This window comes from Cupressus sempervirens, chromosome 8 (assembly GCF_028749045.1).
Source record: "Cupressus sempervirens isolate cs-2001-9-10 chromosome 8, ASM2874904v1, whole genome shotgun sequence".
NCBI lineage: Eukaryota > Viridiplantae > Streptophyta > Pinopsida > Cupressales > Cupressaceae > Cupressus > Cupressus sempervirens.
In genome coordinates, this window is record NC_143125.1 from 786,697,029 (window position 1) to 786,769,117 (window position 72,089).

A 72,089-nucleotide genomic window follows, 5' to 3' on the forward strand; every position below is an offset into this window, starting at 1 on the left:
AAATCTAATTTATCCTCATCCTAAGAAGTTCTAGACTCTTCTAAAAAGTCTTCATCCTCATCCTAGGAAATTCTAGACTATTCTAGAAAGTCTTTATCCTCCTCCAAAATCTAGACTCTTCTAGAAGATGTCTTTAAACCTAATCCTAATCCCCTCCTAACCTTGTCACATTCCCTAAACATGGGTTAAAACTTACTAACCCAAGCCAAAGTTAACAAATATCTCTTCCTTCACCCACCCTCATTAAATGCCATCCACTTGCCTATCCTTAAGCTAATCCTAAACCATCCTAATCCATCCTCTAATCATTTGCACAAGCCTAAACAAGCTTAAAACATTTCTAATCAAGTCCAAGTCGAATTTGCTCTCATCACCCTCAAAATATCTCAACCATAAAACTTTATGAAGTCCACTAGGTCATAAATGACTCTTACAAGCCCTTTTATTGCTCTTACAAGTCATTATGAGGGTCTTTATGAAGATTTTATCTCTTGAGCCTCCTTTGTTGACTCATCCTTGCCCTTTCCTCCATCCTCTCACCATGTGACATGTGTCACTCCTTGATTGGCTATAAGGAAGCACAATCCATGTGCTCTCCTCTCATGCAATCTGAGCCTTCCATAAGCTTTTTCCCATCCTTGCATCTTAGCCCTCAATCCCTCAAGCCTCTTGCCTATAAATTGGATCCTTCCCCTTTGCAAAATAACACAATCCATGAAGTAAAGTTATAATGCTATTTTGAGAGCCAAATCCATACTAAAGCCATCTATCCACACCAAAAATCCACAATCATCCATTGAAGCCTTTGGAAGCATATTGAGCATACATCCTATCTTTTTAGACAAAGCTACTCAACAAGAGAGCTTCTCATTGAGAGAGCCCATTAATGGCTCATATTTTCAATTGAGAGCTCATCTTAGTCTATCTTGAAGTTTATGAATTTTGTTTAGTTTGTAGAAGCTTTATTTAAATTTGGTTTCTATTAGCATACTAACATTGCTCATATACAATAGAGACATATGGAAAGTCAAAGGATATATTTATATTGAAATAGAGTTCAAAATTATTGCATTTTTTATTCATTAAGGATGATAATTCACTGAAAAAGGATCCCCCCTGCCCCATATATTATATAAAGACCAATATCTAACACCATGGAGGTGACATCGAAGATGTGTACACATCATCCAAATTCAACCACCCTACTATGCACCAATTTCTCTTATACTAGAAAGATGGATAATTCAGACAATGGTTTGTATCATGAATATTTCTAGAAGTTATCACATGTAAGTGTTAACTTAGGTGTTTATTGTAAGTGATTATACATGGGTGGTTTGTTTGAGTGACTGGTCTAGGTAATTATCCTAAGTGGTTTTCCTAAGCAATTATTCTAAGTAATTATGTAGGTGGTTATGTGGAGTGATTACATGAAGTCAATTATTAAAGAGAGCTTACAAATACAAGGTCATTTATAATCTAGAGGATGTTTTTTTAAAACAAATTTGGAGGCTTTTTGGAAAAAGGGAAACTATGGAAAAATGTCCAAAGAAATTTTTGGTTTCACGCTAGATTGTACAGAAGTGTTTATTGATTTGGTATGATTTCAAAAAGATAGTGAAGAATACATTTAGACAATTCAAATGTATTCTTGAGTTGTTTTTACTATTTTTTATGCCAAGTTAATAATCTCTTTATATAATGATAAAATCCAATTGGTTATCTAGCCTTTGCAATTAATGGGATTAAATGTACTCATTTCTAGGTATCTTGGCGTAAATGTGTTGTAATAACCTATGTTTGTATGTCAAGATCTGCTATCTATATTTTTCATCATTGCATAATATGCTTAAACTTTCTCTATAGTCGTTGTCCATTGTAATTCTCTACCAACATTCAAATGTCCACCATTGGGGTTTATGTTATTGATCCCCTTTAGTTTAGTTTTGTTTCTTTTTTGTACTTTTAGGTAAAAAGTTCACAAAAATTAAAAAATATCCCCATCATACGATGAAGATTCACCTCTCAAACATAGAGGAAGATTTTGGTTTACTGTAGTCTCTCGAACTATTTTCATGATTATCACTACTCATAGCAAAAACAAGGTTAGTTTTGAAGAAGCACTTATACTGATAAATTTGTTTGCCAAGAGATTTTGTCAACTCCGTTAGGGTTTGAAAATCCCAATGTATTTTGTTCCATAAAAGTCCAAATGTACCTTTTTTAAATGAAGATTGATGAATCTATCTAAAAGTGAAAATTCAAAACAATATTATAACACACATGAATCAAGTTGGAAAGTGATAGTAAAAGAGTGTTCATATCAAACAAAGTAGGTTCCTAATGCGCCCATGTAAGTTGACTTCTTAAAGAGTTTTTGGGGTGGTATTAAGCTTGTTCCTAAAAGGATTAATCCTTGATTGGTTGAATTTTTGCATAAATGAAGAAACAGAACAAAGAGTCATCTTATTGCTTGTGACAAATTATGTAAATTAGTGAAAAGGAAAACTAATGAAGCTTTGATGAAAATATATTTTTATGTGATACTTTGCCTATAACTATTACTCATAGAAATGAAGCTCTTGATGATCCTAAACAAGTCAACGTCTTAAAAAGTTCAATGGCTTGTAATTTTTTAAAGGAAAGGTTCACCCCTCTTTGCTTTAGAATCCGCAAAATATTGAAGAGAAAGATATAAGAGAAAATTTATTTCTTGCTCATTCACTTGAATTAATGACGAGAAAAAAAGATTAAAAAAAGAATACTAACCTTCAATTCAAACTATATAGCTCCATATAATCATAATCTTGATTAATAAATATACTTAGTTCTTGAAAAGCTCCTTTGGAGATAAGAACCTTGCTCTTGAAAAAGAGAATCCTATTTTACTTCAAAATTGCAAGAGATTGAACAAAAAGATAATGAAAAGAATCATTTTCTTGATAGTGAACACAATTTTTGTAAGAAGCATTACGATTCAAGTCTCAAAAGAGATTCAACACACCATGCACGTGTTGAAGAACATGGAGTTATATTCACCCATAACAATGCATTACAACAAAAAGATCAAAATGAGGTGAGAGAGGTAGAAAAATAAATTTTTTAATCAGAGCTTGTCATAAGCATTACAAAGATTTGCCAAAGTAAATATGAATTCTTTCGTCAACCCAACAACACTGGCATATTCTCTCAATCTATTCATCAAAAAGTTGGAGAACTTGTCTACTTGTTTATTGAAACATCAATATGTTCTCCACAAAGTAGTTGGTTATTGTAACCTATTCCAAAATTTCTTTCAAGCTTCATTGGTTTGATTCTTTTGGTGAAACATCTTTGGAAATTATCACGAAAATACTTTGGAAGATATGGAATCATAGGCAACTCAATCCAAAATATTTATCAGACTAGCTCATGAAATGAGGTTGCATGGAATGCCATCATTACACGATTTATATAAAAATAATCCATTTCAAATAAAAATACTTCAAAAACTATCAATGAAATGTAATTAGCAAGATTAAATCCAAGTTGTACAATCTTTTGAGCATCCTTAGAAAATATTCAATGGGAGTTGCAAACATGTGAAATATTTGAAAGATTTTAGAGACAATACAATTGTACTAGTTTATATTTTTTTATTTTACCTTTTGTGTTTTTCTCAAATTCTGAGCCATCTTGTGTTTTGTCCATATGGGAAGAATGCACATTACATGCTCATCCCCCAACCCACATCCTCATTCTTGATTTGCATTGGTGCCTAAGACAATAATTTTGTAGAGTCATGTATTTGGTCTTTGTGATTAGCTATTTTGCTCCCCATAGTCTAAATATTTGCATCTATTAGATTCTCTTAGTTATTTACATGTTTTTGCATCTAGAATTCTTTATGTCCTAAATTATTCAAATTATACCTAATTATAAACCTCTCAAATTGATTAAATATCTCATATACATTAAAATTTACATAATCATTACTCCTCCTTTCACTACAAAAACTTAATCATATATAAACTAATTACATAACTCTACCATAAAACTCACATTAAATACCACAAACATCTGATTGATCTTCAGTCCCCCTAAAGATGTTCATTTTTCTTCTTAAGTCTTACTATTGACAACTTAAGGAAGAGAAGCTTTCAAATTCCAAATAGATACTATATGTGCAAGGAAGAGGAGGAGGATATTAATCACATCTTTCTTCTTTTGTCTGTTTGCTAGAGAAGTCTAGGTGTTGGTCCCCCATAAATTCTCTCTCTCTCTCTCTCTCTCTCTCTCTCTCTCTCTCTCTCTCTCTCTCTCTCTCTCTCTCTCTCTCTCTCTCTCTCTCTCTCTCTCTAATGGACTGTCCTATCTTCCACCCTATGATTAGATTACTCTGAAAAATTACCTCACCCATATCTGCTAGGGAATTCGAAAAGAGAGGAACAAACGATTTTCAAGGAAGAGGTTTACCCGATTGATGCTGTGGTCTCTATTACAAATAATATCTTGAGAAAAAATTTCATTATTTGTAAGTGGAAAACTCCCCCTAACTCGCTTCTATTGGAAACCAAAAAAATGATTTAACTTGGAACCTCCCAGAGGCCTTTCAAGTTTTTGACAACTCTAAATCTATAATACAGTTGAACACTAAATGGGTTCCCCCTGCTAAAATTGAATTTTGATGGTGCTGCAAGTGGTGGTTGTGTTGCAGGTGGAGTTGTTGTTAGAAACTCTGTTAGAAGTCCACTTATGTCTTATGCAGGGAACTTTGGGCACACGTTTAATAACTTGGGTGAAGCCTTAGTGATGTTTATGTGTTTGAAATTGGTTATTACTATGGAATGGAAACCCTCTGTATTGAGGGTGATTCTAGAGTAATCATGGAGATAATTAAGGAAAATATGGAGCCATGTTGGTCGATCTCCAATATTCCTGGTGACATGTGGATGCTCCTTGCTAGCCTCAATAGATACATAATACAACATACTTATAGAGAGGGAAATGTTGTGGTGAATTCATTGGCTAGTCTGAGATTGCAATTGAGGGGATTTCAATGTTGGAGACAAATGACCTCTATATCAATACATACCCAATCTCTTATGGCCTGTTTGGTTGCGGGGATAGGAATTGAGAAATGGGAATTGCTATTCTAGAATTATTATTCTTGAATTATTTATTTGGAATAGGAATTTCTTCTCTTTTTTTGGTTAAACAAAATATAAATTAGAATTTGATGCATTCTTATTATCAGAGTTGCAATCAAACTAACAAAAACATCATCAGGACGTTAATCAAACAAAAGAAAAGTCATTTATTAAGCATCTTCCTATCTATGTCTAATTTCTAGTTCTATTTACCAATAGAGATCTGAAATCTTGGAATCTCTCATCTCGGTCAAGGTTCATGGCTTTGAAAATGTGTTGATTTTGGGCAATCAAGACTTTTTTATAAAGCATCTTTTGCATGCTTCTAAAATTTGTGTCTTGTATGCACATTTACTTTTGTATATTGTGCTTTCATACTATATTCTCCTTGGGATTCAACCCATATACAAAATTTTTGCTTGCTGTGAGACATGCATACCAAAAAGTTTGCATAGTTTGTGTATAATTTCAAGTAGTATAAATGTGTTTTGAATAATAACCATAAGCACATGTGAGTATGAAGGATGTTTAACACGTATTGTAATATTGTGGCTTATGATTATATACACCTCATCCTTCGATTCATCTCTCTTCACATGCGTACCTATAGACATTTTATCAAATAATTATTCTGCCATGTTTGTGTTTATATAAAAGTTGAAAGCGTGGAGACTTTTTCCATCAGTTGCCTCCCACCAAAGCAACTATTTTGACATAAATTAGTTAAAATGTCCACTTATAGATCTTGAATATATATATATATATATATATATATATATTTCAGTATCATTAGTTTGAAAATGACCATGATTTTTGATTTTGGGGAGCTCCAAAAAGAAGTTATAATGAAGCGGATCTAAAAACATTTTTAAGTAAGAAAAATTCAAAATGGGAATGGGAATAACAATTCCAATAACAAGTGTTTTTGAGAATGGAAAAATGCTCATTTTGGGGCCAAAAATGGGAATACACATTCTATTCCCAATTTCAAATTGGTGCACCAAACAAATTATACTTTTTAATTCCTATTTTGGTTGTATTCCAACAACCAAACGGACCCTTATTGAAAAAGAACAGATTCCTATACACAAGAAATAATGATTCACTATTTCAATTGGAGGTCCTATTGGAGTTCAAAGGCGATGATAAATAATAATTGTGGCGCCTTTATCATTTCAAAATTTAATACAAGTGTCATCATGAATACATATATGATCTCCAATGCTTATGCCAGAGTTATAATGAGTTAAAAAAACTATTTCCATCCTCCCCAACTTTTGTCACAAACTAATATTCATAATTTCTAGAGAATAGTAAGAATGGTAATTGAGTATTGCAAGGGCCATTCACACATGTCACCAAGCTGGCGTTTGGGAGAATAATTTATTGCCATTATGTGTAATAATTATGACAACTGTGAAGTTTTCTTAAACACCGAGATCAACATTTTTGAGTTATCTAAGATTTACTATCTCTATTGTAAGGGTTTTGGAGTGAGGGTTTTCTTATTTATGTCAATCTAGAGTACTCAGGAGATTCTAATCAAGAAACTGAGATGAGTAGTGACATGGTGTAGGTGGAGCCTCAAAAAATTGAGAAGCCCCAAGCTCAACAATCTTTTTAAGAAGGATGAAGACCTAATCAAGTACATAGGTGGGTTTAACTGGGAGGAGCTGCCATAGTCATGGTTGAGGTTTGTCTTTTGATAATGAAGTCTCTTACTCTTGAGGGTAGATTTGATGTCTATTATTATGACCACTTCCCCTTAATCACTTTCGATACCATGATGAAATCTCCACCCCTTTCTTCCTATTGCATGATTTAGAGGCTATAGTGATGGATGCTAGGGATAGGAAGAAGAAAGGGAAAAAAATCATGATATTATATCAAGGGCTCATTCTTTGTCTTTATAACTTTCATCTCGCCTTTGGGCCCTCCATGTTGTGTTGCCATTCATCAAGCCCCAAGGCCCACCTAATCCTCCGACTCCTGCTGGTGGAAGTTGTTTTGCGATCCCCACTCCTTAACTGTTCCCTTCATCCACTCCCTTTGGGAGCTCTAAAACATAGAAAAAAGATATGGTTGGGATTTAGAAGAATGTTAAAATACCTAAAATTGAAGCCTCTATGGATGTTGAGCTGGTGGAGTCTGAAGATGATCATGATGGTGGATGTAGGAGGTTTGATAGATTGGCAAAAAGTAAGGTGAGATGGAGGTAGATGACAAATAAGAAAATGGATACAGAGGAAGAGGAGTTGGGGTCAGGGGGAGTGAAAAGAAAAATAAACCTAGGAGGAAGGAGAAAGATTTCAGGGAAAAATATGTCGAGGAGGATGAGGTGGAAGAGGAGTACTCATATTCGAATGTGGGTGATGAGAAGGAGCCCAACTTGGACTCCACCCATGTGTCTTTCAACTTTATTGTCAACATTGTCGATTTCACTTCCGTTACTACCCTTGCTATAAATGAAACCTCCCGTATGCCTGCTACCTCCTCAATGGATGCCACCAAAAAAAGGAAAATAAAAGGTTCTTTCTAACCCTACTACTCTACAGGTCAATGATTTTGATAAGCCTAAAGGCAAGTGCGCTGGTTGTCAAGTTCTAGAGAATACCAGGGAGAAAGCCAAACTTGATATTGACTCACTGTAGGTTAATTTTGCCTCCTTTGACGAGAGGTTCAACACACATAAATTTTTTTGTGAAGGTTATGCACGTGGCAACTACTATGCTGCAACTCCTACAATAGGATAAAGAGGATGTGACATTGGAGGGTGGAGATTCCAAGAAACTTTATGAGCTTCCTCTATACATAAAATTAGTTGTTTTGTTTACTATGCTTTGTTTTTAGTGCTATGGAGCTATTAGGATGACCCAAGTGTGAATATTTTGTATTGCCTCTGCATGACCTTTTAGAATTTTAAAAACTTTGATCGTAGCTTTAAGATTACTTTTATTAGTATAACTTTTATGATGGTTATTCATATGAACAGTACTAGTGTTAAGCTAGACAAATACTTTAACTGCTTTATAACTTTTGCGAGGATGGATTATTTTTTACGTATGAGGGTGTAAATTAGCTAGTCTTTTGTTACTTATTGTCATTATCAGCTCATAACAAGTCTCCCATTGTTTTATTCTTAAGAGCCAACCCCCGTTTTTTACTCCTTTAATATAAAAAAAGCTATCCTCATCACTCGAAGAAATTTAAAAGTCATCCAAAATCTTTTCTATTTTTGTTATTTAAAAATTCTATATATATACAGATATCCAAATTCCAAAGTCTTTTCTATACATTTTCTAATTTTTTTAATACAGATTTTGCGCGTGCATACATTCCCCACCAAACATGGATCTCAATCTACAACGAGCATTTATTCAATTTCTGACCTCCACGACTATATTTCCGCATATTTTCCAAAAGGGCACGAAATTGCGGATCTCAATTGTCAACAAAATCTGACATAATTTCCGACCTTTACGACTTATATATATTTCTGCTATTTTCCTAATAGCGTTGATCAAATCGAATTTCCCTGCGACCTCATCGCAGAGTTTGAAACCCCAGTTGTTCGCCGTGTGGTTGCGGGATCGACTCTCCCTTCAGGCGGTGGCTCTGGATTTCCGGGGAAAATGGGCATTGCGAATAAGCCCAGATTTACTGTTATTGACAAAAATCCTTCCCCTACAAAGACGGTGTCGAATTTCGGCTTCCTGGACTATTTAGAAATGACTACAATCACTGGTGCTTCTGTGCCAGTTGGGTACCTTGCAGGCAATTTCTCTTTCCTTAAAAAAATGTTTCTATTTTCTCTTTCCGATTTTTTCTGAATTGAATTTTTTGTTGTCTATTTCCCCGTGGATTGCAGTGGGTGGCACTCAATTTTAACGTAATTCGCGATGACTTGTATTTTTTTTTATTATGAAAATTAAAATGCTCCTGGGTTTTCTAATTGAACGGGAATCTTATTTTTAACATCTTTGGCGGTTCCTTTTATTTTTCTCTTATGAATGATTGAGTCTATCTGTGTTTTTCTTCTCTTGTGAATTCTTGTACTGGATTCTTACTTTTAAGTTGCACGGAAATGCACTTCTAATGAAAAAACATGTTTAATTGTAATTATTGTTGTAGTAATAGTCAGACCAGTCTTCAGTGGGATGACATAAGATGCTCAACATTCTTAATTTTTGTTTGTTTACAAATTCTCATTGTCGGCGACCTTCGTCCGCGTCGTTGACCATCTGGATGATATCTAGAATTCAAGTTATCTCGGACTTCCACCCTTCTTTTCAACGTTCTCCGTCTTTATATCCATTACTGAGAGATGCCGCTTCCCACAAATTCATTATACAGAGGAATAGCATACACCCTCTTCATGGGTTTTGTTATCATTCCTGAGGGCTGTCTATTCAATTCATCTCGCAGGTTGGTAAATATCCATTTTGATATTGGGGATCCACATCGCGTAAGTAGGAGATGAATGTAATATTCCATCCGATTTCAATTCTATGATATGTTTGTATGGATTTGAAAATCTGAATTTTGTCAGGATGCCCAATTTTTTAACTCGATGATCTCTCTTTCGATGGTTGAATTTCAAGATTTGAAAACTTAGGTTACACGAATCAATTCCAGGTTAACCAAGATAAGGAAACATATGTTACGATGGGAGGTATTGAAAAGACGTAAAAATGGGATATACTAGAATGTATTCCAAAGTTTTGTAAGCATATGTTACAGTGGATATGTTGTTTAGATTTTTAAACATTTTCGCAAAATTGTTATATTATATTTTCTCCATATATCCACTGTAGTTATGCTACATACTATTATTGTCAAATTAATCTGGTTGTTGTGCTTGGACCGGTCAATAGGCTCTTCAAGGAATTGAATCAAGAGATTTTTGTATTAGATCACAACATCGTTTTTAAAGTAACAGCTACTAGGTAAGATTGAGAATGTGCCAGAACCAGAATTTCAGACGCCTCCAGGCATCTGAGTTAACAATGCTGGTGTTTGTAAGACAAACATTTGAACTGGCAGAGGCAGGACTAGAAGGAAAACACATTGTAAAGTTTTGTGATCTTTACTGAAATAGTAGAGGGTTATGGATCTGTTGATACGGGAACTAAGTGGATTTGTAGTTTACTGATGACTATGTTTTACAGACAGGCTTGGAAACTCAAATAGTGGTCGGGAGTCTGGAGAAGGTAAATGCAGGTCATACAATGACAGATGATCATTGGTGAATATGTCTGAATTTCTTTAGGAATTAGTTTATCTCTTGACATGGGAAAAGAAATGAGTCTTATATGTGCATACACTGCTGTAGGGTTTGATTTACGTAATTTTGTGTTGGATCAAACCTGTTACCAAATTAAAATGATCTTGATTTGGGGCAAAATCTCCTGAATCATAACTACTAAGCTATGATACTACTTGCTGTGATTTTTTGAAAAGTCGCAATGCAAAATGTGGGCAAGACTAGGATGTCTATTCAGAGCATTAACATGTATTGTAGGTCTTTAATTCCAGTTCATGTCTGAGAACAATTAATTCTTTCATGCTTATGAAATGTCAACATGGCATTTTGCCTTCACGAGTATCAGATGCTCTCATACTAGTTGTTGATATCAAATTTGCAGATTATCAATGCAACTCCTTTGCAAGCTGCCTTGAAAGTTGAAGGCACAATAACTTCATAGAAATGGGAGATGCAGATAATTTGTTTGAATCTTACATTCTCTGATCCCTTTGCCCATAAATTTCTAGGGACATTGTGGCATAAAAGTCTTGAAAATGATATTTTTTTGTTTGGATAATAGCATGGATGGGGGAGCCCACATCTATTTGGATCAATTTTCAGCTTAGTACCAGGGTTCGTCACTTTGCCCTCCAAACCACGTATTGGTTAAAACCAGTACCAAATTCGGGTCCAATTCGTCCAAAATTCACTGAGGGTTCAAAAATATTTGGTGTATCAACGACTCCTTGATTTTCCTGCAAGATGTTATATGTAGGCATCCAAGGTTGCATTTTTTACATAGAGTATGTTTAATTGCACAAAATGGACTATACTAGATCATGAAAGTGGGGACAATGAGCTTCTTCAGAACATAATAAATCCATCATTGACAGATAGAACAATGTTGCAGGTATAACTCTGCTTCTTTTATAACATGACATACTTCTTTCCAAGTGCCTGTTGTATGCCTATTGTAATAAACAGGGCTTTTGACCAAGGACCTCTCTTGTTTGTATTCAACTTGTCTAGCAAGGCCTAAGATATGTCAATCAATTGGACAATGCTTTGTAATGATGCTATGATCACAACTACAAGTTTAAAGTTTATGGTGTTTTGTTGTTTAAATGATTAAATCATATGATTTTATGATACGATATGACAATCTAAATTTAACTACACACACACATATATACATACACACATATATATACATACATATATATATATATATACACACACACACACACAGACACACACACACACACACACACACACACACACACACACACACACACACGTGTGTATAATTTTTACATGTTTTTGTACAAACAACCCGAACCAGTTCTGCAAACCTGTATTTTGAATCAAACTTGAACCGGTAACTAAGATTTTCAGTTAATTTGGATAATGCTTAAATCAACTACCATAGATTGGTTTCAACTAATTTAGTTATTCATCATCAACTTCAATTTTTCTTATTTAGATTATTATCAATTAACTTAGATACGTATAATTATTAGTTAAATTTATTTTGGTAAATTTTGATATAGTCTGATATTTTGAATACTACTTTTCTGTGATACTGGTCTGGATAGGGATCTTGGTTCGGGTTTATGGATCTACAAACTTTCTGGGGACTCCTTTTAAATGATAAATATTATAAACTATTCATTTCCAATTCCAATTATAATATTAAAATAATAATATTAAGTTCAACAATCAATATTTAATGTCATAAAGATTTCCTGAACCATCAACACCAACAATATTATTGACATTAGATGATTTGGGTACATTTGAAGAACCTCAAGCAGTGCCACTGCTACTCACACTAAATTAGTCGTTAGCAGAATGTGGTATTATGTCAAAGTTGAGCATTTTGAAAATTATTGGTTCATGTTATGAATAAAATCTTGATTTTACTTTCCAGTCCACAAAGGAGAAATAAAGACCTACTTATAGAAATCCATAAATAATAAATAGAAGTAAATGGAGAAGGCTGTGTATAGGGATTCCATGGAGCAGGCAATAGGGAAATAAAAGCACCTAAGGTTCATTGGATTAAGATGAAATTAGAAGTTAAGGGGTTTATAAAAGATATTGAAGAAAAATAATTGTTTACAAGGTAATGTAGAAGCTCTTTTGACACAGTTTCAAGACTCCCAAGACAATGGGCCAAGGACCATGATTTGTGGTCTACCTGTAGTACACCACATGGGGGTCTAACCTTGGACACTACACAGCCCTTCATGGAACACACCATTTTGATAAATTAATCATTGTTTTCTCCAACACCAAGTGCTCACTATTTCAATATTTCTAGGCAAATCGTTGCTCTCCAAAGAACTAATGATAGCTGAAGAATATCTGTGCTTTCAATGATGAGATGTATTCAGCTTTAGTAGTTTTTAAAAAATGTTTAGGGTGTGTGGTGGGGCCATTAGACTACTAGGGTTAGTGTTAGTCGCTTGATTTTAAAAATTGTCTTAATTTACAATTTTTTTAAATGCCAGATGTGGGAATGGATGCAAGTTACTCAGATAGGTAAAGGGACATAGCTGAGTTTCGTGATGGTCTTGGGGGACATCTCAAAATTGTGAAGTATTGCTCACAGTCTCTTAAACATCCTTGTCTAAAGAGAACTTTTTTTTTTGGTTGCGGGGCGGGGGGGGGGGGGGAGCATTACCATGGTACATAGTATATAAGTCTAAAAAAGGTGGCTTCAAGATTCCATTTAATGTCTGGGACTCAATGAGGTTATGCTGTTTATGTTAAGGAATAAAAATTCGACCCAAAAACAGTGGCATAAACACAGGTAAATAGACTGCTTAGGTTATATTCTCTTGAAGGATCCTGAAAGGAAGATCTTGGAAATGGTTACATGAATGCCCATTAATACCACCACTTGGCCATACCAGAACTTGGGAACTATTTCACCTTTCCCTACACAAACCACATTAGAGTGTTACAAACAATCCTTAAGGAATAGTGACTTTTGTATTATTCAACCTATGCCCATTCTACCACTTATCTCTTGCCCTTGTATGATGTAGCATGGTCCATTCCACCACAGGACTTACCAATCTTGCAAGGTATTAATACCACCTCTTCCAACATTTCCACATTCAATCCTCCTTAGGGGCAATGTATAGATTAAAGATTAGGCTATGAATTGGTCACTTTCTTCTATATTATGAATATATGCATATATTGATATCATTAGCATAAGATCAATTATATTGCCGTTCCATTTATCCCCATCTGCCCTTTTGGCTCAAATGAACTTTCTTCCGTTTATATCAATCAGACCTTTTCGTTATAAATGCCCTTTGGCATGAGAGACAACCTTTCACCATTAGCACCCATTGAAAGAGTGCAACTCTTCATTATTGGAAGGGATACAACCTTTCACAATCAGATCTGCACTTTCTGTTTAAATCAGGTCTGTACTTCTCATTTCCTATTACCTACCTTCAAATGATGTTCTCTTCTCTTGTGTGTACTCCATATTTGAGGGAGCCCATATTCTAGGGAGTCAGAACTTACTATATGCTTTTTGATGGTTCATTAACTTTAATGAGAATTTAATTATACGCAATTTGTTCTTTTACATTTTTAATTTTTTTATTCGTTTGTATTTTAATTTTACTATTATCTATTACTAAATTATATTTTTAAGGGGGACATTAGAAACTTCAAAAATATTTTTAACAAACAATACAATAATATATATTTTCTAAAACATGGAGGAGTTGAGATTTCTTGATTACATTTCATACCGATATATTATTTGGGCTGTGGCTTTAAAGAAGCCATCAAAGAGACAAGGATAAAAACTTGAAAGAGCTAAATTTATTTTGCATCGATATAATACTATAATCATCCACCTCCAACTGTTGAACAGTACAATGGTAATTGTTGAGCATTCTTTTAGGGGAATGCATGTGCTCAAGATAATTACAATGTGGCCTCCGGTCAAGGTAATTACAATGTCGCTTCCAGTGAAGTTGCTAAAAAATGGAAATCTAGATCTTTCATCATGAATATGAGAATTAGGGTGTACCAAAATCTTGGGGTGCCTCCAGTCAAGTTAATTACAACGTCGCTTCCAGTGAAGTTGCTTAAAAATGGAAATTTATATCTTTCATCGTGAATATGAGAATTAGGGTATGCCAAAATCTTGGGTTGTGAAGTGGCACATTTCCCGAATTCCTGTATTGGGTTTCTCTCTACTAAGGGGAATCTGTTTCAAATTTTTGGCTCAGTCTAATGGACAGGCTTAAGAAAAAACTTACCAGCCAGAAAGGGTTTTCAACAAGAATTAAAGCAGTCCTTGAAGCAGTTCCTACCGATTGGTTCTGTAGCTGACAAGCACCAAAGAGGGCTCACAAAGCAGTTTTTGAGTCTTATCATGTGGCAAGTAAATGAGGATCACAGGATATTGCTACCAGTAGCATCTCTGCTTTGGTGGATGAACTACAAACATCTTGGTGTTTAATCTAAAAGAAACTACCAAAAAAAGAGATTTGTTGGAAACAGGAATAATAAGGATTCAAGTACGGAGGAGCCTATTGTTCTTGTCTACAAAAAGGAAGAGGCAACATACAGAGAAAAATACATTAAATGTTTTGAGACCAGTGAGGAAGTGACTAGGACCATGTTTGTGAAAAATAGGAACTCTTGGAAAGGTGGCAATGGTACACAATTTGCACAACCCTGGCCAATGCTAGAATAACATGACTTGCACAAGGAGCTTCTTCCAGCAAGTACATATGAATATCAGCCAAAGAATCATTTAAATCTATACAACAAAGGCTTGAAAACTCTACCAGAGTTATTTAATATGTTAATAACATCTACAAGCGCATGATGGCAGCAAGTGCAACAGTTCGGTAATGTTTCAGCTAACCTAGCCTAATGTTTATAACAACTGCCATAAATGCTCATATCATTAACAACAATTTCACTAATTGGTCTATTCTCATCCTTATAACTTGTTTATAGCTTCCATTGTAGAATCCCCAAGTTCCACAAATGATCTTTGTAATTTATAAAGGTCAACATACTCCACAATAGAAAGGCTTTGAAGAGATGATGGCTTTGAAGAGATTCATCATCATGGATTAACTTCATAAAATTTTATAAAATTTCATGCAATGACAAATGTTTATACCTTAGGTCAAAAAAGAGGCTTTAATACCGCCGCTATGAGATTAATCTGGAACTTCATTTTTAACATGACAAACAACAGCTGCTCTCTGGAAAGAAATTGATTTATATTACCTTTCCAACCAAATTTCGTAATTTCCAACAAATCTATGGATACAAATTAGAAATTGTTTACTTTATTTGGCACAACATTTTCAAACAGTTGAAAATTGAGGTACAATGCCAAGTCAAACTCAATCCAAGATCAGTTTATGCCACACTTGGCAAGGAACAATGATCCAAGATCTTACCAATTTTATTTTAGTTAAAAAATGCACTTCCATTTGAGATTTAATGACCTTTGTAGAATTCTTGAAGGCTTAGTTGCTTTTATTGTAGTGAATGAAGTGTTGGTTCCCAAAACCGCAGATTGGAAATCCAAGAGCCTGCCACTTCTCCGGTAGAATCTCTCAATCAAATTTTGGCCAACGAACGGAAATCGCTTAGATTCCCCTGCAGGGCTTCGCTACACCCAGGCGGGTAAACCTTTACCTTAACGTTGACTGTCTGGTTCAAGGTTTTTCTATAGCGAATTTAAACTTCTGGAGTTCTTCGGCTAGCAAAGTCCTCGAACTCGATCAAAATGAATCTGGATGTTGGATAATAGTTGAATGCTTTGTATAAGATTTTTTAAAAATGGATTTGATGCTTGTAGGAAGGAATATATAGATTTTCTGACTTCAATAATAAGACTAGTGCCTCTGCTTATCCGGGCAATAGAGTCAACTTCAGTGAATTATCACTTATAACTTTATAAGGTTTTACCCACTTTACTGCCAACAATTAAATAATTGAGATGCGACGGATCAAATATTATGTCATCTTAAATTAGTTTAGATTGAATTTTAACTCCTATGGCAAGGAGACAAACTGGATACAAATACGAAAATGTTAAAATATTTTACAATATCTGTAATGATCAAATTCAAAACGATAAATGACGTTGTCCACTTATCTGATACTTAAATTGTATGCAAAATTTCAAAAATAATTATAAAGGATGATTCACATGTATAGTTTAAATCCCTACACCTTTAATAATAAGCAAAAAAAATATTTTATTTTATTAGAAAAATAAAATAATGGAATTTATTACAAAATCATAATATTGCCCTTATCTCTCCATACAAAATAATATAAATATTTTATCTCTTTTGAATAAATCCTGTGAATATCTGAATGAATGTTATTGTTCCCATACGTCTATCCTCATAATACAACTCTTATTTATATTTTTTCGCAATAGGGGTAATGTGACTTTTCAAACGAAAAGTCATTTCCTTTTGTCAATGATTTACATATTTTTAATCAAATCTTATTTCGTTTTAATGTTGACAAATAAATTTAATTGCACCCTTTCAGGATAGAAACTTATTTCATTTAGCTTTGTTTGATGGAAACTATAACAATCCAATTATAGTTATTTTATCCATTTTGGTAATGATGTTATGACGTATTGAATGGAAATTGGAAAATAGTTGTATTGGCTAAATATTGGATACCGCTTGCATGAACAAAGTGGACTCAAATTTTCCTTGCTATACTCTCAATTGAAACTCCTCATGCAAATGGAATTCGACTGAACGCTTTAGTATTCTCCTTAAAAGACTGCTCCCGAGGCCTCTCGATGGTTGAGTCATATCAATACACACTATTATCGTTGCCCTCCTTTATTTGTATCATTGATGAAGATTGAAAGGTATACACTTGGATCTGCAATCGCAAATGATCTCCATGGGAATGACTATGTTCTTCTGTTTTCATCGTGAATGAAAGGATGACTTTTGATCAGGATGCTAAATCTTCCTTCCTACTATTATTGCCCTTGCGCATCCCAGTAACTATTGACTTTGCCAATTCATGACACAGGAATAAATAAAATACTCTACAAACTCATTCCGAGCAAACCATGGCCAATCAATTGCACTGTAAAACCATTCATATGTACACCACTGTCGTAGCAGTTGAGATGATAAACAATGAGTCAATTTCGCCTTCATGCTTGAAACCCCATCTGTTACACTATGAGGAAAAAATATAGACACAATGTTGTGTAGTTCAGATTGCTCAATAACTACAACATTCTCACAATTCTCTAGACCTTTTTTTACCAGGTATTGATGAAAATGCCCTTCGTAAAGACAATTTGCATCTGCTTCAAAGGTCTGTAGACGAACTGGTTTGGCCTAAGGCAGAGTGTGGCTCTATATACTCTATTACACCGTTGTCTGACATAGAAAATTCAGGGTCTGAATTAGACATAGGAAGAGGCTTAACCAATCTTCCTTGCTTAGAAAGTACATGTAAATTAGCTGTTCTCTTTTTATTTTTAAACCTTGCTCCATCTATAGGTAAAGCCTCTAATTTTTTTATCTCTCTAGAAGAGGTTACATCTAATGCTTCCATTTTTACAGCGCTTGGCTTCCTTCTCCTCTTCTTTGAATCCATGATGGGACTTCCATGTTCTCTTTTAAAACCAACACTTCTTACATGCTCGTGGTGTTTTTCTTTTATATCCAATTCAATACAATTAACATAAGCCTTGTAAAATGGTTCATTTCCACGGTTCAACAAAATTCTTGGCTACTCTTCCTGGAGACCATCTTCTCTGACCCGCTGTCCTATTCTTTCACCTTTCTGTTGTTTACTATTATCCTTTTTCTCTTCCTTCACTTGCACGGATGACTCAAATTCAGCAATGGGTAATGGCATGAGTCCATTTAGTGTTACTTCCGCTAAAGTTGCCAAAGCATTAAGTCCAAAGCTCTGATCATGGTACTTGGGACTCTAAAATTTGCTAAAGAGTTTCATTAGTGGCTCTTTCTGGGGACGTATGCTCCCTGTGAGCATAGCGAGATCACAACTATCTCTAGAAGAGTAGACCAAACACCAATGCTTCACATGATGCAAGGCGAAATTGGGTGGCCCCAAGCCCCCCAAAAGATGAATATCGATCTTTCCTCTATCAAACACCTTATTTTGATCAAGTAACACTTTCAACCTCGCTGCATTGGAGGCATCATCCTTATAAGCAACACTTATTTCTTCCATTTCATTAATGCATTCTCTAGTATGTGTCTTACATTTATCGTTTGAGATGTCATCAGGTGCCCTATAAATTTTGCTGAATAGAGGATCCTTATAGTCATGTATTTGATCAAAAACATCTTCTGGACTGCCCTTCTCTACACAATCAGCCTCATCACCATGCTCAAGAAATTGTGTCTCCTCACAAAAAGGCTTAACTTTATGAAATGCTACTTCACTTTCATCAAGGATGTGATCAGATAAGATGCTGGAACAATTTTCAGAACAATTTTCCAGCATACTCTTCTCATTACGCTTGGCTGATTCCACATCATCTTCATATGTTTGAGATGACCCTTGCTTATAGGATGAACTAGTGGATGTCTCACTCTTTGACTGTTCAACTTCAAAATTAAGACTACTATCTTCATCATGATGCTGATGTGCTTTATCGCCCAAGAGATCTTCTTCAAACAATGGATTTGAGAACGTGGTGAACTCAGGCATATCTCCTTCTGCTTGCTCCTCAAACAAAAGGTTTATGAACATAGAGAATTCAGGCATGGCTTCAGAAGAGCTTTCACCCGGATCATCAAGTGTTTCATCAAATAGTGTACTAACTTCATCGCTTTGAGAATCATAATCTGCTTGACCAGCAAGGGGAATATCTTCATCAGCAATATACTCTAAAACTTCTTCCTGTTCATACATTGTGTACAATTCTATTTCATCTTCATAATATGATTCTTCAGAATGATCACTTCTTTCATCCAATACCTCCTTAGAATGCACTGATTCATCAAGTTGCTCACCATGGTGATTTGAGAAAAAATTCAGACCATTTCTTTCAATGTGTTTTTGATACTCCATATCTAACAAGGCTGAAATCTCCTCCACACTCAAAGAATCCTCTTCCTCATTTTCACATTCACTATCATCTGTAGGCATATGAATATCATCACGGGCTGATTCTCCTTCAGAATGTTCAAAATTTTCATCTCCATTTGAATCTGAAATTTCATTTGACTCATTTGTTACTTCAGTCTTGCATTCATTATCCTCTGCAACCAGCTCATTATCCATAAGTTCAAGAAAGTTAAGAAATCGATGATCATATAAGAGGCCTAATTCCCGCACCCTGTAGAGAAGATTAGATGATGGAGGTTTGTATTCTAAAGGTATTTCTTAATAAGCATTAAACATTCTCATGAAGAATTCTGTTGCAGATTCATCTTCTTTCTTTTCTAAATTCAAATATGCATCCAAGGGAGATATATAACTTGGACTTTCATCCAACCTCTGGAAGAGAAGCATCAAATCCGGGTCATCTGGTGAGATTCCCAATTCACATAACTTTCTTATCAATTCCTTGCGTGAAGGCATGATGTCTAAAGGTACTTCCTGAAAAATATCCACCATCCTTATAAACAAATGTGCCAATGTCTCGCCTTCATATCTTTCCAGATTGAAAAATGCATCCAGGGGGTGTATGTATTCTTCCCCCACGGTGTAACATAGATCCACCCCCTGATTGTGTAATGGACACCCTTGGATGTCCCAACTAACTAAACCAAATTGTTGAAAGGAATTATGTCAAACAGTTTGCATTCAACTTCTTAAAACCCTTATAACGCTGGAAATCAAACGTTTATTTGTTTGTTGTGTTTTGTGCATGGAATTGGTATCATACAACATAAACAGGAAAGAAACTACAATAATATGCAAAGTGGAAATGAACTGCTGCTAATAAAATGTTATTTTCAGAATTCATAAAACCAAATACATGGCAGATTTATCAACTCACTAATTACTTCAGCAATATTGTCATAATACTCCAGCCCATGCTTACGAACTTGCTGCTACAATACTTTGTCCTCCAATCAGTCCACTACCTTCATAATACCATTCCCTCCAAGCGGCATAAGCGTCGGACAAGTAGTGAAGAAGATATGAGCAAAATATCAAATCTGCTTGTAGCCGGAAATGCAACTAAACTGCCTGATAATGAAGCCAATACGAAAGAATTCCAAAGGCCAAACCCCAAGGGAATGACGTCTAGAATGTTACAAGAGAGGATAGACATCCTCAAATGCCAAGAACAAAGCTGCAACTCACACACCAATTTCTTCTCATATTCAACCTGCCTAATGAAGCTACAAATGCTTCCTTTTATTCTATTCCCACGGGTCCGCTCAACTCATATGGGCAATGTGGGATAAAGATGTGTAATATAAAACATATATTAAAATACCCCTTATGTCTCCCTTGGGTACACATCACCATAAAATAAATATTAAAGTAACACTTTAATATTTTACAATTAAATTAGACGTTACTTTAATAAAACTTCATGCATTAACATGTATTAGCAATCGGACTCCGAATAATGCGAGTGATAGCTCATCGGAAAGCTCTCACCGAAGAGTATCGAATCCAATCACCAAAATTGACCTGCACTGTGTCCTGCCGACTTACTAAAAATAGTAAGTATGCCTGAAACTGAGTAAATCAACTTCGTTTTGGCCCAAACTGGAAATGACTAGGCCAAAACACTCCAAGATCCCATTAAACCCTTCGTTAGCCCTCGGGACCATGTAGAACAAGGCTAACGCACACACACTTGGTCAACTGCTAAAATGGGGACATTACAGTCCGCCCCCCTTGAAATTGCTTGTCCTCAAGCAATCTCAGTCCAGCCTGCTAAATAATTTGCTCACTCTCCCATGTAGAATCTTCCTCCGACAGATCTTTCCATCTGACCAAATACTCCTTCACTATCCTATTTCTAAGCTTCCTCTCTCTGGTATCCAGAATAGCCTCAGGGACTAACACAAGCTTCCCCTCCTCATCCAAAGGGGGTAAATCTGCAGAAGGCACTACACTCTGACCAATGGCTTTCTTAAGCCTAGACACATGAAACACATTGTGCACTCGATTGCCCTCTGGAAGCTCAAGCTCATAGGCGACTTTGCCCACTTTGCGAATCACCCTGTAGGGACCATAAAATCTAGGTTTCAACTTTTCAGTTCTGCTCTTCTTGAGCGATGACTGTCTATATGGTTGTAGCCTCAAGTAAATCATATCCCCTACATCGAAACTGCGCTCTATTTGGTGTTGATCAGCATACAATTTCTGTTGATTCTGGGCCTGTTGTATATTCTCTTTGAGCACTTTCAGGATGTCCTGACTATCCTGCAATAAGTTTTTGGCTCTGGGCACTCTACTGTCCCCCAAAACTAAATCCATGAAGCTAGGTGCTTCATAACCATAGAGTGCCATGAAAGGAGTCATCTTGATGGACATATGATAAGTGGTGTTATAACAATACTCTCCCATATGCAACCATCTGATCCAAGCCTTTTGTTGTGTAGTTACATAGTTCCTCAAATATCCTTCTGCCCATTTATTCACAATCTCTGTTTGCCCATCTGTTTGCGGATGATAACTAGTGCTAGGTGTAAGATCTGTACCACACAACCTAAACAACTCTTGCCAAAAAACACTGATAAACTTACTATCCCGGTCGCTGACAATGAATCTGGGCAACCCATGTAACCTGAATATCTCTTTAAAGAAAAGATCTGCCACCTGTGCTGCTGTGTAAGTGGACGGAATAGCAATGAAGTGAGCAAACTTCGTCAAGCAGTCCACCACCACATAGATGCAATCCCTTCCCTGCACTCGTGGTAAACTAGTGATGAAGTCCATCGAAATACTTTCCCATTTCCTATCAGGAATGGGCAAGGGCTGTAATAAACTTGCAGGAAATGTGTGTTCTCCCTTATTCTGTTGACAAACCACACACTCCCTGACATACCTCTGAACATCATCCTTGAGCCCTTTCCATGAAAACCGCTCTCGGATCTGCCTGTAGGTCTTGAAGACCCCCGGATGTCCAGCTGTGGGTGCATCATGAAATGCCTTCAGTATCGCCTCTCTCAAATGTGATGATGGAATCAAATAAACCCTGTCCTGAACTCTGATCAATCCATCTATCACCTCATAGTGATCATCCTATATGGTACCTGAAATCAATCCAGAAGCCCAAGCATCTCCGACATACTCTGCTATAATCCGATCTCTCCAATCTCCTGAAATCTCTGCCAGAGTACATAAGTGAGGTCTCCGAGATAAGGCATCAGCCACCACATTTTTCTTACCTTTGACAAACTCTATGTCAAAGTCATAAGCCTGCAATTTAGTCACCCATTTTTGTTGCCGATCATTAAGATCACGCTTGCTCATGACGTATTTAATACTGTTGTGATCAGTCTTGATCACAAAACGTCCACCTACCAAATATGATCGAAATTTGGCCAATGCATGCATTATGGCCAACATCTCCCGGTCATAGACAGAATAACTTTTCTCAACTCCTCGGAGCTTCCTACTCTCGAATGCAATGGGATGCTTCTCCTGCATCAATACTGCTCCAATCCCATCACCTGATGCATCACAATGAAGCTCAAAAGGCTTCGTGAAATCCGGTAGAGCTAGAACTGGACATGAAGACATTACCTGCTTGAAATGCTCAAAACACCTCTGTGCTGCCCCTGTCCACACGAAGGCTCCTTTCCTGGTAAGATCTGTCAAGGGTGTAGCAATCTGTGAGAATCCCTTAACAAACCTCCTATAAAAACCACATAAACCAAAGAATCCCTTAAGCTGTGTAAGGTTTGTGGGAGTAGGCCATTCTACAATAGCTCTAATCTTTTCGGGATCAACCCGAACGCCATCTGCACTAATGATATGCCCCAGGTAAAGGAGCTCAGTCATGCCAAACTCACATTTAGAGTCCTTGGCATACAATGATTCTCTTTCCAGAATAGATAACACCTCCTCTAGATGATGTAAGTGCTCCTCCCAGGTCTTACTGAAGACCAAGATGTCATCAAAGAAGATCAAGACAAATCTCCTCAGCTGCTTCCTGAATACCTGGTTCATACAACTTTGAAATGTAGCAGGTGCATTGGTTAGACCAAATGGCATAACCATGAACTCAAAGTGCCCATAGTGACATCGGAAGGCTGTTTTCTCAATGTCCTTTGCTCTCATCCTGATCTGATGGTATCCAGATCGCAAATCAATTTTGGTGAAGAAGCATGCCCCATGCAACTCATCAATCAGCTCATCAATCCTAGGAATGGGATACCTGTTTTTAATTGTTTTCTTATTCAGTGCCCTGTAATCGATGCACATGCGCATCGTCCCATCCTTCTTCTTTACCAATACTACTGTTGAAGCAAAAGGGCTCTTACTGGGCCTGATATGCCCCATCTCCAACAAATCCTTAATCGCCTTCTCTATCTCATCCTTGTGTTTCTTAGGATGACGATAGGGAGTAATCATAACTGGTTTGGCTCCCTCCTCGAGCTCAATAACATGTTCCATCCCTCTGTCAGGAGGAACCCCATGAGGAATATCGCTAAATACTTTAGCGTGTCTATCAAGTATCTTTTGGACATCTAGTGGATGACTCTTTTCTTGTGGCTCTGGTGAAGTTGGCATAATGTGGCACTCTGCCGCCCACTCTATGTCATCATGACGAAAAAGTCTCTGCATTCTCCTCAAGGACACTACTCTGCAACCTCCATCTGAAAGCCCTCTAAGTACCACAGTTCTGCCCTCATGCTGGAATCTCATCTCCAATTTCGCTAGATTGAGTGTGAACTCAACTAGTGAAGCCATCCATGTCATGCCGAGGATGACATCATAATCTCCCATGTCCACAACATAGAACTCATCCTCCAACTCGTAGCCATCTCCAAACCTGATGTGAAGATTAGATATCTTTCGAGTGCATAATAACTTATCACCGTTAGCCACCATGACTCTAAACCCATCACGCTCCTCTGTCTGTAACCCTCTCCTGGCTGCCAACTGTGCATCTATGAAGTTATGTGTAGCCCCAGTGTCAATAAGAGATCACTTTCTGCCCCTGGATAGTACCCCTGACCTTAAATGTGATTGCCTTTTGGGCCCCTGTCAAGCGTGCCAACGATCTATCGTCCTTAGGAATGTTGCTCTCCTCTATAGTGTTACCCTCATCTGAATCGGAGTGCTGATCCTCCCCTTCTGACTCTGACTCTGACTCTTCTGCTGAAAAATACTCCATTTGATTTGCCTTAGCCTTGAGAGAACATTTATGAGATAAGTCCCAAGGCTCTCTACAATGGAAGCACAGCTTCTTCTTTCGAAGTTCATTCAAGGTTTCATTGTCTAGTCCTTTTGATCCTTCTTTGGGTTTGCTATACTCTTTCTGAAATGATTTTTTGTCTTTGTCCTTGCGGTAGGAAGAATCTGTTGAATGGTTTTTTCCTTTGTATACCGAAGGGGCTAAATCTCGTGCCTTTTTAGTTGCTTCAGCTAACGTGAGTGGATCATGTCCCTTCACCCAACCTCGTAATGGATCAGCAAGACCATCACAAAATAACACCACCAATCTCCTAGGAGAGATATCAGTAACAAGTACAGACAAGCGCTGAAACTCGGCAATGTAAGCATCCACAGAACCTGACTGTTTTAACTGTGCTAGCTCCTTGAAATGTAACTCGGGATCCTTAGTGTCAAATCTCCCAATCAATGTTTCGGTGAATTCCTCATAGGATGTAATCTGATTATGCCCCAAAGTCACCATGCCATGATGCCACCATTCATGTGCAATGCCATCCAAGTGCATAGTCGCATACTTGATAGCCTCCTCCTCAGGCATAGGATTAAGCTGCAAGTATGTATCTACCTTCTGCACCCAAGCTCGTGCAGTCATCTTCCCTGAAGCATCATAATAAGGTAAAGAAAGTTTTCCAACTTTCTTCCTCAGCTCAAAGTTTTGATTCCTCCCTCCTGCTTTAGGCATGTGTCTCATCCTCAAGTCCATATAATCTCTAAGAGAAATATCCGCCTGAAACTCTGGTCCACTAGCCTCCCAGTCCCTCCTGAACTGATCCTGTAACTCGGTAATCTGCGGTTCGTTTACTGGATGAACCGGATCTCTGGGTGGAAAAGTGGGTAGAAGAGGTCTCGAGCTCGCAGTCCGTGCTGGGCGTGCAACGTGTCTAAAGTTATCAGCCTCATTCCCATTGTTGCTGTGTCCATTATTACCATTAATGTTATTCTCAGGACCATTGTTGTTGCCTTGGCCTTCATGGTTATTGTTTCCCCCGTTGTTATTGTTTCCCTCGTTGTTATTGTTTCTGTTGTTGGCATCACCTGGATTAATATTGACACCCATCTGTCTAGCCATGAGCTGCAACATCATGTCCATTCGCCTATTCTGCTCCTGCTGCATACGCTGCCCCTGCTCTAATGTATCCAGTAACTGTCGGAATAGTACCTCCCCCTGATCTGGACCAGCATTTCTGCCTCCGCCTAATCCTGTATTCCTGTCATCTCGATCACCCATATTATTGCCCTGATCACAGAATATCTCCTCTGTGTCTGTATGGTTGAATTCAATGTCCCCCTGCACGGATGTACTAGACTGTTTGCTTTGCAAGTCTGAAATCCTATTTTGTCTTGCTCTGGTATCGCGGAAATTATAAGACCCCTGTCTCATGCTCAAACATAAATGCTTAGCCTGTGTTTTTTACTTACTTTTTCCCTCTATCCGGTTGTTCCAAATTCCCTATAAGACCTCCACAGGATGGCAGGACTTGTAGCTCTGATACCACTGTAATGGACACCCTTGGATGTCCCAACTAACTAAACCAAATTGCTGAAAGGAATTATGTCAAACGGTTTGCATTCAACTTCTTAAAACCCCTTATAACTCTGGAAATCAAATGTTTGTTTGTTTGTTGTGTTTCGTGCATGAAATTGGTATCATACAACATAAACAAGAAAGAAACTACAATAATATGCAAAGTGGAAATGAACTGCTGCTAATAAAATGTTATTTTCAGAATTCATAAAACCAAATACATGGCAGATTTATCAACTCACTAATTACTTCAGCAATATTGTCATAATACTCCAGCCCATGCTTACGAATTTGCTGCTACAATACTTTGTCCTCCAATCAGTCCACTACCTTCATAATACCATTCCCTCCAAGCGGCATAAGCGTCGGACAAGTAGTGAAGAAGATATGAGCAAAATATCAAATCTGCCTGTAGCCGGAAATGCAACTAAACTGCCTGATAATGAAGCCAATAAGAAAGAATTCCAAAGGCCAAACCCCAAGGGAATGACGTCTAGAATGTTACAAGAGAGGATAGACATCCTCAAATGCCAAGAACAAAGCTGCAACTCACACACCAATTTCTTCTCATATTCAACCTGCCTAATGAAGCTACAAATGCTTCCTTTTATTCTATTCCCACGGGTCCGCTCAACTCATATGGGCAATGTGGGATAAAGATGTGTAATATAAAACATATATTAAAATACCCCTTATGTCTCCCTTGGGTACACATCACCATAAAATAAATATTAAAGTAACACTTTAATATTTTACAATTAAATTAGACGTTACTTTAATAAAACTTCAGGCATTAAAATGTATTAGCAATCGGACTCCGAATAATGCGAGTGATAGCTCATCGGAAAGCTCTCACCGAGGAGTATCGAATCCAATCACCAAAATTGACCTGCACTGTGTCCTGCCGACTTACTAAAAATAGTAAGTATGCCTGAAACTGAGTAAATCAACTTCGTTTTGGCCCAAACTGGAAATGACTAGGCCAAAACACTCCAAGATCTCATTAAACCCTTCGTTAGCCCTCGGGACCATGTAGAACAAGGCTAACGCACACACACTTGGTCAACTGCTAAAATGGGGACATTACAGATTGTAGTATAATTTCTCCATGTTAGGTAATCAAATCATCTCCTTCTAAGTCCTCTCCCTCAGCAGAGCCACCAATCGTAACTTTATTGAATAGAGTTGCCACCTCTTTTGAGGAATGTATTGATCTTCCAGGTTCTCACTTCCAACAGAGTACACTTCCAAACAAACTGATACAACTTTTGATACTGATCTTCGAACTTAGAAATCCTGAGTAACTTTGCAGTATGTATTGCAAGCAACTCTCCCCAGCAGAGTCGCCAATCTGGTAGTTCCCAAAACTGCAGATTGGAAATCCAAGACCCTGCCACTTCTCCCATAGAATCTCTCAATCAAATTTTGACCAACGAACAGAAATCACTTAGATTCCCCTGCACTTCGGGCTCCGCTACACCCAGGCGGGTAAACCTTTACCTTAAGGCTGACTGTCTAGTTCAAGGTTTTGCTATAGCAAATTTAAACTTCTGGAGTTCTTTGGCTAGCAAAGTCTTCGAACTCGATCAAAATGAAACTGGATGCTGGATAATAGTTGAATGCTTTGTATAAGGTTTTTTTCAAAATGGATTTGATGCTTGTAGGAAGGAATATATAGATTTTCTGACTTCAATAATAAGACTAGTGCCTTTGCTTATCCGGGCAATAGAGTCAACTTCAGTGAATTATCACGTATAACTTTATAAGGTTTTACCCACTTTATTGCCAACAATTAAATAATTGAGATGCAACGGATCAAATATTATGCCATCTTAAATTAGTTTAGATTGAATTTTAATTCCTATGGCAAGGAGACAAACTGGATACAAATACGAAAATGTTAAAATATTTTACAATATCTGTAATGATCAAATTCAAAACGATAAATGACCTTGTCCACTTATTCGATACTTAAATTGTATACAAAATTTCAAAAATAATTATAAAGGATGATTCACATGTATAGTTTAAATCCCTACGCCTTTAATAATAAGCAAAAAAAAATATTTTATTTTATTAGAAAAATAAAATAATGGAATTTATTACAAAATCATAATATTGCCCTTATCTCTCCATACAAAATAATATAAATATTTTATCTCTTCTGAATATATCCTGTGAATATCTGAATGAATGTTATTGTTCATATATGTCTGTCCTCATAATACAACTCTTATTTATATTTTTTCGCAATAGGGGTAATGTGACTTTTCAAACGAAAAGTCATTTCCTTTTGTCAATGATTTACATATTTTTAATCAAATCTTATTTTGTTTTAATGTTGACAAATAAATTTAATTGCACCCTTTCAGGATAGAAACTTATTCTATTTAGCTTTGTTTGATGGAAACTATAACAATCCAATTATAGTTATTTTATCCATTTTGGTAATAATGTTATGACGCATCGAATGGAAATTGGAAAATAGTTGTATCGGCTAAATACTGGATACCGCTTGCATGAACAGAGTCGTCTCAAATTTTCCTTGCTATATCACACTAAAATCAACGGATTTTCTCAGACTCTTAACTGAAACTCCTCACGCAAATGGAATTCGACTGAATGCTTTAGTATTCTCCTTAAAAGATTGCTCCTGATGCCTCTCGATGGTTGAGTCATATCAATACACACTATTATCGTTGCCCTCCTTTATTTGTATCATTGATGAAGATTGAAAGGTATACACTTGGATCTGCAATCGCAAATGATCTCCACGGGAATGACTATGTTCTTCTGTTTTCATCGTGAATGAAAGGATGACTTTCGATCAGGATGCTAAATCTTCCTTCCTGCCGTTATTGCCCTTGCGCATCCCAGTAGCTGTTGACTACGCCAATTCATGACACAGGAATAAATCAAATACTTTACAAACTCATTCTGGGCAAACCATGGCCAATCAATTGCACTGTAAAACCATTCATATGTACACCACTGCCGTAGCAGTTGAGATGATAAACAATGAGTCAATTTCGCCTTCATGCTTGAAACCCCATCTGTTACACACTGAGGACAAAATATAGACACAATGTTGTGTAGTTCAGATTGCTCAATAACTACAACATTCTCACAATTCTCTAGACCTTTTTTTACCAGGTATTGATGAAAATGCCCTTTTCAAAGACAATTTGCATCTGCTTCGAAGGCCTGTAGACGAACTGGTTTGGCCTAAGGCAGAATGTGGCGCTATATACTCTATTACACCATTGTCTTACAGAGAAAATTCAGGGTCTGAATTAGACATTGGAAGAGGCTTAACCAATCTTCCTTGCTTAGAAAGTACATGTAAATTAGCTGTTCTCTTTTTATTTTTAAACCTTGTTCCATCTACAGGTGAAGCCTCTGATTTTTGTATCTCTCTAGAAGAGGTTACATCTAATGCTTCCATTTTTACAGTGCTTGGCTTCGTTGTCCTCTTCTTTGAATCCATGATGGGACTTCCATGTTCTCTTTTAAAACCAACACTTCTTACATGCTTGTGGTGTTTTTCTTTTATATCCAATTCAATATGATTAACAGAAGCCTTGTAAAATGGTTCATTTCCTCGCTTCAACAAAGTTCTAGGCTGCTCTTCTTGGAGACCATCTTCTCTGACCCGCCGTCCGATTCTTTCACCTTTCTGTTGTTTACTATTATCCTTCTTCTCTTCCTTCACCTGCACGGATGACTCAGATTCAGCAATGGGTAATGGCATGAGTCCATTTAGTGTTACTTCTGCTAAAGTTGCCAAAGCATTAAGTCCAAAGCTCTGATCAAGGTACTTGGGACTCTAAAATTTGCCAAAATTTCAAGAGTTTCATCATGAAGCAAGATCATTTTTGCCACATCTACAGTTAACTTACTGTAACTGACTTATCCCCTGATTACTACTACAGAACTGATTGCTGACTGACTGCACAGATGCCAATTTCATAATCAGAATGACAATGAATTAAATCTGATAATTGATGCCTTCCTGTATCAGAACATGCTTGGCATGCCTTGCCCTAATTGGTGAATTCATCTGCAAACCAGACCTTCCTGCACAACAAACTTATGGACGTGTGATTCATTATCTTTCATTGCTGATCTATTCGAGGATATGCTTAAAGGAATATCAACGCTTTATTGCAATGGTTCCTCCTTCAAACTTCATAACAAATAACTGTAAAACATCACGTCTGAAAATGTTTCCCCCACTCTTGAAATATCACAGCTACAGCAGAAAACACAAATGGGTATTTGTTGTCCCATAATTATTAAGATTGTCATTGATACTAAAATTCATATCCACATGTGATTAGCATGGAAGAAGGTAACAACATTATTGCCAACACCACCAAAGATTGTTTCCTTAAGCATTCATTTTGCACATAACAAAATTTAATGCATAGACATAAGTTGTATCCCTTACCAGAGCCTTCCCAAGTCAGATACGGCATATCCAATGCTCCCGACACTTCTCTTGGAAGGACATAGGATAAAGACAATTTAGCATGTGTATCACAATCAAAAGCAGGAAACCATCATATAAAAAGCCACTTAACTTCCTATTACATATATCAGGTATATGGGTATGACAATAACTATCTTAAACTAAAGCTTCTGGAATTTTTTCTGATTCATGTATGCTATATATTTGAGTCAATAGAATATGCATTTTTTGACGTTACATAGAAGCTTTATTGTGCACTAAAGCATGCAAGCAACAGGATTTTTCGTGCAAGTGAGCAACCGATTACGACAACCTTGTTCCAAAATCTTGTGGGTGTGGATATCCATGTTGATATGAATGCTGTCCAAATGCAGTCTGATCTAAAATGGTAGAGCTGCTGACTTCACTAATCAATGATATAAGTGTTAGAGCTGCTGACTTCATTAATAAATGATTTTGTAAATCCATTGATGATGTTTACAAAGCTTCTCAGAAGTAATATTGTATTTAGGGAGGGCAGCCTACTTCTTGATTAAGAAAACTGTTTTTCATTCTGAATTTGAGTTATAGATTTGTTCGCATGCTAATTTTGATCTGAATGTGTGGACAGGTGGAAGATGTGGTTTGAGGGGATCATGCATGTATACTGCAGGTCTCATTGGGTTATTGGGGGGATTTATGTTTGCATATGAAAGCTCTGCAGGAAGGCTTATGGGCTTATTTCCGAATCAAGAGGAAGTTGAAAGGTACAAAAAGTGAAGTGCTGCCACCAAGACAGCCCAAATTGCTATCAATGGATTTCATGAGCATTAGAGAATACAATGTGCGTTGGCATGTAGGCTACGTACCTTCTAGCCCCTTCTATTGGAGCGTGCATCTTTTATCTCCTTCTATTGGACGTATGCTACATTTTAGCATGTCTTGTTGGGTTAAATGTAACTGCATATCTATCTAACAAGTATATCATGGTCGGACATTCTGATCTAAACCTCTATGTGGCTTAGAAGAAAGTTAATGTTCTTTGTTATGCTGCCTTTGGTAAGGATCTTTGATTTAATCATCCCAAACCAAGGTTCTGATTCTTTTTCTCATTTTAGATTAGCCAATAAATCTTTTCCATCAAGATTTTGATGGTCGAATGTCTAATTAGTGGGTATCCTGAAAGATAACGTTGATTGGGTGCTGGGGATCATATTTCCTCTAAAGTATAGCACTGCTGTGCACAATCAATTTAGTGTGAAAAGGCTTCATTTATTTTTAAAAAGAGCTGGTTTTTAAGCAAAATTTCATCAATAATTTTTACCGGTATACTTTGAGATAGTTTGAGAGCGACTGTGAACAGTTGATTTTCTGTGCAATCAGATTAGTTGTTGTTTATATGTAACAAAATTAAAAGAGGTTAAGATATAGAAGTTGGCTTAAATGGGAGAAAAAATTATCCGGCATGCAGCTCTTGATGCTTTTATGTTGAATTTTAGGGACGCTATGCTGGAATGAAGAAACGTGGCATCATATGATATAATATGATCTACGTACTCTCAATACCTTGAAAGTTTGATGATTAATATGCTGTATTGTTGAAATTGAAATCATTTAAGGTTCATGTCAACCCAAATGAGACACATGGGTTTGGACTGTTAGAAACGGTGTTTCAGATACAGTTATCGTTTAAGGAGACCGTCAACCTAACAATGCATGCACAGGAGTGGATGTTTGGATGTGTGTGTGTTTTAAAAAAAAACATTAATTATTTTTTGTCCTGTCTACATGGCACAAGCAACAACATTCTAGCAATGGCAAACATTGGAATGTATCATGAAATCAATAAAAATTCTAATGGTTGTTACAGTCTGGTTACCAATGCATAACGGAAGAGGACAAATATTTATTGCGAGTCATTCTAGAGCACGCTGTGCATACCTCTCCAAATGAACAAACGTATTAGCAATGGCCAAAAGTTGCCTTGCAATTTAAATGCACGACCATTCAAATAATGGCTAAAAGATTAGTTGGAGCATTGTGCATAATACAGGGTAAAGAATCACATGGTATGATGAGATCATATTTTATTTTATTTTTCTTTACTTGATGCGGTAAATAGTCAATAAAATTCAAAAAATCTAACCAACCTAATACATCTTCCTCGAGAAATCAAAAGTAATGCGTGCATTGAGATATTTAGATTGAACAAAGATGAAATCTTATCAATATATATATACTTGTGTACAGTATAACAGAAAGCCAGATTGAAGAGACATTCAAAAGCTAAAGACCATGGCAAGTGCATGCGGCGCGATTGTATGGATCCAGTTGCTATAAAAAACATTTAAGAAATGTTTTTAGTTTTTTTGTACTGCTATTGCTCTACAGAATATGCTTTGCGTGCAAAATTCAACTTTGAAGGAGATATATTAAATTTCCTACAAGTGCAGATAATGGATTATGGAGATGTCCCACCGTCTTTGCTCTTCTGAAATCGTTCCGTCTTACATGCATTCATTTTCTCCCTTCAACATTTGATAACTGAGATGCCTTATCAGAGATAGTGGGCCATATTTAGCCGATAGGCTTTCCCTTTGGGGATTGCCTGCAATCGGAAATTGTCTCACGCCGCCAAACAACTTTCTGAAAATCGGTTTCAGAAAGTGAACTACATATTAATAATGTATCTTCCAATATTGTATTTATTTATTTATTTAGAGTCAACTCCACATTAATGCGTCCGTTGTTTGAAAAATGCTTGGTATTGGATTGTAGCATTTAAGTACCCCCAAGGGTTTGTTGGTTTCGACCAGTTCCGGGGTTGAAGCTTTGAAAAGTTTATGTATTCATGGGCAAATGGAAAATGAAATTGCCTTACAAGGTTTGCTAATGGGGTGCCATTGACATCAATCTATTACTCTTATCAGAAGTCTCTAGACGAGTAACAACTCACGGTGCAGGCCAAAGAATAAAATAGATTTATAGTTCTCATTGATTAACATGCTTAGTGATTGAAGGAACTTAAGCTGTCAGATAATGTTTCCTTGAATTAAAACATGCTCTTGAAGTTTCATGGCCCATGTGGGTTCTTTTGACTGGATATTCATCTTAAACTTAGTTCAATTCATGTAATGTATGCTGTATATTTGTCAGGACAATGTTACATCGTTATATAATCCATGTCTAGGATAAATCGACAAAATCGAATACCAACACTCTAGAAATTCCCGTTTGATCTGAAATTATAATATTTACTCAGTTCGAATGTCATGACAATAATTCATCATCACAATATGCATCTGAAGGCATCACTAATTTTGGAGTATAATGATTCTTCTCTTTACAAAAGCAAATAATTCACTATCACAATATGCATAATATTAAGGCATCACTATTTTTGGAACATAATGATTTTTCTCTTCACAAAAGCCTTTGTGAATATATTTGCCAATTGGCGATCGTAGTACGCTTTTTCCCTGCAAGAAGACACGATACGTGGTGAACTAAAGAGCTCTTAGATTACTAGATCAAATAATTGGCTTGGCATACGTATAATTGACATATGCAACTTAATCATTGGCATATGTATATTTGTCATATAATTTATCTACATTTCATGGAACAACACTGATTGAACAACTAAGCTAATCTATAATAAGATATGCAACTTTTGCCGATTGCAGATTATAGTTTTGGCATCTTTCACATCCCGTCTCCATGATCTTTTCAACGATTTTGAGATTCCTTGATTGGTAAAACACAATCGTCATAATTTGCCAAACGTTCTCTTGATTGTTTCTAATTGAAAAATATAGTAAGGGAAAAAAAGCATTTTCAGAAGCTAAAATAAGTTATTTCGTAAGTAGATCATTTCAAATTGAGTTGGCAACTTTTTTATTAATATCTATAGATTCTACAATTAATATATTTCTAATTATTGCTTTGTGGATATGATAGTGTGTGGATTTTTTGGCTTCAATGTTTTCATATCCATCATCACGATGAAAGGGAGGAGCACAAAGAGATAGAAAGAAAGAATAGTTGCAGATCAGAATAAAAAGAGGGAGTCAACACAAATTATGGTTCTTTACAAGGTACAGGGTTGACTGGACATTTGTTACTATAATTAAATTAACAATTTTATTCCTACTAAATTAAATTATCGACATCTATAAGAAAAAAATTAAATCATATTGATTAATCTTTTTAACATATAGATGCAGTTTCCCAAATATGCCTTTGAATTTGTTTGCAAGGACTCCACCAGAACTTAATTACCACATTGGCAATGGTGGTGGTGTTCGACATTAGTGTGATCATTACCAAGACCGAAGGAAATGCTGCTGATTTTCAAACCATTGAAAGTCATCTTGCGAATTTCAAAGACCAACAAGTGATTAAACAAGTAGACAATTGTCCATACCCATTAAATTGATACAATAGTAGTATTGAAGAAAAGTGTAATAGACATGCTCGCTAATGCCTAATCAATATTGAACACTCAACTTCGTATGCAAAAAGCCTATTTGGAATAGAAAATTCAATGCTATATATAAAATTTATTACCAAATCCCTGTAAAAGAGGACATTCAACTTTTAGGCACCTAAACATGGAAAATGGTAAAATGAAGTAGTTACAACAAACTTTTCAACATGTATAAGAAGTTGAGAAACAATCTCCTTGAGTTGAAGTTATGCTCGTTAGACAAATTAGCCTTATTCGCTACAAATGCAATAACTAGCAAATTTGAAAAATTTATCCAATTTATTTAAATTTTATATTTTAAAAATATTATTTATTTTGGAATTATGTGGACCCATCCCAAATAAAATATAAATTTGGTTTGAATGAATTTTGCAATTGATTTAAAAAAATTGTGAAACATTTAATTCAATAAATCTTAGTAAATAGTTTTATAACACCAAGATTTATTGAATGTCATTGTTATATATGTTAATAACTTATAATATAATAAGAGTTATATAAAAAATGTCTTTGTATGCTTGCGAGTTCACGAGTGTAGGAACTCGAATTAGGAATCACAAGAATCACATTTGTGCTCTGAGGCCATTTGATACATTCAAGGGAGCATATTCTCCAAAGAAGATGTGCAACCTTGTAGCTAAAACACCATAGTTGAAATGACAAAACAAATCAATGAAAAACACTAGCAAACAAGGTGGTTTACTGATAAAAAAACACACACACTAGCAAACAAGGAAATATAACCATTTAAATATCACCAAATTGGCATGCAAATGCATATTACACATGATTAAACATACATGACTCATTAATAAGGACATAAGCTTATTGTTGATCTTCACAATTAGATATATTGGCTCTCTTCATTACCAATTTTACTACTTGAATGGTACTACAAGCTAAGATCACCAACCACTACTACCCTCCTTATAGTTAAGATCACCAACCACAAGTTAGCTTCTCTGATCAACAATCTCGAAGACAAAGAAACATATTACAAATAAAGAGGTCAGGATCTGTAATATGCTATAATTTCAAACTAATTTAATGAATTAGAAATAACCAAAATAACATTTCTTTTCAAGGTAACATGAAAGACAACTATAATGGCCTTTGTATCATCTATGTATGATTATTATTTCATTTCAATTTTTACACACCCAAGTAATGAAATTACCGATTTAATTGCTTCTTAATCCAATAAAAGAGAAACCAATCTTAACCATATTATCCAACTACAATACATAATTGAAAATGCAAAACATAAATATAAAGTACCCAAATTTCAGATGTCTTGCATATAGACTTTAACCTCAAGTTGTGCAAGCCTTGGCTACCAGAGGAGAGAAGAAGCATTACCAACGACTTAACCTCCCAACCACAGACCCTTAAGTATCCCAACACAATCTCTACTAAGAAAGACCCTCCCAACTCAGGGATTAGGCTTGGGACATTACTGTCCATGCATTGAGTATCTTGGTGTTAAAGTGTTAGCTAAACAACCAACTAGGTTTAGGATACCTTCCATACACCTATCTGCCAATTGTTAGCAAACTTGACCTCTAGTGATCACAACAGGAAGCATGCCACTAATCTCCCTTGGCCAAGGATTTGTGAGGGCTCCATGTACCTGATCATCCACTGCTCGACTTGACAACAAGACTATAACATGGACTATTATGAGTTGACAGAGACTTAGACATCTCTTAGTATTTACATAAGTTATCGATTGTTCTTTTCTTTTATCATGTAAGAATAAATCATAATTCAATGATTGTCATTTCACACTCTTCATCTCAACCATTCTGGTCTCTTTGGATGAATCATTGGGTGGATGTATAAGCATTTGTAATTTGCCCAACTTGGGCCTTGGCATTATAAAAGATAATTAATACTGGAAAATTTATTGTTGATTCACAACGGTGTGATCTCTTATCTCAGAGAATATATTTCAGATATCCTTGTATAAACTCACGCTCTAGTTATTCATGATTGTGAAAAGAAAATTTCTTATATGAGAAGTGCCATAGTTCTAGAGTATTCTTACAACATTATACATAAAAAAAAGAAGACGTTGGATCATGTCTTAATCGATTTAAAAAAATATTATTATCTTTCCAAACCAGGCTTCAACTACGCCTCATTATATCAGTTAAAAAAAACATAAGTTTAGCAGTGGTAATTTCATGACATGATTGGTAGTTATCCTTTGCAAAGGCTAAAATGGTTCTTGAGCAAAGCTAGCATTCAGGATCCTTGATTGCTATGACAAGCAAGAAACGTATTAATCGACTATTATCATACTAGCGGATGAAGTTGACACCGAAATACTGAATATGATCAAGGCAACACTTGAAGAAGGTGAAAGTAGTATCTAAAATGTGGAATGGAGATAGCAGATGGTATATGTCTATTCGATAAATGCTGGAATATTGAATATGATCAAGGCAACACTTGAAGAAGGTGAAAGCAGTATCTAAAATGTGGAATGGAAATAACAGATGGTATGTGTTTATTGGATAAATGTATGAAAGTCACAAATTAGATAAGATAATTTTATTAATGTCCAACAAAAGACCACAACTTGGGTCTATGGGACTGGAAGCTTACACCAAGAAGATAGTTGACAAACAGAGCACCAAACAATGTCAACAAAATGAAGAAGGCACGAGACATCACGAAAAAGATTAGGTATCCGTTCTCAAAGGGAAAAAGTCCAACAGTGACTGATATGGTTGGTGGCTACCAGAGGCCCTGGGGTGAGGCTGAGTGCTATGAGAGGAGTGTCACTGGCAAAGAGCTTCTTGCAAGGTCTCACAAATATGGAATGACATGTGTTAGGGAAACTGCATGGTCGCTTCACACCCCGAGCCGAAGCTAAGGGCAAGAAGGTCATAATAAGTTGTGCCTAGATTTGACTCCTGGGAAATGATAGTTGTAAAGTATGGTCGCGAAGCTGTAAGGACTTACGAAGATAGAGTGCAATGCAACGCTGATTTGTGTACTTGAAGAAATTTGAGAGGGATCTACAATCTCTAAATAGGCAATAAAATCTCCCTCTAATCTTGTAGTGTATGGGGCATTTGAAAAGGAAATGGATCTCAGATCTTGCCTCTACTAAGGTACAAAGTCTACACACCCGATCCTCTCTAGCAATATGGTGATCGACCTAGATCGGGAGTCAGTGCAAGCCCACCCTAAAGGAACCAAGGGAGATACATAGGGCGTATGTCTAGTATCTGTGTAAGTACTTAGGGCATACAATAATCTCATCCTGAATATCTAAGAAGTGCTTGACATAGAAAGCCATCCTTGGACATAGTCCCCTTGGAGAATCAACCCAAGTTTGTATAATATATGACCTTTAGATGTCAAGTCTAACATGCTCGTTCAACTCCTGCCAAGAGGGGAAGAAACAAGCAGGAGCATCCAATGAGCACTAATAGGGAGGGAGACTATTGATGTTGATCCCAACTGAACTCAATAGGTTAATAACCTGAGCATACCAACAATGGGCTCTAGTGGCTAGATTGGGGTTTGCAATAGCAACTAGAGAGCAGTAGGCTAAATAAGGGTATTTGTGTTGGCCTTTAGCCAAGTTAGCAAAGCCATGAAGATGGTGGAGAAACTAGATCAGGCCAAAAATGCCTGCAAGCTTGAATGGATGAGCTCCAAACTCAATCAAAATAACACCGTGGGGGGTAGATCTATGACATCTGATAATTCAATGGAGGAGTAGAGTCTAGGTGCGCTCGATCATGGCCCAATCTGAGTCTAAAAGGGAAGGACCCCAAACTGCTGAACCATAGAGCATTCTAGGTCTTACTAAGGAATCTAGGAGGGATAGCTTAGATGGTGTGTCCTGAAAGTGGTGTCTGAAGCACTATCTCTCAAGCATGGCACGGGAACCCAACCCTTTACTGATCTGAAGCTAAATGGCCGATCTCAAGCTGAAATGAGATCTAGAAAACTTAATAAGATGATGTAATCTCAACTTCCCGACCTTGGAAGTGAAAATGGAGATGTGAGGTCTTCAGATCGTTGAAGACTATAACACGAGTCTTCTTAAGGTTCACGACCAACTATCTCATCTTGCAAAAAGATGAAACTCTCTCTAGAACTTTGAAGACCCTCAGGAGAAGAAGCAAGAAGAACCACATTGTCAACAAAGAGAAGGATGGAGATCAATACCTGGTGTAAATGACAACCATCACTTGGAAGTGAGGAGTCACCGAGAAAACCCTCGAGCTCATCAATGTAGATCCTAAACCAAGTGGGTGAGAGAGGGCAGCTCTGCTTCATCTTAGTGGTGTGGGTTGGAGAGGCCCTCTGTGGTCCTGAGTCTACCAACCACTATCTCATATAACCTCATGATAGCCATCAGTAAGATCTCATAAATACCAATATCTCTAAGTCTCTAAAAAAGGGCTACTCTGGGGATAGAATCAAAAGCCTTACAAAAATCCACAAAACAATAGTAGACTTTCTTCGAGTGGTGCCGAGCCTTCTTGATAATAGCCTGTAGTGTTAAGATATGATCCATGGTCTGGTAGTTCGCCTTGAATCCTGATTGACCCTTAGCCCTACAATTCCTCTTGTCAATTTCACTGGATAAAATAATATTCAATGCTGTAGCATAAAGTTTGGCAAATGTATGCCGAATCATGATGGTCCTATAGTTTCAAGGATCAGAGGCCAGCCCAGACTTATGGATCAGGTGAATAACCTATCTCGACCATGAGTCTGGAAAACCAAAACAAACCACTCTATTAAAGAGTGTAGAGAGATAAGGGCCTAGGATCGTGGTGCTAAGCTTGAAGAGCTTAGCTTGAAAATCCTCCACATCAACCACCTTGCTACATCTCATAAGTTCGATGGCCTCGTAAATGCTGGAAGTGGAGAACAAGTGACAATTGGGGGGGGGGGGGTTGGGAAGGGGAGCAAGTTGACCCAAGATGTCATACAATGTGGAGACATGGGAGTCAAGGAGGTGAAGGTCGAGGGTGGATTGGGGTTGGCTATGCCAAGGGAACATGATGTGCCAAAACATCTTGGGACAATGAAAAAAATGTGTCGTGGAGGGATCTGCCTCATGAAGCAGTAAATAACTACTTATGGTGAAGAAAGTGTTTGTAAGAGTCACAAATTGGTGAAAGTAGGGGAATGAGTATCAAAATCCAAGCGCAATGAGCAGTGGAAATTTTTATAGGTATCATCAAACCACTAGTTCATGGAGCAAGTATTTCATTGAGAAGATATGAGGGTGCTGGGAATGGAGCAGTGGGGGATAGAGAGGAGAGATGACTCCCAAATTGCGGTGGCTAGAGAGTGAAACATGGTGGACACCTGACTATGATCTGTGAAGCTAGCAGGACAAAGTAATCTCTCAAATGAAAAATAAAGAGGTCTTGATCACTATCCTCAAAGCATAAATGGGTATAGGGGTGGATCTGAGCAGGGTGACTAGAGATGGGTGGTAGAGGGTGGGAAGAAACATGAACCGAAAGGCTAAGGAGGGCATGATCAAACAAGAGAAGATGGGAGATAGTAAAGTTGTGGATGGAGGGGAGGAAAGAAGCAACAATGAGGATATAATCAACCACACTTGCACCCCCACCATTGGGCCAACACGTAAAAAGCTTAGAACTTGGGAAGCACAAGAGGCCATTCAAAATCACTAGGTCAGAGGACTCACAGAGCTGGAGAAGGTGACGACCATAGCGAGAGAAAGGCCCACTGTGGTCCTCAGACAATCACTGAAGCTCCATACTAGTAGGATCCCTCTATGTAGTACAAATCAAGTCAGACCCACAGTCATACTAGGGGGTCTGGGGATCTCTAGTCGGTGCATTAAAATCTCCTAAGATGCTGATGTCACCCATAGCCCCAAACTTGGAGATGCTCTCATATAGGTCTATAAAAGGGTTCCTGTCCTTAACACTATGCATGGTGTAAGGTGGGGAAGTCAATAGAATGTAACATACAACAATGAAGATATCTCTCTGACGACAATGTGGTAGTACTGAACAAATCATCTCTAATCAAACAAGCAACCTCACCAGAACCACACACACCACCTGAAGCACAAACCTCTTCTCTACAAACTAAAGGCTACTGATACCTTGTGTAACCTAGAAGGGGCCGAGCAGGATTCTCATGAGTCTTGGTAATAACCAACAAGTCAGCAAACCCAACTGCATCGTGAAGTAAGCCCGATAAAGACCATAGGGAGCCATTGCCATTCAATAGTTGACAAGTAGAGAGCCAATGTGGGGCTTAGACCTGCCGAACTATAATGTAGGAGAAGGTCAAGAATTTGATGGACCATGTGTAATGTCACCCTTCCCTAGCACGAGTTAGAGTTTGATGATGTTAGCCCTACCCAAGAATGCAAAGCAAGAGTGAGAAGAAGTAATTTTGATCATAGGTGGTGGTATTTTTACTCTGCTAGAGGTAAGAATGTTGTATTCTAAATAAGCTATTGTTCCATAAATCTTTGCATTTTCGATTGCATGCTTAGTTACAAGCAAGATTGAGAAGGTGGTGAGAAGGTACAAGATAAAAGACCATCAACTTGATGTGGGAATAATATTAAAGTGGCCACCAAAATACTATTAGGCCTAATGAAATGAAGTATAGAAATATGATTGCTCAAGTTGAATAATGAAACTATTGCCAAAGAATAAAATTGACTCATGCTAATGTTTTAATATAATAATATCATACCATACCACACCTACCTATATATATCATACCTATCTAACTATATATCTTATATTAAGTGGACATATGCATATGCCTTATATATATCATACCTATCTAACATATATGTCCTATATCAAGTGGGATATACATACGCCTTACATCATTCATTAAATCAAAATGTGTTACCTTGTGTAGTGTAATCAAAATTAAGGCATGAGAATATCACATGAAGATATGTGATCATCCAATACATAAGGTAACACATTTTAATTTAATGCCTAGAGATATTTTTACTTATGCGTATATATTGACTAGGTAGCTCATGGGTCCCTAGTATACTCTTGCTTGCCTAGTCATTTACCCCTTAGCCTTGGTGGTTAGAATTCATACTTGTTGACTCATAGGTGAAGTATGTCCTTTGTCCAATTTCATTATGGAAATGGTTCCCCCCTTTCAACATGCTTGTATAAGAAAATAAATTCTACACGATAATATCATATTCCTCAAAAATCACTATAACAAGTTATCATTCATAAAACATCATAACAACTAACCACCATTTCACTTTCCATGAATTTATAACGAATAACCAACTTTTCAAGATTTCAAGATACAAATATAATAACATCATAATGATTGACTAAAACGTCATCTTCACATGAAACTATAAGGATTAACCATCTTGCCATTTCACATGGTCATGACTAATTTTACTTGTCAATTGTCTTCACATGACAACCCTGTTGGTGTTTGAAAATGTTTCCCCTTTCTAATTACCTTGATGAGAACAAGACACATCTAGGGGCAGCTAACTCCCATCTTCAACATGCCCATTCAGACACCAGGCCAAGTATAAGGCATGACCCTTCTGCACTTCAGGCTCTGCAAAACCTAGGCGGGTGGACCTATAGATTCTTTATATGGTACCAATTGTCAAAGCATACACTGAATCTAATATGAAGCAGATAAAACCCTTATTTCTCCTATTAACTCATGAAATAACAACAATCTACAGTAGCTAAATGTAGATCTATGACATTCATAAGCTGAGTGAGGGCATTCTATTATAGCTCTTCAACATGAAAGGGAAAAGCGTTGATTATTGATGTTGATATTCAACAAATCCTCAAACATGCATCAAAACATAATGATCCTATCTCTGATCAGTGTCTAATCCATTGGGCAATTTCATGAATCCAAAACATACATCTGTGACATTAGGACATATTCTATGTACCCAGACATCAGATCTATCTAATCACCTTGTGATTCAGACATCAATGTTCACTCAAATCTCATTCTTACAAAGTATCCTTCTTAGCATAACCAGTAACCCTATCAAACACATTAAGCATTTACTTGGCACTTTGTTCCAACAACAAAATATATCAGACATACAACTTTAAGGGGAAGCAAATTGATCTCAGCTCTTCGTTCTAGGATCACATAAGACTATAGATTACTGAGACAGAAGACAAGAACCAGAATGAAACTAATGAAATGCTTGCTCATATGTATTCATTTCCTTGAAACAATACAATCAAATGCATGAAATTAAAATATGAAACAACCTAATGTATCAAAACTATCTGTATTAACTTTAAACTACTGGTGTTCATATGAGTAGAAATTGCTGAAGGAAAATGGTGTCACAGTCATGGGAATGCAACCAGAACTGGATCCAAGACCTTGGTATCATAGTAATGTGTAGATTTTTTCCAAAGAACTGGAACTTTCCAAAAACTGGAACCTCTCAAATGAGAAAGAAAGGGAAAGATATAGACAAGGAAGGATTCTCGGATTGAATCTGAAATCGACATCTGTCCATTGGTAATTCAATCTCTCCCAACTGAATCACCTCTTTCATCTCTCTACCCATCTGATATGATCTTGCTTCATCATTACACTCTAACTGATTGGAAAATATCTCTGTTCAAATGATGAAAGCCTTTTGATTCACTAAAATATTTGATTTGCCTTATGCAATTCTGGTGAAATTGTGATTCAACTAATTTGAAAATAGTTAAAATTGCCTCAAACCTCATTTTTATTGCCTTTTAACCGTATTCAGGTCATTTCCATGCTAGAAAATAATTTTGAATATTGACACCTGAATTCAGTTGCAATCTGGGAACCTGAAAGAAAACCTCTTGTAGCTTGAACCAGATACTACCTGTACAAAAACCGACTCCAGAATCGGATAGTTCGTCTTCTCCCGATTCTGGCGATATATAACATTGCCTATTTTGCATCTCAGAAACCCACTGAAAGTCATTTTGAAAGTGACTCCTCTGCTAGAAAACCATGGTCTTCACATTTGATTTTTTTAAATTTATTTTTGAAAAATTCAAAAAACTCTAAAGTTAAAACTTTAGAAATAATATCCCCTTTAGAAATTCAAAAAATCTGATGTGCATCCATTATAAAAATAATAATAAAATATTATTATTATTTTTTATTCTTTAACTGCCCTTGCCTTTGAATCTGGGGTCAACCTTCAGTTGACCAGCCTTTCTGCCACGTGGCGACCTCTGATTGGCCGACCACTGCTCATTCAGACACCAAACTGCTACGTCAGCGTCGACTGGAACCTGTGCCACGTGTCCAAATTTTGCATTCCCGCATTTTTTATCTTTAGCGCAACTTCTTTTTGTGGGGAAGCAGGCACTGTTGATCCTGCCACGTGTCGTCATCTCAGAGCGATATTCAATTTGAGCGCCACGTCAGCGTCACGTGCATGTTTGATTAAAATTTTACATTTCCTCCGTCCTGCTGATGTCATCCATTGGGACCACAACATGCACGTTGGCTTCCAAAAGCCTTCCACTTCAATTCACATTGTATGATGAGTGCTTTAGTATTTAAACTATAAAATAGCTTCTCCACTTACCAATGTGGGATAATGCTTTTAGTCTTTCCCTTCTAATTCACAAGTTACCTTCCATGGCGTGGATGTTTGCTCATGGTGCCTGCCTCTCTGCATGAGTTTCATTGTCTGAATGCGTGGTCTTTTGATTGTTCTTGGCGGCTCTTTTCAGGCTTCTACTCCAACATGCCCTACCCCCCACATTTTGGTATCTCTTTTTGCAATGCGTGGGTGTCTTCACTGATGGTGTGGTTTTCTTATGAAGCTGTGGCTTGCTCAATGCATGAACTTCTATTATCTGCTCACGGCTGGGGAAAAGGAATGCGTGGGTTATTCTACTCTTGGCAACGTGGGATGGTGCTAAGTTCCTCTGTATTGATTAGAATTTATTTTTACCAATCTGCAGGTTTCCTTTTGTGATACATGGGCTCTATCTTTGATTTACCGACTGGCCCCTTTAATGCGCAGACCTCTGTTTTCACTTAGTCTTTGGTGTCTTATGTGGAAACTTTGAATCATTCCATGGGCTACGGCTTCATTCCTTTTCATGGCGTGAGTTTTATTTGTTGCCTGCTGAAGACGCCTCCTGCTTCTTTTCATGCTCGGTTTTCTTTTGAAAGACGCTGGCTGGCTTCCCTTTCCTGTATCTCTGATCTTTCTTTTTTCTATGCACACTCTACAATTGCCCCATAAAGCTTATCCAAAAGACAGTGAATGATATTTCTGCTCAGACCCAAGTGCAGACTTGGGTATAGCCGTAGCCACTCTATCAAGAGCCTTTTCCCAGTCTTCATACGTAAAGGATCTTTCTTAATAATTTCTGCCATAGCATTTTGAAGTCTAGCCATGTGGTTAATGATATGAGCAACCTTGCAAGTTTCTTTTTCATTTTTAGAAAATTCATGTCAGAGGCTGAATATATTATTGGTGAGATTCATTTCCCCTTTATCTGCTATGCTATCCACTGGATATGCTTGCAACCTCACCCTTTGTGGCTAAGAGAACAAAAACAAAAGACTATCAAGTTGAAATAGGCGTGGATCATATTTCTCAAGTATCCCTACAACAATGTTTATAATAACTCTCCTATCCTTGTATGTGCAAACCAATACTCCAATACGACTATATAGTTGGGCTTTCAAAATGCTATGGTTTTATTTAATATTTATGATTGGCTTTGCTCGTGGGTTGTTGGTGGGTTCTGTAGGCTAAAGATGTAATTCAACTTTAATTGTAAAGATATATCATTCCTTCTTCCTAACCTTCATTGCCATTTGATTAATTAATGTTGAGACCATCCCAAAGGGTTGTGGCAATGGTTTAGCTTTAATATATGGAATAACACCATGTCATGTTATTAAAGTATTACACTTCTCTCGCTATAAAAGTATGGTTGCTCACAAATAATCTTAACTTATTTAATGGAAAATTATCTTGGAAGTGATCCACTGCAAATTAGATGAAATTAGTCGGGCCCCAAAGTGGGTTCGACTAAAAAATTTTTCACTTCCAAACAACTGATATGTCAAATTGATCTACTGAACACCTGATTTTGATTGAAAGCAATCTATGTCATTGTTTTAAGCTTTTTAAATCTCACTTTCACCCTTTCTTGCCAACTGTCAAATTTGTGTTAGGAGGCCTGCCAGCTGGCCTTAAAAATTGATTCAATCAAGTGACTAGGCCACAAAAATTGGCATGAGTGTTCAATCCTACACACTCTATCATACTGCAAATTCTCAACCCATGACGAATTCTCAATCAGGAGATTTTAATTGCCGAATATCCATACTTCAATTATCCAACAAGCAAACAATGTTAAAAAAAAAACATAAACTGGGCTTGGGTTTGGCATTATAAAACTGGGTAATTGATCACTTGGGGTTCTGAAAACTAAGGTATAAGTTCTTTGCCATGAAGAGAATATAATTCCATGTTTTGGGCTCGTGACAAATCACGGGGCACATTTGGAAAATTTTCGAAAAATAGGCACTTGGAAATTTTAACTGAGAAAAGTGTCAAAAAGTAATTTTTAGCAAATGTACGGACATAAAGTATGCAGATGGATTCGTCATGACTGAAGAACTTGCATACTTCAAGGATTTTCAGGACACTACACAATGGTACAATTCATTTAGGCTAGCCAATCATAGGATCAAAGTTATAACGTTCCGAATAGGGGTATGAATCAATCAGGATACCTTAGCCGTAACAAAATAATATAAACTGGGTTTTTGATCATGTTAGAAAACTGATCAAATGGATTCGTCATGATCTCAAAATTGGAACATATGAAGTGTTTGATCCCTGGAACATAATGCAAAAAGAATTTCTTCATTTGGGTCAATGGGGTCAAATATATGATTGGTCGAACAGGGCTTCCCAAAATTGTGAACAACTACACAAATGTACAAAACAGTAAATGACCAACTTTGAGGGGTTCGAAACCTAGTCAAACAAATTCGAAATGACTTGAAAACTGAAACATAGGTTCTCTGTTATGGACACTAAACATCCTCAAAGTGGTGGGTAATGACACATTCCTGGGTAAAATATATTCAAATGCAAACTGGGCCTCTGGTCGTTATTTGACACTTGGGCAGGATTGCAAATTTTGACACTAGCTCAAAATGGGACTTCACAAAATGATTTGGGATGGAAAAATAACATTGTGGATCACATGCATATGTCAAATGAAAGGTGTTAAGCCACTCAAACACCATCTAGGCCTCAAACCGACAACCAACTACATATGCATAATAGACACTTTAGGGCATGATTCTTCAAAATTCACAATATGTGACTCAAAATTGACCATGCAATTTTTAGTCCCAACAAACCCAACGATTATATGAAATTTTCTAAATCAGGCAAAAATTTAGGATGTAACATACCCTCCCCCTTTTGATTCATCGTCCTCAATGAATTTTCCAATTTCAGAAAAGAAAATAAAAAAAATTACCCTATTTACATCATTTTTATCATACTATCAATTTTTGAATCAAAATTTGTCATAATTCAAGTTTTTGGAAATAGATGTGGAAACTTCTAGAGCTCCTTCAAAACCCCAATTTCAATCTGCCATATAGGAGAAAACTACCATAAAATAAATGTTAGTGGCAAGCATAATTTGTACAAATCCTTCAATCTTCTATGAACGTTGAATTTAGGCTTCTAAATTCTTCTAAAGAAGACAAAGGAATATGTTTCCAAGAAACTTGCAAATGAGAGCATATGAACTCGGATATGAAACATCATCATAAATAGATAAGGAGAAATGATTGACATCGATTGATCCTAGCTTCTAGGCAAACACCCATTTACTTTCTTCATTTTCAAACCCTCACTCGCATAAAATATTTATGTCTGTTGTGTATTTATGCATGAAGAAGACCCATTATGAGTCTAATCTCCTCTAAGCACCACCAGACTCAAAGGTTTCAAAATCACCCCCATGTAGTGAGTGACAAACCCACAAAAAGATCAAAATCTGTTAGGAATTCAAAGAGAAATAATAACAATTACATGTAAATATAACCAATATTAGAAAATAATAAAGCACACAAAAGAGAACACAAGACACAAAGATTTAATGTGGTTAACCTGATCCCTGGGCTACACCCACCAAAAAATTGTTGTAATCCCTTACAACTCAATACCACTGTAAGAAGCTGCTATCACATCACACATTATGAAATTCGGCCTAACCCTAAGGCATTTTTTACAAACTTTTTTTCTGCTTACAAAATTAGGGCTAGATAATTTTGACAAGTTAACCTAAAAAACACTTGATGAGTCGACCTTGGGAAATGGTTGACGAGTCAACTCAAAAAATCCTTGACAAGTCAACCATATTTTTGTTTTGTTGAGGCGATGCGCTGAACCCCTAAGAATTTATGAAAAGTGTACACTAATTCCCTAATCAGTCACCACAAGCTAACAATCTCTTACTTGGTAACTGATCAAGCTCCCCACCAAACACCAACCTCCCATTTGAAAATTGATCATGTAGCAATATTGCTACTATATGAGGCTCTCACTAGATAAAACCACCTTGAACTCAATTGTTCCTTTATTCTATTATCTAGAAGACCAACCGAAGCTGAAGAGGAGTTCAACTTCTCCCCTGTCACTACCTTTCTAAACATATATGTTGGATTATCATCTTTATGTATCTTGTCGAGCTTTAATTGTCCATCATCCATGATTGACCAAATGAAATGGTACCACAATTGTATGTGTTTTATCTTTGAATGTAGAGAAGAATTTTTGGCAAGATGACTAGCACTCTGACTATATGTATAGAGATGATTATCCCTCTATGGATGAATTTGTATCATCTCCTTGGTTGCCTTTGTCACAACAACATACTTTGCCTTTGTAATGGATAAAACATTCACCTTCTGTAATTGAGAAACCCAACAACCTTCCATCTCACCAACAATAAATACATAACCTATAGTACTTCACTTGGTATCAATAATCCTTGCCAAATTTGAGTCAACATAGCCTTGTAAATCAATAGTAGAGCCCCAAAAATGTGAACACTTACTATATGTTCCTCTGAAATATCTGAGAATCCATTTGACTGCATTTCAATGCATAATCCCAAGGTGACTCATATACTTGCTAATGACTTCCATTACATGTGCAATTTCTGGCCTAGTACATACCTTAACATACACTAAGCTCCCTACAATTGAACCATAAGGTACATTGGACATCTTATCCCCCTCTTCTTATGTCTTTGGACACATCTTCTTAGTCAATTTTAAATGACCAAGCTAAGGTGTGGTGACATCTTTGACGTTCTCCATAGAGAAATGTTGCAACACCTTCTAAATATAATCAACTTGAGATAATGTCAATTTTTTTTCTTCCTATCTCTGCAAATTTTCATATCAAGGATTTGTCCCCCCCCGCCAACCTAAATCCTTCATAGCAAATGAATGTGCTAACTATTATTTTAGCCCCTCGATGTGATCTATGTTAGTCCCAAATAAAGGCATATTGTCAACATATAAGCATATAAATAATGTAGCTCTCATCATCTAACCTCTTAAAATGAATACAAGGGTCTAAATGACACGTAGTATAACCATGCTCATGCATAAAAATATCGAATTCAAGATACCATTACTGAGGTGCTTGCTTCAAGCCATATAAACTTTTCTTTAACCTACACATTAAGTTATCCTTACCTTTGACCTCAAAACCCTGTAGTTGTACCATATACATTTCTTCATCCAAATCACTATGAAGAAAAACAGTTTTAAGATCAAGCTGCTCCAAATGCAAATCTTCAGTAGCCACAATACTTAAAACAATATAGATAGAAGTCATTTTAACAACCAGGGAAAACACCTCATCAAAATAAATGCCTTTTTTCTATGCAAATCCTTTTACAACTAACCTAGCTTTAAATATTTTTTTACCTCCATCATTTTCTTTCAACTTGTAAACCCATTTATTTTGTAAATCCCTTTTACTTGGAAGCAACTTACATAAATTCCAAGTTTGTTTTTTTAGTATGGAGTCCATTTTTTTACGTCATTGTAGACTCTCAATAAATCTTTGTATCCACCTGCACAACTTCATCATAACATTCAGGTTCACCAGTATCTATTAATAAAATAGAATACAAAGAGGGAGAAAAACTTTCTGGAGGTTTATGTAGCCTTGTTGACCATCTAACATTTGCTAGGGTTTGTGGTATTTGTTGTTGTGGAGCATGAGAGATTGTTAGAACATCATCCTTTTGAGTATAATCCAACACTACATAATTTTTTTGTTCTTCTCATGCTACTACAATAGATCTTTGTACAACACTTTACTCATTGAATATGACATCCTCGCGTCTTACAATTTTATGATTTTCAAAATCCCAAATCCTATAACCAAATTCATCAATGCCATATCCAAAAAATTCAAGCTTCTTTAACTTAGCTTCCATCTTGGTTCTATTTTTAGAATCTACATGTACAAATACTTCACAACCAAAGGTTCTGAGAAAAGAATAACTCACCTTCTTACCCATCCATGCTTCCTTTGGAATACCACAACCCAAAGGAGTAGATGGACCTCTATTAATCAAATACACAACAATATTGATAACGTCTTCCCACATGTTCACGGGAAGCCCAACATGCAACCACATAGTCCTTGCATACTCTATTATTATCTTGTTCATGCATTCAACCATGCCATTTTCCCAGAAAGTCCTTCATAATAGTTTATTGCCTACAAACACCTTTAGTGGAACAATGATCTTCAAACTCTTAGGTACAATACTCACTGCTATTATCAAATCTGAGATATTTTATCCTATTACTAGTCTAATTTTCAACCAAGATTTTCCATTTCTTAAAAGTTACAAATACATTAGATTTATGTCTAAAGAAAAAAATCCATACTTTTCTAGTTGAATTATTAATGAATGTATGATGAAGGCTACTCCCCTTAATGCCACAACACATACAGAAACAAAGAAACAACAACAAATGCAAGAAAAAAAATGGACTTCTTATTATCACCACAAATGTAGAATTACATAATTCACAAGTACAATATGCTAACACACATGGGCACCTTCATTACAGTAATCTACAAGACTAAGTTGCGAACTACCACCCAAAGCTGTCCTAAACAATGTTCGAGCCTTTCTCAAATAGGCAATTTTATGCCATCCGAGAAAGTTCTAGATGCTCAAACTTAATACCTAGGGTCGATAGACCCTAAAAAAATATAGAGTTGGCCAGATACATCTTTGACATTTATTTTGGGAATTTTAGGTAGCCCAACTTTGGAAGGCCATAACTCTCGAATCGTTGCTCAAATTGACTATTATAACCACTTTTCAGAAATGTTAGCTCCTGATCGACACACTTGAAATTGCACAAACGCCCTTCCATCGGGTTTTCAAACCTCATCCAGGCACTCTAAGGCCTCCAACGGTGAGCCTGAAGATTTTTTTGCTAAATTTTCCATCAAAAATCTGCAATAACTTCTCTGATACTTAAGTTGGAGCTGATATTTTTATGGTAGGCTTAGAAATCTAAAATGAACCTTCTTGTAGAAAATGAGAACATTTTGAGCTCATATGAAAAACTTACTAAAAATAGAACATTCCTAGAAATAACAACCCCCCTGTCTATTAGTCCTTATTAAAATAGAAGAGTCTCAAATAAAAATATTTTTGAGTGATGCAAGATTGCTCTTACACCTAGGATGCTCCTACATCAATGTAACATGTAATAATGAGAGCCACTAGGGTAATATACCTGAGCTGGTCCTCGTACATACGTATGCACAAGCTCTAATTTCTCATTTTTTCTCATCATTCCCACTCTTCACAAAACTTACTCTATTTTATTTTTCATAAACACAACTTTCACAAAAATTCATATTGATACATTTTAGACCTGGTAAACTTTATTTTAGTAATTCCATACCTTTCTCACTCATGTGCCCAAGTTTATTGTGTCATAGTGTTGTTTCATAATCCAAAACAACTATTTGTTCTCCTTGCTCAGCTATAACAATTGTTCCTGAACATTCATTTTTCTCTAAAATAATTGAAGTAGAAGGAACAATATGACTTGTACAAAGATATAGGGTGCCTACTTTAACACCTTTTGCTACTACCAAGGAACCTTTTGAAACCTTCCAATTTTTTATCATTAAAAATAACTATACAACCCTCATCACCTAGTTGCCTTGCTGAAATTAAATTCCTACTCAGTCTAGGAACATGTCCTACCTCTTGTAGTAGCCAATGATTCCCATTCTACAACTTAATCTTAATTTTTCTTTTTCCAACAATCTAAAGGGGTTCATTATCTCCCAAATAAGAAAACCCAAAATCCCCTTGGACATAATCAAGAAAATAACTTCTATTGGGGTAGCATAAAATGAAGCCCCTAAATCTAAAACCCATGAATCGTCAACATTTTTTAGGGAAAGAAGCAAAACATCTTCTTTAGATTTATTACTTATCACATCTACCTCCTTGTTTCTTTCTTGTTTATCTCCTTCACTGTTCTTTTGAGTCCAATAAATTTTCTTCTTATGCCCTAGTTCCTACAACACTAACAATCTCTTAGTCCTTGGATTGAGACCTCTCTCCCTTTGATTTTCTTCTTGATCTCCCACGATTTCCAGAATTGTTTCCTCTCTCTTTCGTTCTTCCTCTACTACGAGCATTCAAGACACTTCTTGATGTGGATCCACTTGAGCTTTTCCTACAAGTTTACCCACTTAGAATAGTACTAATCACATCATCAGAATTTAGGGTATTATAACCAGAAACATAATTACTCACAACTATGACCAAACCATTCTAGCTTTTAGGCAAAGAACACAAAATCAAGAGAGCTCTAATGTCTTAATCAAAATTAACATTTATAGAAGATAATTGACTAGTAACCATACTAAAATCATTTAAATTATCAACAACAAATCCACCTTCTACCACCTTCATATTAAATAAACGCTTTGTGAGGAATACCTTGTTTGCAGAAGAGGGCTTTTCATTCAACTTTGTTAGGGTTTGCATCAACTCTTTCACCATCTTTCCTTTCATAATCTTAAATGCCACCAACTGTGCCAAGCATAAATGAATTCGTCTAAGTGCCTTTCTAACCAAAATATCCCAGTTCCCATCTATGATAACAACCAATTTCTTGTATTTTTCTTGCAATGGCCACTATAAATTCTTCTAATAAAGAAAATCCTCCATCTTTATTTTCCATAATTAAAAGTCCTGCCCATTAAACTTCTCAACCTTCAGCTTACCCTTGTCTTCCATTTCTCCCACTCAATCTTGAGACTCCTGCTCAACTGTGAGACCTTCCTACAAAGGACAACTGAAAGAACTAGGCTTTGATACCACTTGTTAGAAGTTTAAAGAGATAGTAATAGAAATTACATGCAAATATAACCAATATTAGAAAATAATAAAGCACACAAAAGATAACACAACACACAAAGATTTAATGTGGTTCACCCAATCCCTAGGCTACATCCACCAAACATCAAATCGAATATTTGTGCTATCCAGTAATTACAATTTGATTAAAGCATGTAATCCCTTACAGATCAATATCATCGCAACAAGCTACTATTGCATCACATATTATGAAATCCCTAGCCATAAGACATTTTATACAAGCTTTTGTTGCTTACAAAATCAAGGCTATATAATTTTGACAATTTAACTTAAAAAATACTTTACGAGCCAACCTTAGGAAATGGTTGACGAGTCAACTCAAAAAATCCTCAATGAGTCAACCAAAATGCTTTTTGGGGCAATGCCTAGAACCCCAAAGAATTAATGAAAAGTGTACAATACTTCCTTGATCAGACACTACAAGCTAACAAAATCGACACACAACCTAGCTACCAAACCACAATTTCACACCCCATAATCAGCAAGGAAAGCCCACTCCAAGCATAACAACCTCCAAACCTAGAAAAAAAACCTCCAAAACTATGGAAACACACCCCTAGTTTTCAATTTTATTGGTTTCAATTTTCTTACATAATTTAAGAACTTGGTTTGAATTTTGTTTTGGTTTGTTTCACTAGTGATAAATTTTATCATAATAAAAATTATATGTGCTAGAATTTATTTGTAAAGAAAATGATAGCATGTAGAAGGACACAAACAAGGAAATCTAATAGAGATTTTTGTGTGTTATTAAGTACAAGCAATGAAGTTTAGTAAATTGTTGTATTGTCAACAAAACCAATTGGTACAAAGCATGTAGATTGGTCAATTTGAGTATAAAGACAAAGATTTGATTAGATTGTTTATGAAATTTGATTTTTTTAATGTATCAACATAAGCTTTGTAGAGAAAGTGTTAACCTAGTCACACATTAACAAGGTTCCACACAATCTTGTCAAGTAGGACCAATTCAATTCTAGGCCTTCATTTCTAAACCAGTCAAAACTAGGGCAACAAATGTTCTTTGAAAAATATGTGTACAAAATCCTAATCCGGGATGACAACATCTCACAACACTATTGAATTTAAGAACAAAAATATATACAATTACAAACTTACCCAATAATTTATTTTCGTCAATACCGCATTCATCAACCTCATGAAAGTACATGATGGATAAGTTCATCCAACATGCATCATCATACATTCATATAATCCTTCATTTGTCTTATTATTTTGGATAGTTTTTATTTTTATAATGCATGTGAATGTTTTTAGGAAAATAACTACAAAGAAAATGTGCACTTGGATCTTGACTTGAAGAGAAGTTATGAATGCTAATATCATAGTAATTTTGTTCACCATAATTTTAAAAAATAATGGTCTTGGAATTCTTATCAAATTATAGGCAAATTTGTAAATCTATAAAGGTGAATTTTGCACTTTGTGGATCAATTATGTTTCATGTGAATCTATCTTGTGGCCAATTGATCTAATTTAAGAGTATTATATATTTCTACGTAATTCACCTAATTATTTTCTTTATATTGATTTTCAATGATTAGAAATGTAAAAGTACCTTGTGTAAGTCACTAGATTACAATAGTCATATTCTCTTAAGATAAACACCCTTGGTTACACTTGTTTATGGTAATGAGAATTAGCCAAAAATGACACTCTCTTTATTAATGTAAATGTCATAGAATGGTTATGCAAATTTAGGATTTTTTTTAAAGTGCTCCAATTGAATTATTCTTAGAATGATTGTTCACTTCAATGCACAAAATTTTGTAACTAACTACTAATAGTTAGATGTAATAATAAATGCACATAAGAATCCTTTAAATGCTATCAGATAGAAATAAATCACATGAAATGTGTACTAAGGAGGCCTATGCTAGAGAAATGGTCGTCAACCAAACTTTAATTTTACATTTGAAATTCAGGGGCCAATTTTGCAAGGTATAGAATCCATCTCACATGGGATTGGCCCAAGATACCAAATAAAGTGAGGTTGAATATTAAAAACATGTTCTCTAACCGTTTTGAGGGGTGTAACCTAAAATTCAAATAGGGGAGGAAGCATATGATGTCATGATTATGGAAGAAATATAGAAGAAAAACTTACTAAAGCTAAAATGTTGTTTTTATATTTATAAATACATCAAATTTATAAGATATATATTAGTACTTGCACAACAAGAAAATGAGAGAGTTATGCAGCATCTAATGTATTAAGTAAATTACTTTCCCATTTCACAGATTGCACATTACAAAGGAAGAATATCCTAAATAGGCTCAAGAGATGACTCAAGCATTGATTGGAAAAAAATATATGTCCTTCCTTAAGGGTGCAATGAATGAAATGGAATGATTAAGTGATTAAATAGGTCTAATAAAGAAAACATACAAAAAAACCTATCAAGATATTATGATACAAACTAATAATGATTTAAAATTGACAAAAATGAAAATCAGAAGATGAAATGCACTTGCTCAAGAAATTTTAGTAAAAAATGGTAGGGATAGATCATAACTCGACATGTTCTATACACTTTTGGATAAGAATTTTATAGACCCTACAATTTTTTTCCTATATTGCTCAAATCTTAAATTGTTGTTTTGCAACTTGTGCCTGCACACCAAAAATTAGGAATAGGAGTTTGACATTTGGAAAGGAAATGGATTTAACTAGGAGAGTTGTGAGCCCACAGTAATAAAGAGACAACCAAAGCCTTTAAAAATAAACACACTAATATTTATGACCAAAGGCCAAACTTGGTAGATGGACTAAGAACCCAAGTCAAGGAGATTGTTGACGATTGATTGTAATGCACAATAAAGAATTAACTAACATAATTTTTAAGAACACATAAATTGAGGACCAAATCCTAAAGCTTGTTAAGTAGCCACTCAATGTGATCATAAAGCTTAGCAAAATCTATTTATATAAATACAAATTCTTATTAAGAATGTCTAATCCTTTCCATTCTCTCCTAGACCACAATACTATTATAAAAAATATACCTAGATTTTGTTAATCTAGTTTGTTGAAATTGAATAATTTGAAAAGGAATGCAAAGTTTTTGAGAAAACACCTTTATAATGATTTTGTAAGACATAAAACAAGATGATCAGTCTCCAACTACAAATGTTTATAAGGTCACTAAACTCAAGTACGAATCTTTCATTCCTTTTTTTAATAAATTTTCTTAATGAATTAAAATGAAAATCTTTGATTTCATTTTATAAAGATATTCACTAATCGATTCCCAAAAGTTTTCATAGAATCACAAGGAAAGCCATCACAACTAAGGGCCTTACTATTGGCCATTATAATGACATTGTCCCCAAGGCCATCTTTGGAGAGACATTGATCTTGGAAGACACATTTTATTTGAGAGACCATAAGAAAACATGGGCAAAGAAGCAAAGATATAACACAATGTTTGTTGAGAAGGACCATTTTAGGAAGAAACACCACTAGGAAGAGAGTCTTATGATTGTGTTATCTACCTAGAACAAACATTACATACAATCCTACCTCACTCCTCTTCAACATTCAATCAAAAAAAACTTGTGTATAGAACGAGCTCTCTTAATGCCTCCATCTCAAGCACTCACTGCACACAATGAAAATACTTCACTCAAAAAAACCTTTGTATGGAAAGTTGAGGGTAAAAATGAACCAGAAAAATTAAGAGGGGTAAATTAGGGGGTAATAATACCGATGTTAGCATGACATAATGTTGACATAAGCATGCTAATAGGGTATTACATGAGCAAGTAGGGCTACTTGGGGTTGATGTTGTAGTTGAGGTGCTAACATAGCATGTGATTGGTCAAAAAATATATTTCATTGGAAAACTCCTTGCAAGCAAAACAAAAAAGAACTTTAAAAAAATTAATTATATTAAAAATGGTTAATAGCTTCCCTTCATTATTCTTTATAGTGGATCAATAAGTCATTAGTATATTCTTTTCAATTAGATACAAAATCTTTTCAATTATAAATTTGTATTTGCTTGTCATTCATCATTAATTGGTAGCATCAATAAGATGGCCCCAACTTTAATGTGGTGACATTGTATTATTTGGTGTATTATGAGGCTTTTTCTTTCCTAGGTTTACGTTTGAATGTAAACCTTGAAAATGATATTTCGATACTCTATTCTTATACTTCTTTTTATGATTGTACCTACTCAAGATTTTTTTTAAAACTATAATTCAAATACTATTGTTTAGTATGCCTATCGAAACACTTGTTCAAATATGATGATGCACAAATATCATCCTTAATGAATTGTACACAACTTAGTGATTTTCTCTCTCTCAATTTTAGATGGCAAACAATAAAACAATGCATTAGATTGAAAATTTGTAAAAGAATCCTCATATCCTCACATAATTTTTAATGTACTTGTTTCATGAACTCTAAATATTTTAGATAGATGACAAAGTGTTTGTCCCATTTATAAACAAACAAACAGTAAAACATGAATTCTAATTAGATTTCATTTTCATATTTTCTTCATAATTTAACCACAAAAGTCTAAATTAAATTTTTATCTAATCAAATTTTTACTTAATTTCTCACATGTTTTTGAAAAGTACACAAAAAAATTTATTAAATAAAATTGTAATCAAAGAAACAAATTAAAGAAAATAATATAAACTTGTAGTAATTCACATAAAAATGATCATAGAAAGTTAATATCTAAGCTAAAGCTTAAAACACTACCTAGCAATAATCTATGATAATAAAAATACTAATACAACCAAAAGTCAAAATTTCTATGTTCCCCCAAGTTTTCGGTACAGGAATGGCGAGAGATGGTGGGATGGGAATTTTTTTTGGCGACTTTGGGGACAGGGAGATGGCAAACGGGGACAACTATATATATATATATATATATATATAGGAAAATTTTAAAATATACATTGAAATTTGCAAATATACATGTCATTCATATGAAACTAAGCACAAAGCATGTCATTTAGACACTATAGAATCATAACATACAACATTTGAATGCCATCTAGGAAATAATATCTAATTTTGGTACTCAATTGTCAAAATGCATATCAATATCAGTGAACAATATCATAATGATAAACATGATAGATCTAAAAATCTAAATCTAAATATGCCTAAAGCTATATGCCCAAAGGCTAAAGGGCTGCCATAAAGAAATAAGTATCAATGTATCATAATCATGTTGACGTTCAACATAAAAAACATAACATAGAAAAATGAAGTAAACTGTTGCTCCTATTCTGCTTCTACCGAATTTGGAGGGGTGGGGCCCACCTCGACGATCTAGTAAGGAGCCTTAAAATTATTTTTTAATACACTTTTTAATTTTTTTGCATTAAAATTTTTTTTTAAAAAAAATTGGGGATGCATGGCCATACCCGATATGGTTAGGGGACGTCTAGGCGTCCCTTTTCCATACTGGGGACAACTTTTTTTCCTAGCCGTCCACAAGTTTCAAGGACGTCCCCTGGTAATTTGCCCTTTCTGGGGATGCCTGGGGGACGTCCCATACTCGTCCCCCCGTCCCCGGAACGTCCTCGTTTCTAAAACTCCTGAGGGTACACGTCCCCAGAAAACATAGCAAAATTCTGATGATTTGAGAAAACATTTATCTTTTTTTTTTTTATCGGCATCACAATATAAGATCATTGACTTTCATTTTTTAAATTTTTATATTTTACTTCACTTCCACAGACAAAAAAAGTAAAAATCACTTATTCAAATTTAACAAAATCTAATTGTAACAAAGGTCAAATAATATCAAAAGATCATAAAAGTCCATTTTAAATGGAAAATTAATATATAATATTTTTAAAAATAGAGAATATCTTTATTACATTATAATTCACTCATTGTCTACTCGTTCTATAGTGTTTTAAGATTGTGAACACTTTTATAAATAAGTTCATTCCTTTTTTATAAAAAAATTCCTAAATTTTTAATTTAATTTTTCCTATTAAACTAATATATTATTTTTCAATCTCAAGTCTTGTGTGATAAGATTAAGTATGGAACATTAATATTGTAACTTATGAATTTCTTTTAAAAATGATATTTAGTTTAGATAATAGGATTAATATGTTGGCAAGTTATACTATACATTTGTCTAATAAGTGTTATAATTTAATGTTTAGGCTAATTCTCAAACTTTAAGAGAGATTGATCTTTATGTGTATCATAGTAATTATTAATTTAATATTCATAGTTATTGATTTAATGTATAATTGATAAGTAAAAATAATTTTTTACACCAATGCTTAAAAGTTGTATCAATAGTTGTAGTTTTAAAAATAATATTCACAACATTGTATCAATAGTTGTAACTTTAAAGTTGTTATTTGTGATGATGACTAATTATTATTGAATTAAATGTATCTATTTTTCATAAAAACCACCAATCATGTGATGTCACACAAGTATAGGTCTTCCTCTAAACAACCATTAGTCTCACTTTTTTTTGATTTGTTTGTTCAAAAAGAAGTTGAAGCCAAGATTTATTATTATTGTGTGTTGTGATTAATTATTATTATTATGTGTTGTGAAAAATTATTATTATTATGTATTATGATTTATTATTATTATGTATTTAATTTAAGTAGACTCAAACCCAAGTACAAGTGACTCTTGTCTAGCTTAAACCTTATTTTTCATGGGCGCTAAGGGTCCATTTGATTGTAGGCATAGGAATTAAGAATAGGATTGCATATTGAGAATATGAATGACTATTCTAATAAGATCTATTTTTTGGAATGGACATAAGTTCATTTTAGAAACAAAATTCATATACCCAATTTCAATTGATACAGAAAATAAAAAACATATTCCAAATTTCCTATTCCTATTCCAACAACCAAATAGACTAAAAAGCTATTTGAATTTTCAAATTTATTAAAAAAAATTAATAACATAGAATCGTTTTCAATACAATCAGATGGTCTAAAGATCCAAGAGAACCAGAATTTTTCTATTTTCAGATTTCTTTCATATCTACTCCTCAATCACACATTTTGATTAATGAGGTTACCATATTGTAGAACCTTTATTTCCTCAATGATTTTATTGGAACTGTCCTCTGAAAGATGATGGTCAGATGTTTATCCAGGCCTATAATGTGTTGTCAGTCGTAAACATTAAGGCCATGAGAGACGAGCTTTTTGCCCTTGGTCGACATTTTAGGTACTTTGAAGAAATTTCACATGGTAATAAAGAATGAATATGATCTAATGTTGTTGTCTCCCACAAAATAGTAAGCGTTTATTGGAACAATAGTTTCACTTCACTTATGCCAAACAGCAAACCCTTTACCATGTGAGACGTGTACATACAAGGCAATGCCAGGCAATGCTTGATTGAATGCTATCTTCTCATTCTTTGCCACCTGTGCCCATGCAAACGTTTACTTCTCCTAAGTTCCTCTCATATACAAACAAATCTTCTTCTGTTTCCGATCAAAACATAGTCCAGTGAGAAGAAAGCAGAAGAAAACAATGGGGGACATTAAGGATGTGGAATCCTACACAGTGGAAGAACCTTTGCTGAATGCTAATGGAGGAGCAGAAGAAGAAAGAGGGATGATGAAGAAAAGGCCCCAACCCCCCTATGGAGGAGACTACGCAAAGAGCATTGTTTATGCTGGTCTTGACGCCATTGTCACTTCTTTCTCCTTGGTTGCTGCCATATCTGGCCTCCATATGTCTGCTGGTACAATTGCATTCTCACAGATGTTTTTCATGGCTGACATGATTTCAGATTCAATTTTAACTTGTTTTGGATTTGATATTAGCTTTGAATTTTTGGGGTTTTGTTTTGTTTTGTATGGTTGCCATTGTCATTTATTTCTCCTTATTTGCTGCCATTTCTGGCCTCCATATGTCTGCTGGTACAATTGCATTCTCACAGAATGTTTTTCATGGCTGACATGATTTCAGATTCAATTTTAACTTGTCTTGAATTTGATATTAGCTTTGGTTTTTGGGGTTTTGTTCTGTATTGTATGGTTGCCATTGTCATTTCTTTCTCCTTATTTGCTGCCATTTCCCAATTCTCACCAAGTTCTTTTCACTTATTGTGTGATCCAGTGGAAGTTTTGGTGTTGGGGTTTTCAAATCTGGTGGCGGATGGAATATCAATGGGATTTGGGGATTTTCTCTCAAGTATTACAGAGAGGGATTTGGCGGCCAGTGAAAGAGAGGTGACGGAGTGGGATGTGCGCTATAATCTGCCTCCTCAGGTCTCGCAGCTTGTTGCCACTTATCAGTCTCTTGGGATGAACCATCAAGATGCAGCCACAGTAAATATCAATTTTCTTCCCTTAAGTTCAAAGAAATTGGGTTTCTTGTGTAAGATGATTGTTCTTTAGGATGTTATAATTGGGCTCCCACGCGGTACTTCGTAGGGAAATTTGGGTTTTCAGTATATGCAAATGTGAAAAACATTTGGGGTTTCCTTCAGTACTTAGCAGGGAAATTTGGTTTTTAAATGAAATTGGGTTTCCATTCAATGCTTGATACGAAAGTTGGGCTTTCCAGCATATGTAAATGTGAAAGGAAATTGACTTTTCAATCAGTGCTTAAGTAGGGAAATTTGGATTTTTAGCATATGCAAATGTGAAAGAATTTGGGTTTTCATTCAATGCTTAGTAGGGAAATTTGGGGTTTTCAGTATATGTAAATGTTAAAAGAAAATTGAGTTTTCAGTCCCTACTTAGTAGGGAAATTGGGTTTTCATTCAATGCTTAATAGGAAATTTGGTTTTTTCAGTATATGTAATTTTGAAAGGAAATTGGGTTTCCATATATTGCTTAGTAGGAAGATTTGAGTTTAAAGTATATGTAAATATGAAAGGAAATGGGGTTTTCATATATTGCTTAGTAGGGAGATTTGAGTTATATGTAAATATGAAAGGAAATTGGGTTTTCATTCAGTGCTTAGTAGAGAAATTTGGGTTTTTCAGTATATGGAAATATGAGATTGGGTTTTCACTTAGTAGGGAGAATTGGGGTTTTATTTCATGGGATATAGTGGGTGTGATTGTAATGTGATTTTTTCAGGTTGTGGAGATATTTTCCAAGTACACTGACATAATGGTGGGCCAAAAAATGGCTACCCAAAAGGGGATTTTGCCTCCTGGTGAAGGAGAAAGTGCATGGAAGAATGGATTAGTGACATTTGTGGCATTCCTTGCATTTGGATGCACTCCTCTTCTTTCATTTCTCATTCTCATTCCATTTACAGAGAATGTTTATCTCAAGTTTGGAGGAGCCTGTCTTCTTGCTGCATTGGCTCTTATTATTCTTGGGCTGGCCAAAGCCAAAATATCAGGGCACAACTATGTCACATCTGTGTTCATGGCTCTCTTCAATGGAGGGCTTGCTGCAACTGCTGCTTATTTGATTGGATGGACTCTCAGAAATATTCTTGGCGTTCAAGACTAGTAATTTATTTAACTCCATTCTTGTTAATATGGATTAAGCACATGTATATTTTCCAGTAACAGTCACTGACAAAATTTTGGGATAAGTTCAGGAGCTGAGACCCAATTGGTTTCGGACAATATTTTGAAGTTTTGTGATTTCAATGGAGTTCAACTCTTAACCGGTTGATTATTCATTACCAATCCATCATGTATAGCGACTGTCATTTTAATGCAAGTTTTGTTTGTCATTTGTACTCTCTTTCTTTGAATATGATTTTTTCCAAATATCTAACAACGGGAAGTATAAATCAATAATAAAGATAATTTTAACAACAGAAGAATAAATTTATAGTTTAAGAGATTTTCGAAGAAGAAGAATTGAATTTGTTGTACTTCCATTTCTCTTGGTTGAGAACACTTATTTTGAAATATAAAGAGATTTGGGAAAGGATATAGAGAATGAATTGGTAGACGTGTGGTGATTGTAGAGAAGGAAGGTGGAGCAAGGTAGACAGAGTCGTCAAATCATTTTAAAGATTCGCATTTTGAATAGATTTTCTTATGAATTGTCAACATTTATCTCTATAGAGTTCAAATCTGTCTTACGAGCTTTTCAAAAGAGTGAGGTGGTTCTATAAAGAGACGTCTTCGAAAGCATTGAGAAAGACATTTCTTTCAAGAACAAACGCTTTTTTAGAAAGATTGTGAGTACAGTGCTACATTTTTGGTGCTCTAGCTTTATCTAAATATATAGTATAAGTTACTATTTTTCAAATTTTCATATGGAGTCACATACCTATATGATTTGGCTCCCTATATTTCTAGTTTGGAGACTCTCTTACGTTGTGGCTGAGGACACTAAAGGCAGTCTTTGTCCTAGTTACTTACTCCTTGTTTCTGCTCGAATCTCTTTGTTTGAATGCTTGCAACTTTCCAATGCTTCTGCTCGAATCTTTGTTCAAATGCTTGCAACTTTCCACTTACGTAGAGTTAGGAGTGACAAAGTTGTGTGCGATAGGAATAATCTCCCCAATAGTTTGTAACTGCTTCTCATAAGCAGCGGCAAATATTTCAACACAATATCATCATCAATAAAAATTCCATCACAATTCTTAATTCCTAAAATAATTTTAGATCTATCCTAGCAAAATATCCCCTTCAATAAAAATTTCATCACAATTCTTAATTCCTACAATAATTTTAGATCTATCCTAGCAAAATATCCCCTTATTAATCCATCTTTATGCATCTTAGCACTATCAAACGTATCTTTCTAATTTTTAAGTTTATAGATTTCTTTGCAAACACATCACCTTAATAAAAAGACTTTAGCAACCTAATCCAAATTTCCAAATTCCCTATGTAAACTTTTTACCTCAACCTGTGTAGACTTTTGACCTCAACCTATCTTGATTTTTCATTTGCAAATTGTAAACTTTTTTTCTCAACATATCCCGATTTTTCATGTGCAAATTGTAAACTTTTTTCCTCAACCTATCCTGATTTTTCATGTCCAAATTGTAAATTTACCTCAACCTAAACTTACCTCAACCTGATTTATCATGTGTAAATTGTAAACTTTTTTCCTCAACCTATCCTAATTTTTCATGTCCAAATTGTAAACTTACCTCAACCTAAACTTACCTCAACCTATCCTGATTGTCATGTCCCCTTTTCAAATAATAAAAAAATAATAATCTTTGCTAAGACAGGCAGGCCCAAGAAAGTGAAGTTTCGAAAAAATGGGGGTTAATCTTTGGAAACCGTTGGACTAATAAATGAAATTATTATTAAAATATGTTTCATTAACCTCTCTTGGACGTGAGTTACGGTTATGGCCTCTTTTAAGGGGTTTGGAGGCATTTTGGGAGGGAGGAGAACTTGATTTTTTGCTCATTCTTTGTTATTCTTCAAAGGCTGCCAAACTTGTGGAGAAGGAGACCCAAGAACGAGAGTTTGCAGGTTTCCAAGAAGGCTAAGGACGGGAGTTTGAAGCCATTCCATGTGCATGCTCATACCGAGTTTGCCTTTGTGCTGAACAGTGTAGATTTATGGGTTTTTGGGTGTGTTTTTTGCATGAGTTTGGTGTTTTCAGTTGAGCATTTCATATCAGTTTTGGTTGCTGCTGTATTTCAGACTTTAAGCTGTTAAAATAGAGCTGAATATATGTATTGGGACGTGATTAAACTTCTGAGATAGTTTATTAGTGTTTTTGTGGTGTTTCCGGACATTTTTGTGTTAATTTCGGGAGCCCGATGAGCATAGTTTTTGTCCTACATTTGTGAGCTATTGTGTAAAGGCTATATAGATTTGGAAATGTCATTTTGTAGGCTGTTATGCTACTGAAAAATCTGTAAAAATGGCTATTTTCAGATTTATTAATAATAGGTGAAGCTGTGAAGCTTTTGGCACCATTTCTGGCATACCCGATTTGGGTTTCTTGAGAAATTTGGAGGATCTTTGTGATATTAGTTGTTTGATCTTAAAGATCTGATTAAAGATTGGAAATATCATAAAAAATCAGAAAAGGGGCATTTCAGTGGTATCAGAGCCATGATCTTGCTAGCCTGAGGGTTTGTAGAAGTTGCAGGTCAGTTTTGACAACTACTCAGATCTTGCATGTCAGTTTTGACAACTACCCAGATTTTGCATGTCATAATTTATGGTTGCATGTTTCTTCTAATCAACTGCATGTTAAAATTTATGGTTACATTCTACTTCTAATCATTTTCATGTTAGTTCTTGGTGAATTTGATGGTTGTAGAAGTTTGCATGTCAGTTTTGACAACTACCCAGATCTTGCATGTCAGTTTTGACAACTACCCAGATCTTGCATGTTAGTTTTGACAACTACCCAGATCTTGCATGTCAAAATTTATGGTTGCATTCTACTTCTAATCATATGCATGTTAGTTCTTGGTGAATTTGGTGGTTGCATGTTGCTTCTAATCAGCTGCATGTCAAAATTTATGGTTGCATGCAACTAAGTGAAAGAGAAAAAAGATATTTGCAGCGAGAAAAGAAAAAAGAAATTTTGATCAAACCTCCAGTTGAAAGTAAAAGTACAAAATCCAAGGAAGGGAAAAGTATGGCTGATCCAGATGAGATGGCAAAGAAATTCTTCCAAGACATCCAAAATACTCAGAAGAAAACAGTGGATAGTTTGGCAAAAACTAGAGAGGCTTTGCGAATATTGACAGAAAAACTACAAGGAGTTGCATCTATTAATGAGAAAAGGAGCACTTCAGAGGAGCCAAGAAATCTGAAATCCACACCATCTAAATCAACCAAAACTATTTTCTTGCCTGCAGATGAGCCACCAGTACCAAATTCAGCCATTAATCCTATGGAAGAGGTTACAGGTAACTTGATTACATTAAGAGCTACTTATAATGGCTTAGATGATGACTTTCGTAGTTCAGTTCCTTTTAGAGAATATGTGGATATGATGAACACTTTGATGCCCAAGAAAGAGTACAGAAGGGAGCATGACATAAGTGGAAGAGAGCTCAAAAATAAAATAAGCAAGTTTATAGCACCTACTTTTGATGGAACAAATAAAATTTCAGCTAGAGCATGGCTACAAAAGTTACAGACCTTCTTCACACTTAACCCCATGAAGGAGAGTGATGTTGTTCAAATTGCAAGTCTACACTTGGAAGATGCAGTCTATGATTGGTGGTATCATGGAATGACTACTCAAGGTCATGATCAGGTAACTACATTTGATGATTTTAGTCAAAGAGTGATAGATAGATTTGACCTCAAGGATGATGATTATGAGGATGATGTTGTGCATGATGGTGAGATACCTGGTGTAGATGAGCAGACATTGAGCATTCATGACTTTTCTGAGAGAGAGTACTAGGCACAGTTAGATGCTTCGTCACATGAGGTTGAGGCTAGTAGTACTTCACATGATTTATCCCGCCAGCTGAAGGTGTGTGAAGACAGTATTGTCACTACATTATCTCATCATGACAGGTATGTGGAGTTAGTTGGTATTGGTCATATTACTCAAGTCAGGATTTTGCTTGAGTTACCAGCTAATTCTAGTTTACAGATATGGACTCGAGATTCTTATATTGGCATTTGGGGTTCAGTTGACTGTAAATCATTAACACTTTTTGGTAGCAGTGATTGTTTGGGTGCTACCATGGATTTGATTAGCAGATTGCACGGTGTTGTCTTTTCTTGTACCAGGAGCTTATCCGATGTTTGTATTAGTTTTTATACACCGGTGTTGGGCTTTGTTCATATATCTAGTCGACCATACTTGCTGGAATGTGTTGATGATATTTCATATTTGGCAGTGTGTATAGATGAGTCCCAGGATCATATTGGCATTGATGACATCCAGGAGGATGTAGTGGGCAGTTTTGAAGACTTAGTTTCCTTGGGTACAGAGGAGTTGGACAGCAGTGCTAATGTTTTTGATACTCCGTATGTTGATATGAGCTTTAGATTTAATTCACAGGGTATGGATTGTAATACTCTAGAGACTAGTGACTTTGAGGATACTCCTTTAGACAGTGCATCAGAGGAGGTTTGTAGGAGACAGTCAAGCCAGTGCCATCATGTGCCTAATCAGTTAAGAGTTAGTGACCGAGACATTGCTATCGCTTGCTAGCATTTTGATGCTGCTCGTTAGTTGTTAGCAGTTTATGGATGGGGTTCTCCTACTAGTGATGAGCAGGAAGGCAGTCATCTTTCCTTGATAGAGATCCACTTTTTATGGGAGGCTATTCAGATTTTGAGACAGAATTATATGCAGTTGGTAGCTGACAGAGATAATCTTATGGAGTGGGGCAGTACAACATATGATGCATTGTTGGCCAAGGAAGATGAGGTGAGTGAGCTTACTGAGCAACTTGAGGTGACTTCTGAGATTCTTGAGAGTACACAGTTGGATTTCAAGGAGTCACAGTTTCATTTGGCTAAAGCGACCATGGAGTTAGAGTGGCTACAGTCTTTACCTGATTCTATACAGTCACAAGCTATGGTGTTTGGTGATCCGAGGATGTCCATGGCCAAGATTTTTAGAGACAGTGGAGATGGGGATGCATCCATCCTTGATACTAACATTGGCATATCAGGTTCATTCCCACTAGAGTCAGGTTCAGTTGAGTTGGGTTTTGTAGCAGATTGTTGTATGCCTGACATGGTGGTGGCCTCTAGTATTGATGGCACAGAGACTAGAGATGTATCAAAGAGCATGTGTGATGTTGGTGAGTCAACAGTTGGCATGGTTCCTACTAGTAATACTACTCCCTTGGTGATATCTTCAGAGATAGTAGTCAATTCCAACATGGTTAATGATCAATTGCAGTTAGTTTCATCTGGATTACAGTCTGAGCCACTGACTGAGATTGGCGCATTCTATCGACATTACACTGTGAGGTACGCTCATCAATTTACCTTTGATGACCATGTTAATGAGATTATGATACAGAGATGTACTTTGGTTCCTAGTGCTTATCATCAGTTATGGAATAGTTTGATGCCTCGGGATGAGAGTTGTGATGGGCATGACATGGTGATAGGTCCTGCAGTTGATAGCTTGATAATACATGACTTAGAGCAGGAGTTTTGGAGTGATGCTTCAGCAGGGTATGTACATCAGTTAGCATTTGATCCTTGTGTTGAGGAGTTGATGGTAGGAAAATTTGGTTTGGGTTCCATTTCTTGTTGTTCATCTTGTGATGGCTTTTCACCATCAAGGGTGCATGGGAGTTATGGTTATGAGACAGTGGCTGATGATCTACAGAGTTGTGTTGATTGCAGGAGTTGTACAGTGTGTGGATTCTCCATACTTGGTATAGTTTCATATGAGAGCATTCACCATTGTTGCAGAGTTGGATTGTACATTTCGTATAGGCTAGTGGGATGCGTTGATGGTATTTATTGTGTTGGCAGTTTGATTTGTCCACTTTACTTGGGTTCTGACGTTCTAAGAGTTTGTGTCTCATGGGTTTTTGACTATGGTGGTGGTGATTTTGGAGTTTGGTTGAGCTATAATTGTCAGTTTGATTATGGATTCCTCTTGGTCATATTGCAGAGGATATTGCAGGAGCCTGAGTTAATTGGTAGTAGTATAGTTCATGACTACATTTGGGATCCAGGTGGATTGATTGGTTTATTGTTCAGCCATTGCTTGAGGACAAGCAATGTTTGGGGAGGGGAGGACTTGTCATGTCCCCTTTTCAAATAATAAAAAAATAATAATCTTTGCTAAGACAGGCAGGTCCAAGAAAGTGAAGTTTTGGAAAAAGGGGGGTTAATCTTTGGAAACCGTTGGACTAATAAATGAAATTATTATTAAAATATGTTTCATTAACCTCTCTTGGACGTGAGTTACGGTTATGGCCTCTTTTAAGGGGTTTGGAGGCATTTTGGGAGGGAGGAGAACTTGATTTTTTGCTCATTCTTTGTTATTCTTCAAAGGCTGCCAAACCTGTGGAGAAGGAGACCCAAGAACGAAAGTTTGCAGGTTTCCAAGAAGGCTAAGGACAGGAGTTTGAAGCCATTCCATGTGCATGCTAATACCGAGTTTGCCTTTGTGCTGAACAGTGTAGATTTGTGGGTTTTTGGGTGTGTTTTTTGCATGAGTTTGGTGTTTTCAGTTGAGCATTTCATATCAGTTTTGGTTGCTGCTGTATTTCAGACTTTAAGCTGTTAAAATAGAGCTGAATATATGTATTGGGACGTGATTAAACTTCTGAGATAGTTTATTAGTGTTTTTGTGGTGTTTCCGGACATTTTTGTGTTAATTTCGGGAGCCCGATGAGCATAGTTTTTGTCCTACATTTGTGAGCTATTGTGTAAAGGCTATATAGATCTGGAAATGTCATTTTGTAGGCTGTTATGCTGCTGAAAAATTTGTAAAAATGGCTATTTTCAGATTTATTAATAATAGGTGAAGCTGTGAAGCTTTTGGCACCATTTCTGGCATACCCGATTTGGGTTTCTTGAGAAATTTGGAGGATCTTTGTGATATTAGTTGTTTGATCTTAAAGATCTGATTAAAGATTGGAAATATTATAAAAAATCAGAAAAGGGACATTTCACTGATTTATCATGTGTAAATTGTAAACTTTTTTATCTCAAGCTATGTAAATTGTAAACTTTTTTTATCTCAATACCTTAACCTATCCCGATTTCTGATTGAAGAGCTGACAACAATGCTTCTCTAGCATATTCTTATTCCAATTTAAGAAGAGCTAACAACAATGCTTTCTCTAGCATAATGTTATTCCAACCGATATTGATATACAAACTGATGACCGATTGATGAAAAAGGTTTAAAAGGTTAGTTAAACGAGCATTAAGAGGAATGTAGGAAAATTAGATCAGTTATTATATTGTCATTGATGCCAAGTCTATTGACTTACTTATTTATGTAAGTTGTAAAATCATCTGAAAGATGTGGTGTTAGAAAAGAAATGGCTGGTAAAGATAGAAGATGAAATGGATAAGTGATGTTAAGTGTGAGAGCTTAAAATGGGCAATTGATGAATCAATATTTAACAAGGTAATATTAGTTTAACTGTTTTACATGATTTGATGAAATGTTAGAATGATGTACAAGTTAGTTATATCGGTCGATAATGAAATTTTGAAGGGAAAGACAAGGAATAAGTATCTGCTACCAAGTTGGAAATGGTGGTTGGTAAGAAGTGATTGTTCGGTAGAAGTTTATTAAAGTAAAAGTAAGTGTTGTTGATCAAATAAGTGTCAATTAAGTGAACAATATTAATTGAGGAAATGAAGATGTTCAATGAAAGAAGTGAAGGAAGAGGAAATGAAGATGTTCAATGAAAGAAGTGAAGGAAGAACATGTCAGCAAAGATGAACAGTTTTAATAAAATTGATTGTGGGATGACATTGAGTGAGAATATGGATTAATTTAAAAGATTCTATGGAAGGAAATAAATTTTTTATTGAAAGATATAATTAAAATTGGTTAGGTAAGATCAAATGGAGAAGGTTTAAGGAAAAGTTCGTGATCCAAGAAAAGTTCAAGTTCCAAGGTGAATTACAACTGGCATGATGCATAAAGCATTCACATTCTTCCAAGTGATAGAACATTGAATGTAAGTTAACATGTGATAAAATGGATGAGAGGAAATCAAGGAAACCCTAATAGATATTATTAAGTCATGAAACATCACCTATATAAAGGATAGGCAAGACAGTTAAAGTTGTTGTTAGCCGAATAAAGACAGAAGAGTCACTGAGTAGAATAGAGGCCAAAAATAGTATGAAGGAAAGAGATGATATGAAGTACAAGTATTGATCGTCCAACAAGGAAGAGTTTGAGTAAGTGATAAGAGAAGAAAGGAGATCTGAACAGGCAAAGGTATTTCTAAAAATCATTTCACTGTTACTTTCTAACCATTACAATATAAAATCTCTTAACCAAGTGGATTCAACAGACCTATTTGTAGATCCTTTGTAAGATGGAATTCTAATGAATGTACTAAGTGCTTCAATAAGGCCACCCATTGAAGATTGATAGATTTAACTGATTTTTGGTGAATATCCCCTGATAGTGTCACATTTAGAAAATGTGTTTATAACCTTTAACAAGATTGGCTCTTAATTGAACACACTTCAGAAGAGTGAATTTGTTAATGGGTGATAATCCCCATAGTGGTTTTTACCCAAATCAGGTTTCCACATAAAAAATACAATATTAATGTGTGATTAAATATGTTGCATGTTATTTCATGTTTTCATATGTATAATATTGTAAACTGATGTTGGTCGGTTGAATGTTTAACTGAGTTCATTACTAAAAGGTTATATAGGGTGAAAATTATTTAAGGGACCCAAGATAACTAATTCATCCCCTCCCCCCCATCAGCTATCCA

At 35.8% G+C, this 72,089-nt stretch overlaps 2 protein-coding genes across 3 annotated transcripts; both read left to right on the forward strand.

Moving 5' to 3' along the window:
* Positions 1–8,593: 8,593 nt before the first annotated feature.
* On the forward strand, positions 8,594–32,063 carry LOC149544757 (uncharacterized). Its single transcript, XM_089795334.1, has 2 exons — positions 8,594–8,903; positions 31,390–32,063. The coding sequence occupies exons 1-2, from the start codon at positions 8,762–8,764 to the stop codon at positions 31,536–31,538; spliced, it is 291 nt and encodes a 96-aa protein (XP_089651460.1). The 5' UTR covers positions 8,594–8,761; the 3' UTR covers positions 31,539–32,063.
* Positions 32,064–61,152: 29,089 nt separating this feature from the next.
* On the forward strand, positions 61,153–63,464 carry LOC149544758 (uncharacterized). 2 transcript variants are annotated; one of them, XM_089795336.1, is made up of 3 exons: positions 61,153–61,503; positions 61,881–62,092; positions 62,852–63,464. In XM_089795336.1, the coding sequence occupies exons 1-3, from the start codon at positions 61,290–61,292 to the stop codon at positions 63,233–63,235; spliced, it is 810 nt and encodes a 269-aa protein (XP_089651462.1). In that variant the 5' UTR covers positions 61,153–61,289; the 3' UTR covers positions 63,236–63,464. The 2 variants fall into 2 exon arrangements, with proteins under 2 accessions (XP_089651462.1, XP_089651463.1); XM_089795337.1 differs by lacking the exon at positions 61,153–61,503 and adding an exon at positions 61,529–61,681.
* The last annotated feature ends 8,625 nt before the right edge of the window (positions 63,465–72,089 follow it).

Coding starts and splice junctions, on each gene's coding strand:
- LOC149544758 (XM_089795336.1), top strand. CDS start 61,290: ATGGGGGACATTAAGGATGTGGAATCCTACACAGTGGAAGAACCTTTG. Junction 61,504..61,880: donor TGGCCTCCATATGTCTGCTG/GTACAATTGCAT, acceptor TGTGTGATCCAG/TGGAAGTTTTGGTGTTGGGG. Junction 62,093..62,851: donor ACCATCAAGATGCAGCCACA/GTAAATATCAAT, acceptor TGATTTTTTCAG/GTTGTGGAGATATTTTCCAA.
- LOC149544757 (XM_089795334.1), top strand. CDS start 8,762: ATGGGCATTGCGAATAAGCCCAGATTTACTGTTATTGACAAAAATCCT. Junction 8,904..31,389: donor GCCAGTTGGGTACCTTGCAG/GCAATTTCTCTT, acceptor ATGTGTGGACAG/GTGGAAGATGTGGTTTGAGG.